At 40.7% G+C, this 60175-nt stretch overlaps 2 protein-coding genes across 2 annotated transcripts; one reads left to right on the plus strand and one right to left on the minus strand.

Moving 5' to 3' along the window:
• The first annotated feature begins 4679 nt into the window (after positions 1 to 4679).
• FK (Ergosterol biosynthesis ERG4/ERG24 family) lies at positions 4680 to 32411 on the plus strand. The gene is made up of 13 exons (XM_010279937.3): positions 4680 to 4976; positions 5071 to 5188; positions 5373 to 5443; positions 6665 to 6721; positions 17034 to 17125; positions 17863 to 17910; positions 18815 to 18935; positions 19058 to 19104; positions 22320 to 22401; positions 23742 to 23818; positions 23909 to 24028; positions 31857 to 31931; positions 32021 to 32411. The coding sequence occupies exons 1-13, from the start codon at positions 4929 to 4931 to the stop codon at positions 32172 to 32174; spliced, it is 1110 nt and encodes a 369-aa protein (XP_010278239.1). The 5' UTR covers positions 4680 to 4928; the 3' UTR covers positions 32175 to 32411.
• Positions 32412 to 47878: 15467 nt separating this feature from the next.
• Positions 47879 to 48883, minus strand: LOC104612500 (uncharacterized). Its single transcript, XM_010279936.3, has 2 exons — positions 48752 to 48883; positions 47879 to 48667 (listed from the first exon to the last, which is right to left on the minus strand). The coding sequence occupies exons 1-2, from the start codon at positions 48869 to 48871 to the stop codon at positions 48002 to 48004; spliced, it is 786 nt and encodes a 261-aa protein (XP_010278238.1). The 5' UTR covers positions 48872 to 48883; the 3' UTR covers positions 47879 to 48001.
• Positions 48884 to 60175: the final 11292 nt, after the last annotated feature.

The following is a 60175-nucleotide window of genomic DNA, read 5'->3' on the forward strand; positions in this document are numbered from 1 at the left end:
ACCATTTAACCAATTCAATAGTTCTTGGCCATTTTAAATTTAAATTATTTTTATTTTTAATTTATTTTGTCTGAATAGGCCCTTTGTTTGGACTGGATGATCAAACCGTAGACCCAAAAACCAGTGGCCATAACGGTTCCATATGTGCTCATATTGTTGCAAGTAAGGCTAAAGCTGAGTTTGGATGTGGTACAAATGCAAATATGTAGAGTGCAAAACCTTGTACTTTCTATTATTTTGTATGTATTTGCACCGTATATATTTGTATTTGTATTCCTTACAAACTGAGCCTAAGGTTTTCAGGAATAGGGTAGTTTGGTGGGGCTCCTAAGCGAGTTGGTTGTACCCTTTTGTATCTATTTCTTTTCCATCCTAGGCTCAGTTTGGAAAGAATACAAATGCAAATATGTACAATGTAAATACATACAAAAGAATACAAAATATGAGGTTTTGCACTCTACATATTTGCATTTGTACTACTTCCAAACTCAGCCTTAATATAGTTTTCTCTTCACTTACAACAAAAAAAGTTACTATTAATAAATTAATTTATAAATAATCAAAATATCATATATTATTAATGAAATGAAATAACAATATTGTTTTACACTTTTATAATACTCGTACCTAGAGGTGTAAATTGGGTCGGGCCGCCTGCGGCCTGGCATGGCACCACACGAAGGCTAACGGGTCGTGCCAGTTCCGACACGGAGGTCCGTGCTGTGCTGGGCCAAGGGTTTGAGGTCCATGGGCTGGCACGAAGCATGGCCCACTAGGCCTATAACGGGTCGCGCATGGCCCACCCAAGAATATAGTCATTGGGTGGTTAGGCCCCTCCCCCCCAACTAAACAACCATATTAGGGGGGTATTTGTGTATTTTGCTTATGGGGTTGAAAAAATGACATAAATGCCCCCCAACAACTATATAACAACTAGTTTAGGGGAGCATTTTGGGCAAAGTTATAAGTAACTTTATAATGACCAAAATACCCCTCATAACAACTAAATAACATATAGTTTTTTTGGGTATTTTGAGCAATTGAACTATTCCTATAAATAGCCTATTAGCCCTATCCAGCTATCCTCCACCATTCTCATCACACCAATTCAACAATCAATGAATCAACATTCAACAATTCTCCTATTAAGTTATTACTTATTCTCTTAATCTCTTCAGCCTTTCCTCTCTTAGTCTCTTTCGGTCTCTCATACATTCTTTGCAATTTGAGTGAACTCTGATAGTCTCATAGTTTGATTCTCCAAGTTAGCAATTTGGGAGCTTGGAGCCTTGGACGTTGTCATGTTGAAAAGGCTTTAACTGTTGAAATCAAGTTGGGAATATGGAATTTTGAACCAGTAATCCAGGATTCTGGGGTAAGTCCAATTAACTTAATTTTATTTTTTAGAATTTGAAAAAAATGGCCAGCTCTTCCCTAAACCCCAAGTTTAGTAACCCGATTTAGAGAATATTTAAAATAGAGGATATTGAGGGGAAGGGGAAAAGAGTAGTTTGCCAAAAATGTAGAAAAGACTTTAGTAACCCACAACTTAAATGAATTTTTGAAATAATATTAATGGAAAATAAATTTTAAAATTATTGGGAGAAGTCGGAGACTCGGAGAACATTTCTCGCTGCCAATCCTACCATGGCACGTGATCCGTGATCTACTAACCCCTCCGGTGTTTATAGACTATGGTTCCATTGGAGTCTTGTTTAGTTGTTTTGGTGCAGGACCTGTAGGTACCACACTACAGCACTACCATTGTACCAGCCTACCAGGGTTGGCTAGATGCAGTTTATGAATCATGATGCAGAATATAGATTACAACTTTACAATTACAAGACAAAGGAGAGCATGATACTACAGACTACGACAATACTACATGCACTGGATATTTGGTTTTTCACCTGAAGCAGATGATGAAAGTGTGTGTGAATGCTTTCATCATAATGTATATGTAAATTTTGTTTAAATTGTAAATTTTAACAAATAACCCATAATTTTTTATTTTGTCAAATTATTATAAATTTTGTTTAAATTTTATTTAATTTATTTGCTATTAATGTAATTTTGTATTTTCAGTTTGTAACTATATAGTCTATATAGTCTATAATTCTATATTGTATTTTTTATATTTTATTAATTTATTTCATTTTCATATTTCATTCATCCAAGTATGAAGTATCCAACCATTGTATATTTCATAATTTCAATATTTGTATAATTGTATGCTTTGTAATTTGTATCATTATTCATTCAAATTTAAATGAAATAAAATTCTTAAATTCCTATTTGAATTGTTTTATACTTTTATTTATTTATTCTTTGGGTTATTGGATAATCATAAATTTGTTATTAATTTATTATTCGTTTCCTGTCCTGATTCATGAATCCTGATCCAGTGATCTTGAATCCCGGATATGACAATAATCCATTCAGTGAGTCTATCCTGGTTCAGCCCAGGCCCAAGGCCCGCCCTATGGCTCAGCTCGGCACAACCCAAGCCCACAGCACAGCCTGCAGCGCAGCCCGACCCAGGTTCAGCAGCACGGCACGAGCCCACTTGGGCTTGCATCGTGGGCCGTGCCGGGCTGACCCGCAAAATTTCCACCAGGGAGGGCGGCACGACCCACTTTACACCTCTACTTGTACCTACCTTCACCTCTAGATGAATATTTCAAAATTCTAGTCAATTAATTTTCTAATTTTCACTAATATATTTAAATAAATCTTACTTATATATTAATTTTATGCAAATATGCATTACTTATAAGAGGCAAATTGCAAAAAGATACCTTGTATTTAGGGATGTCAGCAGGTCAGGTTTAGCATGGGTTTGCCTTGTGGCCCAACCCAAACCCGACTTGGCATGGCTAAAAAATGCATAATTTCTAAACCCAACCCGTCAAGCTGAGTTTACCATTTAACCCAATCCATTGACATCCCTACGTGTATTTTGGGATAGTCTTATTTTAGCACCTTAACTTTCAAATGTGCCACTTTAACCTAAACTTCCATAAATGTACATTCCATGGTTTTTAAAAACAAACCGGTGACTGAACCAATCAAGGGTCCGGTTACCGGTTTGAATGGTCCAACTGTTCGACCCGAACGGCTGGCCCGTTCTGACAAAAAAAAAATAAAAAAATAAAAAATTGGAAAACGGTTAAAACCGTTCAAACGGTTAACTGGCCTGTTCAGTGGTTTGCTGACCAAAATCAATGGTTTTGGGGGAAAAAGCGGTTTTGGAGGAAAACGGAATCGGTCAGGTCTCGGTTTTTTAGGTTCGACTGTCCGGTTCAGTCTGGTTTTGAAAATAGTGGTACATTCAAGTCCAAGTGTCCAACTAAGGCCAAATTTGAAGTGCTTATTCTACTAAGCGCTCATAATTATTTGGTCAAAAAGCACTTATTTCAAGAGTTTGGATTTCCTGCTCATGTCTACCTATATAGTATTATGCACAGAAAGATATTCCCAATACACAGGGGTAATGTGTTGTGGGTAGACATGAGGAGAATTATTGTGGGTAGGAGATCGAGAGTTATTTCAAATACATAGATATTTTTAAAGTTACATGGCAAGCCAAAAATAAGTGATTAATGAATAGGGAAAAGACATGATACTGAAAGAGATTTGATGAATCAAAGCACCTTGTGAATTTGATGAATACCACCCGATTAGTCACTTTTTTTTTATAATATCTGTTAATTGGCTACATGTTTTTCCCATATCATGTATTTCCCGTATCATAAACTAACCCGATTGAATAAGAACTTAAAAATAATCCTAATTTTGGACTTCTCAAATAACCACTTATTCTCAAAATAAACACTTATTTCATGGTTTCTAAAAATGAACCGGTGATCAAATTAGTCAGGGGTCCGGTTATTGGTTCGAACAGCCGGCTCGTTCTAACAAAAAAAAAAAAAATTAGAAAACAGTCAAAACTGTTTGAATGATTAACCGGCCGGTTCAGCGGTTTGCTGACCAAAATCAATGGTCTTGGGGGAAAAAGCGGTTTTGGAGGAAAATGGAACCAGTCAGGTGACTGGTTCCCGATTTTTCCGGTCTGACCATTCGGTCCGATCCAGTTTTGAAAGCAGTGACTTATTTAGAATTTATTTCCCAAATGCCAGCAATTGCTTATTGGTGTGATCCCTTGATCCGGCCCAAAATAATTACTCTTCCAAACTTGGGCTTAGTTAAATTGATATTATCGTGGGAGATAAATGTATATATATAAAGCTAAAATGTGTACTTGAGAAGGCCTTAGAATGAGGGAAATGGAATTTAATAGTATTTTTTACCTTTTTTTCATGGAAATTACAAGAATGCCACTCTCTACCAATTCTCTTTTTTTTTTCTTTCAAATTACAAGAATACCACTCTCTCTCTCTTATTTTTTTTCTTTCAGATTAAAAGAATGCCATTGGCACCTCGGCAATTGAGGGAGACCTCAATTCAATACCTCGGACGCTTGAAAGACTTATAATCAAGTTCGAACTTGTAAGCTTTTGACTCGAGCCAAACTCAAATTTCTAATTCAAATCGATATCGAACATAGTTTATGAGCGAGCCCTGCAACGCAGGGCCCCCTCCGCTAGTAATATTATTAAATTGGATATTTGGATTGTGGTGAATTTATATAAACGGATCGAAATCCGATCCCCTTAATCGAATCAGATTCGATTTTTGGAGTTCAGACAAATTGGGTACCGTTCGCAGCACTGATTCAGCCCAAGCCGGGGCCGTGGTGGTCCTGGTGGACCCGGGCTCGGGCTGAACTCTGCTCTCAATTTCTTATAGCATTATCAAATCGAATAAGCAAAAGATCCAACATAACATGTGATCCGATTCAGAGGAACACTTTAAGCAGTAATTAGAAAGCTGGAGACAGCGTGGGTTTAGCAGAGGGAGAAGGAGAAATGGATTTGGAGTCTCTTCTCCACCCATTAATCCCTACATGGAGCTCTGTAAGTAAAACTCAGTACTAATGGCATCACGAAATCTGTCCTTTTTTTTTGTGAATCTGCTTTCATATGTTCATGCTTGTGTTTTTGTCACTAGGTTGTTCTACTTCTCTCATTCTTCGTTTACTTGGGTTTTGCTGGATCTCTTATACCTGGGAAGATCGTTCCCGGCGCCATCCTATCAGATGGCACTAGACTTCATTATCGATGCAATGGTATGTTCTTTCGGTCTCCTCTCATTTGTCGTTTGAACTATCTTTATAATTCGATATAAGCTTTTTTTGATTGAATTAATAGAAGTTTCTTTTCAAAATATTTTTCCTATTCCTGTTCGAATTCTACGATTTTTGCAGAGAGTTGGGTTTGTACTGAGTATTTTAGTGTTATTCTCTTCTGCAGGCTTGGCTTTACTTATTCTTTTGGTTGCAACCTTAGAAGTCGGGGTGCGAATGAAATTGGTGTCGCCGACGGTAATATTTTTCTCTCTCACATCATAATTGTCCTTAGTTTGTGATACGGCCAAAACAGACCACCAGTCAGAAGTCTTTATTTATCTGTTAAATTTGTTTGTCATAGATTTAGAATAATGTATATTGCCTGCCCATACTTCAGATTTATTTCTTGTTATTTTTTTCCCCAAGGAAAATGATGGTGTTCCGCTTTACCAAAAAAAAATATAAAAAAAGGGGAATGTATGCTGATTTGTAATGTTGTATTGAAAAAGGTGGAAATAGTTGTTCTGGTGACTATTTTGAGTAGGGAATAGACCTTTGAGGTTCTTTATCCTAGTCAGGGATATTCGACATTGTAGTTTACCATCTCTTTCCTGGATTTTGGAATTGAGATTCTACTGTAATGTTTATTTTTTCCCTTTTGTTAGTTGGGTACTACCCCTACCTCCAACCCCCTTTTGATCAGCAACGAAGATATCAGAACCCCTTTTTCCTGTCTGTTATTTTGGTATCTGTTATATATAGTATTTTGGTGTCTGTTATTAAGTCCAAATTACAGAATATGCTGAACTGATCCTTGTCAGGGATGTCAGATATTGGCATTATAATCTCCATCTCTTTCCTAGGTTCCAGGGATTGCTACCAAGGATGGGATTGATTTTGTAACTGGGATTCTACCTCTATCTTTTTTCCCTTTTGTTAGCAGGATACCACCCCCACCCCTCCCTACCCCCCTTTTGATCAGCAAGGAAGATATCAAAATCCCCCTTTTCTTGTCTATTATTTTGTTATTTTCATATATAGAATTTTGGTATCTGTTATTACGTATAAATTACAGAATGTACAGAACTGATCCCTCTACAACTTCAGTTTTTCATCTGGTTGAGATTTGAAGGAGGTCAAATGGATGCATAATTCTTTTCTTATATCAATTTGCAGTAGTGTTAGGAAATGTTGTAGTAAGTAGTCAACTTTTTCAAATCTCCTTTTTGACTTGTATTTGGATATTTACAGCAGTATTGGCTGTTTAGTAATCATTTCTGTCACAGTTGCAGTTTAGTTTGTATGCTATGGTGTATTTTCTACTGCTCACTTGAATTTTGGGTTTTCATTACTCTAGCATTCAAATAACGAATGCAGTACTTCAAATTTATTCCAGTTATTATAAGTTGAGTTTGAATTATATCTTAACAATGAATTTTATTTATCAAAAAAATTATATCTTAATAATGAATACAGGTGATTGCAGACAGAGGACTTGAGTTACTTTCCGCTACTCTTGGATTCAGCTTCCTTGTAAGTTCATTTTTATACTTCAATAGTATAAGGATGTCATTGCTATATAACATTGAAATAGTTCAACTTCAATATTTACCACTGCATCAATTCTTGGCTAATGAACTATTTGTCGTGATAGCCATGTTGATGCCTTTAATGGTAAGGAAAGAATTTTCTGGAGATTGCTGCTACTTGCTTTTTGTTGCATGGTTCAGAATAAGCATAATTTCTCAGATTTTTCTGATATATTTGAAGAAACCATTGAGACTTTGGCCTCTATTGCTGTATCCCATGTCCAGGGGTTCCCCATACAAATTCGGTAACTCCCCACCCCTTCTCTAGCTAACCCACTATCCAGTCATTGTCTGATATTGACACCATCTGAATGAGCTGTTCATCCTAGAGTCCAAACCCTTGGCTTCCCTAAATAGGTCTAAGAGTCCAAGGTCCAGAATACTAATCCTATTACAGATAGGTGGTCTCCATCCATTTTAGCTCATGCCATCCTTTAGTGAAACCAAATTTAACCCTTTTACCAGTGATATTAGTCTCTTAGTAAATTTCCTTCACTGATAGGGCCTTAATAGCTTAATGGGATAGTCATCTTTATATCCACAGTTGGAAAAGAAGATGGGGGAATTTTTATTGGTAAGGATGAAAGATAGGGAACTTCTCATTGCAGAAGTTTAACTTAGCACTTCTCAGAAAATGGTTTTGGAGATTTAGCAAGGAGACTGGAAGCTTATGGAAGCAAATCATTTTAGCAAAGTATGGCGCAAGAAACAGGGAATAGGACCCAGGAGAGGCAATTCTGCATATGGATGTGGCTGTGTAGAGGGATAAAAAGATCATATCAGCAATACCATGGAGGAGTTAGGTATCAAATATGAAACGGGCATGGAGTCAGCTTTTGGAAAGATCCCTGGCTGGGTGATCATCCACTTATGGAGCTTTTCCCCTTACTGTTTGTAACTCTACTTAAATAAACAATGCTAGCTGATTGTATCACCCTGCAGAAGAAGGAGGTGGAGTGGAGTCGACTATTCACAAGGTACTTGAACGATTGGGAAATGCAGTCATTGGCAGGACTTTTACACATCCAGCCTGTAAAACTTCAGCTAACAGAGTAGGACAGACGAGTATGGGCTTGGGATAGATAGAAATGGTAGTATGATACCTTTTCTGTGAGTTCTTTCATCAATAATTTGGATCAAACAGCAATTTTGGTACCTTCCCTAGTTTTAAGGAAGGTAGCTTTTTGTGTAATGGACTGCAATGCTGGAGAAGTGTTTAACAAAAGATAACCTTATTAGTGATAGATAGGATTGCTAGGGTTCGTACAAGAGAAGAGAAAACAGGTTTGAAGGGTGTGTCTAATGTCTCACACACCCAAGCAAGTTGTATCATATAATAATGAGATACAAAAGATGAGAACGGACTATTTTGCCCTTCTCAAGTACAAGAAAGAATAAAAGAACAAACAGAACAATGTACAATGATATAGTAGTACATAGGATACATAATAAAAAGATACTCCCAAACAAGAGATCAGCTCTTATGAACTCTACAAATAGGAGAGGTATGGGGGTGGATAGAGAAACCTGTGTACTATGTTCATTGCATCTAGAATTGGTCAATCACTTGTTCCTGCACTACCAAGGAGTCAGAAATCTGTGGTAAAGATCCCTTGGTGTGTTTAAGGTAGAGGTTTGTTTTCTAAAATCTGTAAGATTGCTTTGGTGGTGGTGGGGATCTTTAGGGACTAAGAAGGGCAAAGTAGTTTGGAATATAAAATTCTCTTAGCAGTTTTTTGGACCTTGTGAGACAAAAGAGATGCATGAAATTTTGAGCATAAAAACAGCTCTGAGGACTTTGATGCCTCAGTCAAAGCAGCAGATGGAACCTGCTCTTTTGGATGCATCATTAGAGATTCAGATGGTCAAATCGTGACCCTAAAGTGTGGAAAGGTAGGCCATGCTCAGTAGTGGTTGCAGAAATTTGGGCTGCTTTTGAAGCCCACAAACTAGCCCTCCAGGTCCAAAACTCCCCTGTTACCATAGAAGGTGACTCTCTCTTAGTCGTCAACATCCTACTAAATCGTTCGAAGATCCCGTGGAGATGCGTAAAGCTAGTGGAGGAGTGCAAGTTAATAGCGCGAGGTTACATGGTCAGATCTCCTACTCACACACTCATCGTGAGGGAAACGCAGCAGCTGATTGGTTGGCAACCAGAGGAATGGAGAGTGATTCCCCTCTGGAGCCCCCGTTGCCCTGGAGCTTCAACTTCATCATTTTTCTTGACACAGCTGGCAGATCCACCCCAAGGTGGTGTTAGGTTTAGTTTTAGTCTTTAGTTCTCTGTTTCTTGTTTTGTTTGCTCTGTAATCTTCCTGCTGTATCAAAAAAAAAAAAAGCTCTGAGGACACACTAGCAAGGAAGGTAAAGGGTATCCTGTCTTCGTGGTTTTTAGTACATGAAGAATTTTAGGCCCTGTTTAGGATAGCTTCTGCTTTTGGGGCGAGTTGCGTTAACTAAGTCATGGTGGTTGAGCACCTGTGTTCTGGATAAGCTACATGGAGTAGCTTCATATAATCATATTACAGACTTACAGTTGCTTTTCGCATGTTTGGAATGACAATATTGGCTTTCTGGATTTTCAAATACAGCTTCTGTAGTTTCTGGTGGGGCCCAGCTCAGAACACCAGAAGCCACGACCTGGAAGCCTTCCCAAACAGGCATTTAGTGACCTAGATTACAACTCCTTTTTTTTTTCCTCTCAAATTCTGTTTTGTAACAGGAATATCTGTTGTAACTTGTAAGATGGGATGATTGTATATCCTCATAATACAGTTCCTGGGTGTAAAGGGGCTTTGATGTAAATTTTGTCATATGCGCATTTTGAACGCGGTACGATACTTTGTTTTTTTTTAAAAGGAAGTTGTATGGGAGTCTGTGTCACTGTCCATATCTAGACATCATGCATCATAGCCTTGCACACTAAGTAGTCCACTAGGCAAACAAATAAAAAGGAAGTTAGAGTCTGTATCAGTGTCCATAACTAGGCATCATAGCCTTTCACACTAGGTAGTCCACTTGACCAACAAATAACTGTCATGTCAAGAAGAGTTTAGAAGAATCTTCATATTAATTTGATGAAAATTTGTAAAGGGGAATCAGCAGATCACCTACTCATTCATTGCAACTTTTCTCAAAAGATATCGTGACACTTCCTAAACCTGACTGGATACAGTTGGGTCTCTCCAAGGCATATTCAGGAGTTCCTCAATCAGTGGCAAGGTTCAGGTTTGAGCAGAAGATGTAAAGTGTATTGGCAAATTGTGTTACATGCAGTAATGTGGGGAATTTGGGAGGAAAGAAACAGGCGCATATTTGACGACAAAATAAGATCTCTTGAAGAATTAATTTCAGATATTTCATTTTATTGCAATTTTTGGACTGTTAATTCTGAGATGTTTCAAGGACTTCCTCAATGATCTCAACAGAAGTATCCAAACGGTATTGTTTCTCCCAACCCACCCTCAACCAACTCAGAGATTACAGCTATCGTATATTGAAGAAGGGGTGATTCTAAACTTCGATGGAAGTGCTGCAGGCAATCCGGGTAAAGCTGGGATAGGTGGTATTTTGAGGGATGAGCAGGGCAATATCTGTTGGGTTTTCAGTGGCCCAATAGGTAATACAGACTCAACAAGGCTGAAGTAAGTGATGGCAGCGCTCACTGGAATCAGAATAATAAAAAGATTGGGCATTCAGAAACTATCCATTGTTGGAGATTGCTAACACTATCAAATGGCTGAAAGAAAAGAAAGGGGGTCCTTGGAGGTTGAGTCATTACCTGGCAGAGGCAAGAGATTCCTTGGAAAATTTAAATGTAATCTGCTGTGGATACTGAGGGAGTTGAATCATATTGCAGATGGATTAGCTAAAATTAGAGCAAGTTTGGAAAATTTATATAGCAACAGGCTTCCCCCCTTGTAATTTTGCTTTTCTGCTGTTTAAGTTCTTTTTCCTCTGTGTAGTACATCTGCTCATGTACTCCCTGTTGTTTTTCTAATGAAATCCGTTTAACCTTTTCTCAAAAAAATTTGTAAATGGTCAACACTTTCTTCACAATACTCTTACATAGTTACATGATGTTTCAACAAGCAAATTTTTTGATGGTTAATTTGGCAATCTTCAATTCTCAATGGAAAATATTCTCCCCTTCAGATCAATTAAAACCAAGGCCTCTAAATTAGGCTGACCATTTTTTCTGAACTTCTGCAGTAATGAGTCCTGTTCATACATCAATTCAGTAGGAAAAATTAATGGAAGAGCTCTCCTTAAGATCTGCTTCCTGAGCTTGTGAGTCAACTCTATCCAAAAACATAATGGTGTCCTCTGAAATCTGGAACAGAGAAATAAATTTCTTGAACTCTGTCTCAGTTACTTCTCTCTAATTAATTTGTTTTCTCTTTTGGTGGGGATTATTTTAAAAAGTGCAGGGAAAACTTCACTTTGTTGGTCAACCCCCATCACAATCATCTTCTAGAATTTCTTTTTTTCTTTTTTGTTTTGCTTCTCACTTTAAAATTAATGAAGGGCAAAGAGTCTTCCCAGGTTTAGATTATCCCTGTCAATAATCTATGTAGAGGGAAATTTCTAAAAGTCCCAACTGAAAATGTCATGTTTATTACAATTTTTTACCTAGCATTAAAGAATATGCTGTGCTTATGCATCTATCCTTATAATGTCATTTCATGGGTTGACACATCATATAGTATAGCAAATACCTGGCTCTCTGGTTGGCCACATTTGTAATGTCATTGTCACATCAAATTTTGTGCAATAAATATATAATGATTTCTTCTACTTGTTTTTAATTAAGTTCTCAACTTTTCTTGTTCAACCCAAAAACTTTATATTTCTATGTTAGGAACTCCCTAACTCGGGGACTTTTTCGAGGAAGCCTGCCTCCTGAACGAGAGAGAGAGAAAGAAGAAAGAGAGAGAGAGAGAGAGAGAGAGAGAGAGAGAGAGATTGTATTCCCAAAATCTATAATTCCTCTTTTGGCTTCCTTTCCTTATTTATACACTTCTGTTACAATTCTGTTATATCAGCCTCTTCACTTGTCTAGTTTGTTATTTAGTTTGTTCTAGTGGTTGGCTGTCAGTTACATTACTTAAAGGCTGACGTGGCCTTTTCTTGTACACTTGTATTCCCTTTATTTGTGTCTCAACAGTCCCTCCTCCCTTGAAAGCGACCTTGCCCTCAAGGTCAAGATGTGGAAATCTATTTTGTAAGTCCAAGTAAGGTTCCCAAGTTGCATCTTCAAGTGGGAGACCTGACCATACCACCAATGCCTCTGGTTCGATGTGATTCCCTTTGCGTATCCACCTGAAATCTGCTATCTGGGTGGGCTCAGTTTGAACTTGGCCATCTTCCGAGAATGATGGGAGGGTGGTTGTTGTCATTGCTCCTGTTTTTGGCCATTTCTTTAATAGAGATACATGGAATACATGGTGCAATTTTGATGTTGCTAGAAGGTCAAGCCTGTATGCCACAGACCCAATGCGTTCCACAATCCGAAATGGGCCGAAGTACCTTGGGCTTAGTTTGTTCCACCTGTGGCTTGCTATTGAAACTTGCTTGTATGGTTGTAGTTTAAGGAAGACTTGCTCTCCAATCTGGTGCTGGACCGGCCTATGCTTTCTGTTATAAGAGTCTGCCATCCATTGTTGGGCTTGATGGAGGTGGGATTTGAGATCTTGTAACACCCTATCTCGCTGGAGGAGTTGGTCTTCCACTGCTGTAGACCCTTTCTCATATGGGAGTAGGGGAGGTGGGTCCCGTCCATATAGAGCCCGAAAGGGAGTCATTCCTGCTGCACTGTGATACGTGGTATTGTACCACCATTCCGCCCAATGAAGCCACTTGAGCCACTGACGTGGCCTATCCCCTGCATAGCACCTTAGATAGGTTTCCAAATTCCGGTTGACCACCTCAGTTTTCCCATTTGTTTGAGGATGGTAGCTGGTAGAATTTGAAGAGTTTCACTTCCTGTAGTTGAAAAAGTTCTGCCCAGAAATGACTCATAAAAATTGGGTTGCGGTCTGAGACAACAGAGTTAGGGGTACCATGCAGTCGTGCCACTTCCTTAGTAAAAATCTCAGCCACCATTGAAGCTGTAAAGGGGTGGGAAAGAGGGAGAAAATGGCAGTATTTGGTGAATCTATCAACCACTATGAGACTGACGAACTTGCCACAGGAAAGGGGAAGCCCCGTTATGAAGTCCATGGATATATCTGCCCACACTTGTGTTGGAATTGGGAGTGGTTGTAGCAGTCCTGCTGGAGACTGGGTATCAGCCTTATTTTTCTGGCAAATGACGCATTCGGCTATGAATTTTTGGACTGAATTCCGCATACCTTTCCAGTGGAATTAGGTGGCTAGTCTCTTGTAAGTGCGCAAAATCCCTGGGTGTCCTCCTGCTGGTGATGAGTGGAACACTTCCAGAAGCTGCTGTATATGGGCTGAATCCTGTGGTATCACCATTCAGCGTTTATGCAACAACAAGTTATTCTTCACTGTGTACCCTGGGTGGCTAGTAGGGTCCTCTTGGACCTGTGAACGCAGCTTGTTTAGTTGTGGGTGTCTTTTAGCTTCTTCCCTTAACTGACTCATGATGGAGCATGTTGGGCCCATGAGAAGTAATGGAAATAGTTGTGGTTGGCGTGACAGTGCATCCACCACCTTGTTAGTGTGCCCTGCCTTGTATTTAATGACATAATCGTAGCCGAGTAATTTGGCTATCCATCGTTGCTGTTCTGGGGATAGTACGGACTGCTCCAACAGAAATTTCAGGCTATGGTGGTCAGTTTGTATGATGAACCTCCTCCCTAGAAGGTAGGGCCAGCACCTCTGAACTGCGAGAACAATTGCTATCAGTTCGCGTTCGTATATTGACTTGGCCCATTTCTGTGCTGTCATTGCTTTGCTGAAAAACGCTAGTGGCGATTGTAAGCGGTTCAACTCACTCCCAAAACCATAGAGTGTGCAAGGAGTATCAGAAGGGGCAGACTGGGAGAACCGGAAGCAGAGCAGGAACACACCATCAAGGGGTGAACTAGGGGTAGAGTGGAAAGATCACTAGGGTGACCAAAGGACAGAAGTACTTCCCAACCAACTCAGGGAGATAAGTGTGTTTGTCTTCCTCCTGTAAATTTTCTACTGATGATTTAATGAAAGTGTTATTGATAAAAAAAAAGAAAAACGCTAGTGGCCTTTCTTCTTGCATGAGGAGCACACCTACTCCTTGGCTTGACGCATCAGATTCAATGATGAAGTCCTTTGAGAAGTCTGGAAGTGCGAGCGTTGGTGGGGACGAGACAGTTGTTTTGAGCGTCTTGAAGGCCTGTTGGGCCTCCCTAGTCCAACAAAAACCATTCTTCTTAAGTAAACTTGTCAAGGGGGTAGCAATCAGTCCATATCCTCTAATGAATCGCCGGTTGTACCCTGTTAGACCTAAGAAGCCCCGTAACTCCTTAACATTTTGAGGTTGGGGCCAATTTATCATGCTTGAGATCTTTTCTGGGTCTGCTGCTACAATGCCGTTTTCGACTACGTGTCCTAAGTAGTGTACTTGCGTCTGCCCAAATGCGCACTTTCACTCCTTTGCAAAGAGTTTATGAGTCCTTAGTAGTTCCAAGGTGATTTGTAGATGTACTAGGTGTTCGTCCCATGTAGCGCTATATACAGGTATATCATAAAAAAAACGAGTATAAATTTGCGCAAATGGGGTCGAAATATGTCATTCATAAGTGCTTGGGATGTAGCTGGCGCATTGGTCAACCCAAACGGCATGACCAAAAACTCATAATGCCCCTCGTGTGTACGAAAGGCAGTATTGTGGATGTCACCCTCATGGACCCGAATTTGATGATATCCTGATCTCAGGTCTAGTTTAGAGAATATGGTGGCCCTGTCGAGTTCATCGATTACCGGTATGGGAAATCGATCCTTCACAGTAATGTTGTTCAAGGCCCTATAGTCTATACAAAACCGCCATGTCCCATCCTTCTTTTTCACAAGTAATACCGGCGAGGAGAATGGGCTTTGGCTGGGTTGTATAATTTTTCTATCAAGCATATCTTGCACTTTTCTCTCAATCTCTAGTTTCTGAAAATAGGGGTAACGATAGGGCCTTACATTTGTGGGTGCCGTTCCGGGCAACAATGGAATGCAATGATCATGGGCACGTTTCGGTGGTAGTTCCTTAGGCTCTTGGAAGATCACTGGAAAATTCAGAAGTAGCTGCTGTAGTTGTATGCTAGCTTCTTCGGATCTGCTGGAGTTACTTCCTTGGGCTAGAATTGGGCCGTTCTCGTGGGAGTCTATCTGCATTAAAATGATGTGGGCTGGGTCTGCTGCTTGTTTTCTTAGGGTGGCAAGACTAATGGGTCCTGGGCCCTTGGACAACTGTCCTTGAATATTCACCTGTGAGCTGCCCACTTGAAAATCCATGGTGGGACGGGCCCAGTCACATATCACCGGCCCTAGTTGCCTTAACCATTGGATTCCGAGAACTACATCTGCTCCACTGATTTCCAGGGGATGTAGATCTACCTCGAACTCGTGTCCTTGTATCTTCATCTTTAATCCCATGCATGTACTGTTGCACACTAGGTTGCTCCCATTAGCTACGTGCACCTGGAATGCTGTACATGGTTGGACCGGAATCCCTAGTTGTCTGACCAATGTTTGCGTAATGAAATTGAGAGTGCTTCCATTGTCTATTAGAACCGACACATGTCGCCCTTGTACCAGTCCGGTTACTCTCATAGTTTGAGAGGAAGCAAGGCCGGTCAAGGCTTGCAGGGATACTTCCGGGTATTCCTTTGTCCATTGCCCCCATTCTTGGTTGTTCACTGGCTCTTCAATGTCTGCTGATTGCTCGACGTTTTCGGTTTCGGGTTGAAGGAAGAAAACTTGCGGGATCTTACAGCGATGGCCCGGTCCGAATTTGTCTCCACATGCATAACAAAGGCCCTTTTCCCGTCGGGCTTGCATCTCAGCCCAGGTTAACCTCTTGGCTGAGCCGGGGCCTGAACCAGAGTTGGCGTCCTTGCCTGTGATTCCTTCTTCTGGTCTGGACTCCGGTTTACCCAAGATACCTGGTCTGACCGCAGCTCCCAAAGGTCGATTAATCTTTCTTGCCCGATTCAGTTTGTCTTCATGGAGTCAAGCTAAGGCTGCTGCATCAAGAACGTGGTGGGCTGCATGGCTTTCACCTCCAGCCGCAATTCTTCCCTAAGTCCACCAACAAAACTGCTGACAAGTGTGTTTTCTGGCCACCCTTGCATGCGCACTGCTAACCTTTCGAACGCCATCTAATAATCTTGGACGGAGCCGGTCTGTCGTAGCTTAGCGAGGCTTTCATCATAGTTTTCAAAGGCCGAGACTCCAAATCTCATGGTTAAGGCATCGGTGAAGTCCACCCATGTGGCTCTTGGGTGCCGTCGCCGGTACCACTGGTACCAGACGATCGCCTCTCCTTCTAGGTGTGCGGAAGCTAATGGGACACGATTCGGTCCCTGCGTTTCGTGGTAATCAAAGTATCTTTCTGTTCGTAGAAGCCAGGATGTGGGATCTCCCCCTGCGAAGACGGGAAACTCGATTCTTGCCGTTCTTGATCCGCTTCGATGACTGGTATCATTGCGTTCTTCCTGCCCTTCCCGATTCGGCGCTGGTGGTGTCTGTTCCAGTCGTTCAAGCAAGGATGCGAAGCTTTCTTTGATTTCTTTGACGTCAGCCGATAATCTTTGCATTTCTCCTTCCATGTTGTCGACCCTGTTCTCCATCGCGGATGACCTTGTGCTTGGCATCTTGGCTCTGATACCAACTTTTTAGGAACTGCCTAACTCAGGGACTTTTTCGAGAAAGCCTGCCTCCTGAACGAGAGAGAGAGAGAGAGAGAGATTGTATTCCCAAAATCAATAATTCTTCTTCTGGCTTCCTTTCCTTATTTATACACTTCTGTTACAATTCTGTTATATCAGCCTCTCCACTTATCCAGTTTGTTGTTTAGTTTGTTCTAGTGGTTGGCTGTCAGTTACATTACTTAAAGGCTGACGTGGCCTTTTCTTGTACACTTGTATTCCCTTTATTTGTGTCTCAACATTCTACTATTCAACATGTACTAAAAATGTGTCTTAATCCCAGTATTTTAATTAGTGATTGCAGTTTCGGATCATGCAGATACTCTCAACACTTAATGATATTTCATAGCCTTTAATATTTCCTATTCTTCTGATTTTTCTTTCCTTTGTCAGGTGACTTTGGCACTTTATGTTGCTGGTCGCAATTCTCATGATCAAGGTTCCTCTTTAAAGCCACATATCACTGGAAATATAATTCACGATTGGTACATATAAGAAGGCCTTCTGTTTCAATAAATGCCCTATGTTTCAAGATTCAGGCAACTTGTAGGAACTTTTTGTTAAAATGGAAAGCTGAAATTGTACAGGCATATGGTATCAAACATTCTGAATGAATTTCTAGTACTTTGTAGTTAGATACAGTTATAGAGTGTTACTTAAACCTTCCCTTTGGTTTCGGATAAGTACTCAAACCTCCCTTGTACTTCGATCTCTGCTAAAACCTCCCTTTATGTTTCAAAGAAAGCAGTGAGTGCACCCTTCTTCCATTTGTTGGGTTGACAGGAAGTGCTGATATGATGTTTAAAAATCTTTAAATTCCTTTTTTTCCCATGACTAAATTATGCTTCTATCGAGTTATATGAGGTTAATAAGCCTCTGATAATTTTTTTGAGAAAAAGTAACAGAATTTCATTAGAAAAAGAGGTGGTACATGAGAAGATGTACAACACACTTGCTACTTGTCATTGCATGTTACAACTGGAGGTTATCAATTAATAAATTAATAGCACATTACTGGAACCTCCCATCCTGGCCCCACAACTCTGTTCTTTTTGCTTTTCTTCCTCTCTGGTTTGCACATCTGTATAAAGAAGTTTACTGGTGCCTCTACTAAATTTCCTTGGTGATAATTCTTCCATGGTTACGTCTTTAGGTACAAGCTACACTATATTACTATTTGCTACATTGTCTTGACTATTGTAATTGCTGTGTCATCTGGTAGGTGGTTTGGAATACAGCTGAATCCTCAGTTTATGGGAATTGATCTCAAGTATGTGATCCAGCATTCAACTTTTTGGTCATTTTCCTTCTATATTCAATTTTGTTAGAATCTTTACCACCTGTTCAATGCTGTTAACCATGAAGCACTGCCTGTTACTTTTTTATTCAGTAAAAAGGTTCACAGTAACTTGTATAAATTTTAATATTTTTTAAACTCATGCCATTATTTCGTTGGGTCCATTGCTTGATATATTGGTAAAATCTCACGCTGATAGATGTGGTATGCAATTTTGAGTCTACAAGTGGCCACTTTGTGCTAGAGTGCTGAAGAGTCCGTATTCAGAATCAAGTTGCCCCTTCCAAGACCTCAGATAGGCGGGACCAACATTGGTCAATGGCCTAAACATTATTTTGTATGCTATCCATTGAGAAGATTGGTGTCAAGTTCTATCTTTGTCAGATAGGACCTGCATTGTATATTTCTGAAATATTTATCTTCACAATTGCTGTGGTGTTCCTATTCTGTTAAAGAATGGTTTCATTTGCAAAATGTTAATCCTTTTGATTGCTTTCCTACTGTTGACAATTTGGTGTTTGAAATGCTTTTTAGTAACATTTTGAACTGTCATTATATCATGAATTGTGGATCTAAATGTCACTAGCTGTGAGGTTATTGACATTGCAACCAGTTGTTTTGATGAGCTTTTCATCATGCTTGTCTCTGCTTCTCTATCTGGTTAACATATTCACAATCACTATCAACCTTATTTTGTAAATTCATGGTAGCCATAGTTAGCTAGTCTAATAGCTCATTGTGGATGGTCTTACCTATGCTAATAGCTCATTGTAACATGCTATCCTTGAAAGCTACATTTGGCCATAAAAAACAATTAAAGGAGCCATCTTCTGAAAGGAACAGCTATTCTTAATTTATTTTGTTGCTTTTATTGTAGATTTTTCTTTGTTAGAGCTGGAATGATGGGATGGCTGCTAATCAATCTTTCAGTTCTAGCTAAAAGCATTCAAAGTGGCAGTTTGAGCACATCTATGATCCTTTATCAGCTATTCTGTATGGTAATTTGAATGCACTCACAATAAATTGTTTAGTTTATGCAAAAATGTTACATGCACTTAATTTATCTACAAAAAATGTTTCCTGCACTTAATGAACTGCCTCTTTTATTCTTTGCTTGCAGTTGTACATTCTGGATTACTTTTTTTATGAGGAGTACATGACCTCAACGTAAGTTCATTTCCTGTTTCCCATCTAGCAATATAATCTAGTTCTAGTGGTTTCAGCCTCCATTCATTTAGAATGCCTTCTCAAATTACTTAAATTTGAGTTGCTCACCTTGCGCCTTGGCCCCAGGGCACTAGAGCCCTTGTGCTTTGCTTTTTCGTCTTACTTTTACTGGTTGCACAATTAGAATTTGAATGCGATATTGCAGTGTATAGGAAGATGACCATCATATAGTAACCTCCAAATAAATCCATTTCTTGTTTTTGTAAAGCAGCGTGCAGTTTCATCTTAAGCACTAGTTTGGGGCTTGGGTAGATCTTTTGTGGGAGATATTACTTAGACTCATATTTCCCTAGAATCTATTCTATCTCTTGCTTTAGAACCACACAACCCCATGTGTATCCACCTCCCTTCTTTTTAGTAAATCTTGGGATTTTGGTAAGAGGTCTTGGGGATCATTAAAGTATTGATGTCATTTCCTCCCTCTACCTACTTGAAGATGTCATTCTTGATCTTGATGATATTGACGTTCAGTGGGCCAAAAGGTGTGCCAATTCTCTGGCAGATTTTTTGGCCAAACAAGGGGTGGGAAGAGCAAATCTTTTCTGGGCTGTATTGTAATATGATCCTTATTGTTAGGGAGGGTTAAATGTTTTTACCCCTCCCTTATACTGTATCCTTCTTTAATCTATGTTAATAAAAGTTACTGTTATTGATAAAAAAAATCTTGATGGTATTGACTGTGAGGTCTGATCTGTTGATCCTAATGGGTCTTCTCATGTTCTTCCTTCAAAGATCCCAATGTTAATGCTCCCATGCTTCTCCAGTCGAACTTGTGATATGCTCCACTGAATTAAGGCAGACAATTTAATGCTACTGTTAATTATCAAAGAAAAGAAACAGGAAAGACAAAAGACATGAATTGTGTACACTTGCTTGTGCATCCTATGAAATATTAAGATAGGAACCTTTATGCTACCACTGTTTAGAATCATTTTGTGCATCTTTGGTATGTAACTATACCCCTCTACTGATATTATTAGCTTGTCCCAACTCCCAGCTATATGGATACATGAATCCTGTTTTGCCATTCGATTCTATTCAGTGTCATATTCATCGTCAGATGATGGGCACTTAAATCATTTCTACTACTTCCACCCAAGTCCTTTACGGTCTGCCATTGGCTCTTCTAGGCTTTTAGCACCTTCAACTTGTAACAGATCACTTCTTCAAATGGGCTGTAGATGGCCTTCTATGCACGTGACTATACCACCTCAGTCTACTTTCTCTCATCACTTTCTCCATTGTTTCCCTATTGGAAGAAGCTCTTGTTGACTTGATAACCATTTCTAATGTGTAGTTGTGGATTCTGAGGTTAGAGAGTGGAAAGTTTTCTGTGAGTTCCTTGGTTCACAGTCAGCCCATTGTTTTCAGATTCCTCCTCTTAAAGGAACTTTTAAGCTTAGTAGCGAAAGTTTCTCTCTAGGGAACCTGAACCCCTGAGAGTGGGAGTTTATAGGAACCATGCTAGTGATAATATACATTTATCATTTTAATAATTTTTTTTTTTTTATCTATTACCAAAAAAATATACTTCTAGTTTATTTGGGCTTTTAATGGGATTTTGCCCTATTGAATTCCCTAGGATTTCAGCAAGTTGAGTTGGTTGATTTTCAGACTGCTATCTGGTGAATGCGTGATGGTTTGGATGACCTCTAAAATCCAAGGCTCACATTAGGGAGGAAAGAGCCCTGATTTCCAAAGTAAAGATCTCATAAAGATAGATTCGGGTCAGCTTATTTGATGGCTAATAGTCTCACTAGAGTTTGGACAGTAGTGCCTTGCATTGCCAGAGATGGATACCTAGGTTTGCTAACTTGATGAAGTAAGAAATGAAACTATCACACACAAAAAAAAGAAAAAAAAATACGGGTACCTAATTTAACAATGGGTATATCACTGAACAGAACGGTATGGTGAAACAGGATTCATGTAGTCGATCCCATATAGTTGAGACAAGGCTAAGTAAAGGAGGCAAGGCCTTTTTGGAACATAATTCCATTGCTGTCATTTGGGTAATATGGGGAGAAAAAAAGAGAATTTTCTAATGGAAATACTCTCCAATCGAGGTATTTCTAAAGAAACAAATTGGCATTTTGCACACTCTACTCATGGTTATCAATTCATGAGGATTTCAGGGAGTCCCAGGTTTTTCTTTTGAATCATTACACATGCGGACATACCTTAAATTACGAATGTGCCTCTGAGTTCCGATTGCATTGCATACATGTACTGCACATATTCATTTGTCAAATAGAAATAAATTACACCTTGCCTATCAAAAAAGAAAAAAATCTGTTGTTTCTGATTAAAAAGTTCATATCATGTACAAGTACAAGCTTTCTTGTAGGCTTAATAAATGTCTCTTGGATCACCCCTTTCCTCAAAATATAATCTTTCAATTTATCCTTAATTAAATTGACATGGCTCAACAGAATAAATATCCTAAAGTCGTGGGTGTAATTGGCTGCATCGTCGTTGGAAAGCCTGATGAACACAAATACCAATGTTCCTCTTGAATGACTTCTTTCGGGTGATTTGATTTGTAATCTATTATTAGATTAACATAGTATAAGGCATAGTTCTTTTTTTATCAAAACTTTGTAAGTTAAACCACATTTGACCAACTTGTTTTTCTTTTTTCCTTTTTTTTTTGATTGGAAACGGTAACTTCATTAATATAATTTAAGAATAACTTTCCAGATTTAAGTACATCTGTCAACCCCCAAGTAGGTGTTGAGCCCCCAGTAATCTTTCTTACAAAACTGCCCAGAACATTCTTTCCCTCACAGTCCCTTGTGTATGTGTTGATCTCCTTGTCCATTTGACCAACTTGTGTATGTGTTGCTTGTTTTCTGCTCTTTTAATTGTGGGTTGTGCTGCTAATTTCTGATAAAAACTTATTTCTTAATAAACCTCAACCATATTTTCATCCATGGCAGTCTGTGTATGTGTTTTTTGTTTTCTGCTCTGTAATTGTGGGTTTGTGCTTCTAATTTCTGATAAAAGCTGTTATTTCTTAATAAACCTCAATCATATTTTCATCCATGGCAGTCAATGTACGACTCTTCCAACATTTTCTAGTTGTTGATTCTTTTATCTATATATCAGTTTCATTTTCAATGCTGACCTGTTTGGTGGGTGGTTATGTTTGATAGATGGGACATCATTGCAGAGAGGTTGGGATTCATGTTGGTTTTTGGAGATTTAGTATGGATCCCCTTCACTTTCAGTATCCAGGCATGTGACAATGAACTCAAATGGATTCAGATGCTTGTCCTTTTTTATTTTTCTCATAACATTAAGAATTGAGTTACTATTATTATTATGCTTTTAAGACCTACGGGTTGTTTTTTTGTGGAAATAACTGATGAGGTAGAAACTGGCAATTCTTAATGAATTTTCATTTTCTTTGTTTACTTTCTTGTTGCTGTAGTGAGATACTCCCCAAGGAAGTACTGAAGACTAGATTTCCTCTTATAATTGCTACATCAAGTTCAAACATCTTATGTTATCTCATCTTACAAGAATGGTGCCAAGACATTTTAGTGAAAATTGAGAATATAATATCTGCTCTAACTGCGTAAAACTCAAATTCCAGGAATGAATAAGCTAGCCAGTTTCAAATAGGGCAGAGTGCTCTTAGTTAGAGGTTTTGTTCTCTTAGGGCCTTTCATAGTTTCCCATTAATTGCCTGCCACTCCAAACACATTTTAAACCTCCCAGATTAACATAATCCTGGAATTGTCTTCCAGAATTTATTAGCCTGACTAGTATTTCTCAGTGTTCTATTTCAAATACAACATCACAGAATTTCTTTGTGTGTATAAGCCTCCCCATTTCCTTCACTTTTTTTTTTTTTTATATATATATCAATACAGTTCTTTGCCAATCTTTTCAGTCTTATCAGCAATAGTTATGCTTTTCTTGGGTCCAATCCAATCTGGAACATATGACACTTTTCTTCTGGATCTAGTATTCTGACTTTTACCGTAGAGATAGACTCTACATTATTTCCAAATTGAAAAATTTAATAAAATTTTACCCCATTCAAAAAGATTTTAGTAAAATTTTATCAACTTGTAGGGGATGCATGTGCACTAGAGTTGGGTTGTAAGTTGTAACATTGGTGTTAGATCTTCAGAAACTTGTAGTACAGACTACGGAGTCTATAATGGGTTACAAATGCTCTGTTTGGGAAGAGTGCAAATACAAATATGCATACTTCATGCAAATGACAAAATTTGTATTTGCACTGAACATATTTGTATTTACACCCTTCCCAAATGGAGCCAAATGGGAAAACAGTAAATAGAAAAAGGTAAAACCCTTGAGAAAACACAATAAAGATTTGCAAGAAACCAGAGGAAAAAAATTGTGAAGACCAATGGTATTGAATAAAAATGACATAATAAAAAGTAAAAACCCTTGTGACTGTTTTTTTGTTTATAAAAACTTTTAGAACTTACCTTTTTTTATTCAGAGGTACAAAGCTGATAACTTGGTCTATATTCATAATGCAGCTTTATCCTTTTTATTAAATTCTTCATATGGTTGATAACTTTTTGTCATCTGTGTAGGGTTGGTGGCTATTGAGCAACAAAGTGGAGCTGACAAAAGCTGCTGTTGTTGCAAATTGCTTGGTATTTCTGATTGGGTAAATCCATCATATCATCACAACCACGGAATTACCTCAGTACTTGTATTAAGACAACTCCTGACATTGAGTTTGGCCACAAACACACAGGTATCGGGTCTTTAGAGGAGCTAACAAGCAAAAGCATATTTTTAAAAAGAATCCTAAGGCACCTATATGGGGTACACCACCAAAAGTTATTGGGGGAAAGCTGCTTGCCTCTGGTTACTGGTAAGGTTTCTATCTGCTATGTTCTCCTTTCCTGGAAAGAAAGTCTGTTTTTCTTGATTATTTCAATTATTCAACGTTACTGTTTTAATATGACTGACAAATGAGGATGCAGCATATTGTCAATTATCTAGGTTTTAATGTTTTATGTCAACTTACAGGAATCATAACATGGGGAATTGAAAACAACCTAGGAAAGGCTTCAGTTCCTGGGTCAGTGGTGAAACAATCTATATTGGCCTGGGTTTTGAAACATCAGATAGAAATATTGATAATTGATGGAAAAAGGATTTTTTATCCCATGTGGTGGGTGTGGGGGGTAAGCACTCATTTCTAGCCTGATTTAAATACATACCAACCCAACTTCACTTAGGTTGCATTTATATTTAACTGAGTTTGTAATTTATCATACAAGTATATGAGAAGAAAGTACAAACAACAAAAAACCCGAAGAGGCTTTTGCAATGGCATGGAACTGCTACTGCACAATCCCTCTCTACTAACACCATCTCCCCCTCTCCCTCCCATTTGATAGTGTTTCTTGAGTCCCCTGTTGACTAGCAAAGGTCCAAAGTCCTCCGTGGTGATCCTCAAGCCCAATGGTAGCACCATCTTCATTAGGGTCATGAACTAAGTTCCAAGAAACCCAAATAATGGAGCCATCTTGATATGTAAACACCCTCCTTACTTTGAGCTGTGGTTGCTGTGAGGGCTACCTTTGGCATTCAATTTGATCTCTTGGTTGAACAGATAATCCATAATCTGCCTCACCTGATGTCGCAAAAGGTATATTTGAATAATGATGGTACCATATCTTAGCAGATCATTAAGACTTACCCCCTTAAGTTCTTAAGCTCTGAGACCCAGAAAATAAGTAAAGGGAGTTCCTTGTCCTTGAGAGCATGGGGAAGGAAACTTGACCATCAAAACCCCTTGTACTCTGTTCTTTCCACAATTACTACAATATTCATGCAGCATAGTGTTACATAAGGTTGCCAATCAAGGAGGTAGATGACACTATATTTTTAGGGAAGATTTGTAAGTTAAGGAGTTTCTGGCTGTCCTCAGACAAGCAACTGTTACTATTTGTACTTCTTAATTCTTCATTAATAATATTCTCTTTGATCAGTTACTGATAAAAAAAGTTCCGTAAGGTCTTTTATCAAAGGCATATCTCCTTGAAATCCACTGCCTCAAGAATCATCTCTTGACCATGCATTCCAAACAAAGTCATAGAGGAGCTCCAAATGTTATGAATAGTGTATGCAAAAAATACAAGCTCAAATTAGTTTTTAGTAATTGAACTTGTAATGCCTTTCATCCACCATTATCATCATCTAAACCTTGTCCCAACTATATGTGGTTCGTTACATGAATCTTTTTTTTTTTTGTTTTTGAGAAAAGGTTAACCAGATTTCATTAAAGCAGCATGAAGTACATGAGCAGATGTACTGCACAAGAAACCCAAACAGCTAAAGAGAAAAATTACAAGGGGGGAAGCCTATTGCTGTACAGATTTTTTAGTCTTGCTCCTATTTTAGCTAAACTGTTAGAATGTTAGAGTTATGTTCGGCTGATAAGATTTCTTATTAGCCCATTCTTATGTTTAACTTATCTTGTAACTGGGCTTGTGTTAATGGGCCTAATCCTGTTTAATGATTTAAGTCATTTGGGTGTCCCATCACTAATCAGGGGCATCCCAGTAATTTCTTGTACCTTGTACTATATTCATCTATAAATAAAGAACTGGTCGACTGGCTAGTACAGCTCGACATTCTCTTCTTTTCTGTCATTCTCTTTTCTTCCTTGCTACTTCGAGTATAGCACTTCAGATTACATGGTATCAGAGCATTAGCTCCTTCCTGGTTTCAGCAGGCGCACTCTCTTCTCTTGCTGTCCTTTCATCTTCTCTCTTCCTTTTCTGGGTTGTTGCAGTGAAGACCTAGGAGTGTAAGAGAGTAAAGCAAGTTCGAACCTAGGGTTTCTCTTGGTTGTAGGACTCAAGAGAAGTAAGACCCAGAAGTAGATGTCCTACTAGATTATCTCCAGCAAAGAGAATGACAGAAAAGAAGAGAATGTCGAGCTGTACTAGCCAGTCGACCAGTTCTTTATTTATAGATGAATATAGTACAAGGTACAAGAAATTACTGGGATGCCCCTGATTAGTGATGGGACACCCAGATGACTTAAATCATTAAACAGGATTAGGCCCATTAACACAAGCCCAGTTACAAGATAAGGTAAACATAAGAATGGGCTAATAAGAACTCTTATCAGCCGAACATAACTCTAACATTCTAACACTCCCCCTCAAGCTAAGCATAGATATCAATCATGTTTAGCTTGCCAAGTATGTCCCTGAACTTCGTTGATGCCAGCCCTTTAGTTAATACATCTGCAATCTGCATCCCTGATGGAGTATAAGGCACACAGAGTTCTCCTGAAATAATTCTCTCTCTGACAAAGTGTCGATCAATTTCAATATGTTTTGTCCTGTCATGCTGCACAGGATTGTTGGCAATGTTGATAGCAGCTTTATTATCACAGTACAGCTTGAGAGGACTATCTGTCTTGATACCAAGCTCATTAAGGAGAGTCCTGAGCCATAAGAGTTCAGCAACCCCGTGTGCCATAGCTCGGTATTCTGCTTCTTTTCTGTCATTCTCTTTTCTTCCTTGCTACTTCGAGTATAGCACTTCAGATTACATAAACCATCTGCAATATGATTCAACTCCCTCGGTATACACAGCAAGTTTGCGTTTATATTTTCCAATGAGTCTCTAGCCTCAGCCAGATAATGACTCAACCTCCAAGGGCCCCCCTCCTTGTCCTTCAGCCATTTGATAGTATTAGCAGAGTCTCCTACAATGGATAAGTTCTGAATGCCCAATCTTTTTATTATTCTGATTCCAGTAAGACAGCCATAACTTCAGCCTTTGTTGAGTTGGCATAACCAATTGGGCCACTGAAAACCCAACAGATATTACCCAGATCATCCCTCAAAATACCCCCTATCCCAGCTACACCAGGATTGCCTGCAGTACTTCCGTCAAAGTTTAAAGTCATCCCTCCTTCATTATGAGGTATCTGTAGTCTCTGGATTGGTTGAGGGTAGAATGGAAGAAACAAGATCATTTGGGTATTTCTGTTGAGGTCATTGAAAGAGAGTCCTTGGAACAGCTCGGAATTAGCAGTCCAGAAATTACATTGAAAGGAGATATCTCAGATTAGTTCTTCAAGAGATCTTATTTTGTTGTCAAATACATGCCTGCTTCTTTCCTCCCAAATTCCCCACAGTACTGCATGTAACACCAGGACAATCTCTTGTTTTTTATTGATTTGTTGTAGAGGGAAAGGTATTATTAGATAGGGAAGGGAGATCTGTTTCTGGAGCTGTTTTGGGAGCTATTGAGATAAGAAGGTGCTGAATTTTATCAAATTTACTAGGAGTTTATTGTGAAAAAAAAAACGTTTATAGGGTGTCTTGTTTGAACCCAGGGTATGTTGTTGATGCGGTTTTAATGGTTATTGGGGTGATTATGTGCTCTTGTTGTAACGTAAGAAGAGGGGTGTCTCTGTTTTTTTTTGGGTAGTTTGTTTGTTCTCTCTGTTGGGGGTTTGGGAGGTTTTATTTAATTGGGAATTGGTTATTAGGATGTTCTTATTATTTCAAGGAAAATTTTCCTTTACTATCAAAAAAGAAAATCCAACCCAGGCTAAAATCTGAATCTTGGTTGGAGCCTGACCCAAGTTGCATGCTATGCTTTCTTTTCTCTTTCTTGTTTTTTTTGATAGGTAAAAGTTCATTAAGAAATCATTATCATCAAAAAGATAAATATCTGTTACAAGCATCCCAAGGGGAGGTGCGAGCCTCACTCTTTAAAAGAAACAGCACAAAAATTACAAATGGGCCCAATAGAACGGATCCCTAGTTACTCCTTGCTTGGCTAGATAGTCAGCAAATGCATTGTCCTCCCTTCCCACCCATTATATAGTCAAATTCATATGTTGTGTTACCCATTTGAATTTCTTCATTTCATTTCTATAACACCATATCATTGAGTCTGGATCTCTAAGCCAACCCACCACTACCTTGGACTCCCCTTCTATCACCAAATTCTCCAGACCTATCTCTCTTGCAATCTGTATACCTTGTAGGACTGCATACAGTTCATCCCTTAAGGAGTCTCCGTTCCCCATCAGTCTTGAGTAGAGTGCTCTCAGATTCCCATCCTTGTCTCTTATGGTCCCTCCAATTCTAGAAAGGCCCGGGTTGCCCTGAGTCCCTGACTGCTCCCATCAAAGTTTTGTTTCATAAAGCCTTCACTGGAAGGGGTTGCAGCAAGCATCCCAAATACAAAATTCATAGAAGCATCCATTAGAGGTGAAACAAAGGAAACATCTATACTCTATAGAGGCTTGCCTGCAGACAGAATCATAATATAAAACCAAAAACTGTTCAATGGAGGCAGAATAATGCCAGGAAAAGAGAATGGGGAAAGAAAAAGAAAGCACATTAGCTTATTTTCCTCTAATATTCTGCTTCCTTCCAACCAAATGCTCCAACAGCAAAAGCAAGTGTCCCTTCAATTATTTGACAATGGACTTAAAGTCCCCAACATTTCCTTAATCAGATCTATGGCCGTCTATGGACCCACTTTTTTATGGGGTTTAGTGAATGCTTTAATCCTATTATGCCAAATGTCATGATGATTGCATAATCTCAACCATCCAATCTAGAAACCCTTTTAATCTAGAGGAGTAATCAACCCTGGGTTAAATTCCACCTTCATTGCTTTGGTTCCCAAGAAAAGTGATGCAAATCATCCAAAGGATTACAGGCCGATCAGTCTAGTAAATAGCCTTTATAAGATCATCACTAAGGTGCTGTCCCTTAGAATCAGAAAGGTGCTTCCAACTATCATAGCTAGCAATCAAGGAGCTTTTGTGAAGGGGAGGCAAGTAACAGATCAACTATTTGTAGCAAATGAGAGTTTAGAGGACTATAAGAGATTCAGGAGAAGAGGTGTGGTCTGTAAATTAGATCTGGAAAAGGCGTATGACTTGGTTGATTGGTCATTCCTATTGGAAGTGATGATTAACTTTGGGTTTGGAGATATTTGGTGCAAATGGGTGATGGGTTGCATTAAGGATTGTCAGTATTCCATTCTGGTGAATGGGACAGTGGTGGACTATTTCCCAGCTTTGAGGGGGATTAGACAAGGAGACCCTTTATCCCCTTTTTTGTTTACATTGGTAGTAGAAGTGTTGGGGGGACTAATATCCAAAGCAGATTCCAGGGGGTTAATAAGAGGATGGAGAGTTGGAAGAGATAGTATATCGCTTACACACCTACAATTTGCAGACGATACAATTCTGTTTTGTGAAGGAGGGGATATCAATTGGATTAGAAACTTGAAGCTCACTATACAACTTTTTGAGTAGATGTCAAACCTTAGGGTGAACTTTGACAAAAGTTGTATAGTTGGAGTCAATCTGGGGGAAGGGGAGATTGGTGAGTATGCAGACATGTTGGGATGTATAGTTTCTAATTGGCCCTTAAATTACCTTGGTTTACCCTTGGGGGATAATCTTCAGAAAGGTGATTTTGGGCCCCTGTTGTGGAGAGGTTTGAAAAGAGACTTGCCAACTGGAAGAAAAATTATTTGTGTCTTGGAGGGAGAATCACCTTAATAAGGTCTTCTCTAGCTAACCTCCCTGTTTATTTTTTGTCAGTCTTTAAGATTCCGGCTAAGGTGGCTAGTAGACTGGAAAAACTAATGAGAGATTTTCTTTGGGAGCTGGGAGAGGAGAAGAAGGATCGTAGGGTTAGGTGGGAGATGGTATGTAGGGGTAAAAAGGAGGGAGGTTTGGGGATTGGGAACATTAGAACTAGGAATCTAGCATTACTAGGGAAATGGCTGTGGAGATTCTCATTGGAGAAAGAAAGATTGTGGGTTAAGATAGTGGGAAGTATAGTATACATGGGCTGGCAGACAGTGGATGGGATACTGGGATTCTAGCTAGGACCACAAGAGCTTCTCCTTGGTAAGCTATTCAAGCCATCTTGCCCTTGTTCTCTCCATGGATCAGGTATGATTTGCACTTAGGTAACCTCATCAAGTTTTGGGAACATGTCTGGGTTGGGGATTCCTCATTGAAATATCAATTTCCAAGCCTTTTTGCTATCTCTACTCTTATAAATGAACCAGTCTCCTCTTTTCTTGTTCCTTCTAATTCACCTTTTGGGTTTGGATGGAATTTGAGTTTGAGAAGAGATGTCAGGGACACAGAGTTAGCCTGTACTTTAGCCTTACTTTCCATTCTTGAAGGGGTCTTCATTGAGCCATCAAAGCCAGATAGCAGAATATGGACACTCACTCCCTCGGGTTCCTACACTTGTGCCTCTTTCTTTAAAGCACTGTTACCCTTTCCTCCGGTTGGATCGTCTTTCCCTGTTAAAAATGTATGGTGTCGACCTATACCTCCAAAGGTTGGGATTTTCTGTTGGGAAGCCTTTTTGGAAAGAGTTAGTACAGGGATCTACTCCAAAGAAAAAGACCCAACAATTGTTTGTCTCCTTACTGGTGTGTTGTTTGTAAATCCGATGGTGAGTTTGAATACCATTTACTAATTTCCTGTCAGTTTATTAAAGTTATTTGGGAATGGTTTACTTCTTTGTTTGGGTGCAGGTGGACTCTTCCTTTGAATGTGCAAAGCTTATTTACTTCCATGCCCAACTGGCCAACCAAAAGGGCCAAGATCATGTGGAGATGTGGTAGGGCTGCGATATGTTGGACAGTTTGGGAGGAGAGAAACTCAAGGATATTCTCAGATAAGGAGAGAAGTATGGATGAAATCCTAGAGACTATCCACATTAGGATGATACATTGGTTGAGAACATTGGAATTGTTTAAAGTGTTCTCAGTTGATGAGATGATAAGGAGCTGGAAGGAGATTGCAGAATCAGGCTCAAGTAGGAAGAACTTAAACTTTTGCTGGACACCTCCACCTCATGGGTTTACCAAACTGAATTTCGATGGTAGCAGCATAGGCAATCCAGGGCCTTCCGGAATAGGGGGAGTAATAAAGGATGAAACAGGAAATTTGTTGGCCATGTACTCTGGTCCGATTGGGGTAGGAGATTCTTTGAGGGCCGAGATCCTAGGAGCTCTTGAAGGGGATACAAAGGGCCAAGGAATTGAATATTATGAATATTAAAAAGTTGGTTATAGAAGGTGATTCTGAAATTGTGGTGAATTGGCTAACAGATGACAGTTCTATGCTTTGGAAATACAGCAATGAAAAGAGGAAGTTCAAGTGGCTCACCAAGGACATGGAAATGCATTGTACATGGATAAAGAGAAGTGCAAATGCATTGGCAGATGGTCTAGCTAGACAAGGGGTAAACAGAAATACTATGTTCTGGGCTGTTTTGTAATTGCCTCATGGTCAGGATGTACCTTGGGTAGTTGGGAGTTAAGATTGTTTAGCTCCCTCCTTTGTAATTCTGATTATCTCAATCTTTATTAAATAAAAGTTCATTGTTATTGATTAAAAAAAAATCTAGAAACCCTTTTAATATGTCCTAATATTGTCCTTGGTCAGCAGTAATTTGTTGTTTACAAGTCTGAGAGTTGGTTCTCATTTTCCAACAATTACATATTCTAGTATTGATAAAAAAAAAAACAAGTACATATTCTAGGATGGTTTACCTAGTACCAATTATCAGTAGACACTAGTATCAGAAGTTGCTCCAGTTTACACCATCTCACATACTTTGTACTCCATGTTTCATCCAAGTTTTTCAAATTCTTGTCCTTTGTTTCAGGGGAATAGCCAGACACTGTAATTACTTGGGGGACTTGCTATTGGCACTATCCTTTAGTTTACCTTGTGGAGCCAGGTAATTTGACTACTTGGTAATTTCAGTTCGTTACTTCATTTACTACATGTTAAGGTATTCATTACCTTTGGTCTCATTCATCTTTGCAGCTCTCCAATTCCATATTTTTACCCTATATACCTTCTTATTCTGCTGATATGGAGAGAGAGAAGAGATGAAGCCCGATGTGCCCAGAAGTACAAAGACGTTTGGGCAGAATACTGCAAACTTGTTCCGTGGAGGATACTACCATATGTTTACTAAAAACAGTCAAAATATCTAAATTTGTAAGCAATAATCCATATCCGCCTAGTGACAAGGAACTTTTTTGGCATTGACCGATCTTTTCTGCAAGCGAGGATTGTAATTTTAGGAAGAACGCTGTAGTTCTTGTTTGTACATTAAATGTATCCTAGGACCTTTTGCTTTCATTTTTATGTTAGTGTCATACTTTCTTCCTAAGTTGCACTAGATGAAAATGCCCAGGGATTTTTACCTTTATAGCTGAGTTGTTATTTGTTACATGCTCCAGATTTTCTGCATTTTCCCAAATTTTTTGGAATGAAGCTAGGCCTATCCCTAGGATAATCTCTTCTGGCGTGGTCCTTGGCATCTAAACAATTTAAAACGAGTTCGGATCTTTTCCTCACAAGGTGCGCCTCACACTGACCTCACAGCACGTATTAGCCGTGCACCTGGAATATCTCGTACTTGTAAATTTTTAATTCATGGGAAGATGTTCTAGATGCACGGCTGAAATGTGCTGTGAGGTGGGTGTGAGGCGCGCTCTGAGGAGCAGATCCGATCTCTTTAAAACAGGCATTCTGATAGCTGAGCTAGAGAGCACAGGCCCCAGTGCATATTTGCATTGGCTTAGATACCAGGACCAGGATCTACATATATTTCCATTTTTTACCCTTTGATTTGATTCTTCTATCATAATCATCACCATCTAAGCCTTGTCCCAACCGGCCAACTGTATGGGGTTGGCTACATGAACCCTGTTCCGCCATTTCATTCTGTTCAGTGCCATATCTATTCTCAAATTAGGAATAATTTACTGGATGTTTTTGCCTTTTCATTATATCTCAATTGGGTAGTTTGTTGTGACTATTGTTTTTCTTTGGTAATCATTTGTTGTGACTATTGTTGCTCAGAACACAGGCAATTTGCAATTTCATGGATTCTTTTTCCTCCTTTTAAACTTAAACTCTGACCAGGCCTAACGAAAAATTGCCACAATTAAACACATTGGACTATAATAGTTCCATTCCATATCCTGTTGGTGATAAAATATTTTTTCCTACCCATAATATAGGTTATAGGATGCAATATTTTTTTATATAATTGTTTTAATGCTGCCATGTGGATGCCTTACACTGATCAGGGGTCAGTTTGTATTGGTTACACGTATAGCTTCTTGTCCACATAAGATCAATCCCCTGTAAAAACAATCTTTGTTTTTTTCCTAAACCTTTACAAATATTTTAGGGTGAAGAAAATAGCCAGTTTTGCCATGTGGCAAAGGTCTTATGATGGATTGCCACCTCATCTGAACTTGCAAATGCTTTCAGAAACTTTATTATAAGCTTAGTAGCTTACTTTGTCAAACAGCAAGCCAAGCTGACGCATTTATTATAAACAACATAGATAGTCAATTGGTTATTGGCTCGAATTTTTGAACTAAACTATGAGCCCCATTCTGAACCTGCAGCTTGGCCTGTTAACAGGCTTGCAGCCCTGGCCAGGGCTAAGGACGCCATGTCAGGTTTCAGATGCAGGAAGACGAGTAGAGTTGTTTGCCATTAGTTAGTAGGTGCTTCATTTTTGGCATCGGTGCTGGGAAGTGGGAACATGGCACCTGTTGATAATGTAAATTTTGAACCCAAGAAGTGAAGTAAATAGGGCCCAATATGAGATTGAATGAAAAGGACCTATTGGGCCCACTAAGAGGAGAGAGCGGCAAGGATTGAATTGGTTGACGCCTCAGCCCAACAACTATTGAAATCAAATGAGGGCATGTTGGGCCCACTAAAGTTGAAAGGTTTCTTGGTAGGACCCAAAGTATTAGCTCAATTAGCCCAAGAAAACATTGACAAAGAAAAAGGAATTTCATTTTGAATCCAAATCTGTCACCAGTTGATAGATGGGCTGAATTTTAAATTAGGATATAGGCAATCCCATTTAAAAGACAACTAAGGCATAATTGGTCAACCGATTAAGGAAGTCATGGTTGGTCAATGCACAAAATGATGCATGGGCCCAGCCCCTTTGCCAAGTGGCATGTTGGGAGACATCCTATGCATTCAATTACATTTAAATGGGGATCAAAGATTGATCACCGATCTATTAATTGGGGATCTCAAACCAACTAACTTTCCAAAATAATACAAATTATAATTCCTTTCAAATCAATATCGTGGGGCCTTTCAAATCACCCCCCCACCCACCCTTTTGAGCTCCCATTTGGCTTCCCAATTCGGCTTTTCTTTCATTTCCTCATTAGAAACATTTTTTTCAAAAAGAAGAAGAAGAAGAAGAGGGCTTCATCTCCCATTCCAACTTTTAACTCTGATACAAGAAAACTTTCTCAAATCACCACAACCAAAGGATCTCCTACAGTTAAAGATTGGTGTTGCTGTTCACGCTCAAAGCAACAATTGATTGTGAGCAAAAACTTTGCTCACATACAATTGATCACTGCAAGTTCTTTCTACCATGGTTTTCAAAATCGGACCAGAAAAATTAGGAACCGGTAAGATGATCGGTTATGTTTTCCCTCAAAACTGGATTTTCCCCTAAAATCGTTGATTTTGGTCAATGAACTGTTGAACCGAGTGGTTAACCGTTTGAACCGTTCAAACGGTTTTGACCGTTTTCTTTTGAATATATTTTTTTATTTTCTTGTCAAAATGGGCCGAGCGTTCGGTTCGAACGGTCGGACCGTTCAACCTGATAACCGGACCCCTGACCGGTTCGGTCACTGGGTCAGTTTTAAAAACCATGCTTTCTACAATTACAAGTTGCCAAGTTTTCGGGTCGTGTCCGTAACAAGCTACAGATACAAGTTTGGGTTGTGTTCGTGACAAGAGAATCAAAGGATTTTCTTTGCAAAAAAAAAAAAAAAGAAAAAGAATTTATATCCCACTTACATTTCTACAAAAAAATGTTAATTAAATTCCTTTGAATTTGTCCACATTTTTTTTGTGCTCCAAATTTAGCATGAAATTTGTGTCACAATATTGTTTTCTCATAAAAATGATGCTAGGCATGTCTAGGTTGTAACTTGTAAGTACTATTTTTTGTTTGGAAGCGGTGCAACGTTGATTTTGTTTGGCACCAGTGCTGTAGAACCGTGTTCAGCATTGGTCATATTATCCAATGTCCAAGATGATGCCACATCATTGCATCGCTGTCAACGATGAGCTGTTTTTTGAGAAAATATTGAATTTGGTGTTGCTTTAAACCACACTTTCCCGATTTTCAAGACGTACTCTGAAGCAACATTTTTTATGGAAAAACAGTACCAAATAAGAGGCCGTTTTCTGAAGCACCACTTTTTCTAATGTGGCACCTATATCGTGCCATTTTTTGAAAAATGGCATTGATGCCAAACACCGCCTTAGACGTTGATACCAACAAGTTGTAGTTTAACCCTCGGGTCTGGAAGTCAATTATTAATATAAATACAAGAGATCACAATTCACATGCTTTGTTTACTTTCTAGAAGACCCTATAGTAACTAGGGGTGTCAATGGACCGATTTTAGGTTGACCTCTATTTGTTGCTATTCCTCTAACTTTTGGTTATTACTAGGGATGTAAACGGTACTCCATTGTCCAAATTTGAATTCGAATTTGATCCATTAAGGGGTTTCTAATTTGATCCCCCGAACCATTCCTATCCATTAAATAGAATGTATGTGAAATGAAAAGATAGAAATCCAAGATCTTAGAGATAATTGATGGGAAATATTTTTAGAGAACTTATACCAATGAGTTGGATGCATAATTTTGAGAAAAGACGTTGCGAGTATCTTATCCAATCTTGATGAGCCTAAAGTTATCCTTGAATATTAGATGTTTCAAATATAAGTGATAGATTAGGAGTAAGAGATTTCCCAAGAAGAGGATTAAGTTTCCTTGAAAAAACAGGTTATGTAACATCATATAATAATCTTTTCAAAAGCAAAATCAGAGAAAAGGGCCTGTATTTGGTTAAGGAGAGATCAAACAATTAGTGAGGATCAAACAATTATGTAACATCATATATGTATAGGGAAAACGACCGTTCAGCTCAGGGTCAAAATTTATAGGTACAAAATATTGTTGGGGTAGGTGTCAGTTCGGAATTGATGTTAATTCATCTTTACGGACGGATGTTGATGCATAGAATATGGGTTATTGTTATTTTGAATATTTATAGCTTTGCAATGGAAATCAGAAAATTGTATTGAGCCTGTCCGTACTTCTCCATATAAAATATGGTATCCCTGTAGCCTAGCTCGAGCCTGGCCCAACCCATGATCATTCGTAATCCAAATATCTCAGGTCCATTCTAACATTTCCTTTCGTATGAAACTGATACAAACTAATATGGGTCAATATAATGACCGGTATGAATCAAAAATATTATTTTATTCTTAAACTTGTTTGTTTAATAAATTTTATTAAAATTATATATTATAATATCTGCCCTTGAATGATAATTTTTTTTGATATAAGGCTGCAATGTATTGTTGGGTTGGTGTGAGGAGCAAATCTGAATTCTGGTTGTAGAGGAGATTTGAGATGAAATCTTGATGTCACAAGTGTCAAGAGTTGGGTGTAGGGCTACAAATTTCTATTTGCAACATACTTTCAATTCTTTTTTTTTTTGTTTTTCAAGATACTTTCGATTCAACACCCAATAAAGTTGACTTAAGGTTATCTACTTTCCCCTTTTTATTGTCCTTTTTACTGGTGAGTTGTGACAATGCTTTGCTTTTTATGAAACTTTTGTGGTCTCAGACTTTTATAAGCAAAGGGAAGGGAGGGGCCCTTATTGTTGATATCTAAATGCTCCCTTCAATATTTTGACACTCTCTGTTTCCATGCTGGTGGGATGGGAAAAGGCTTAAAATTTGAGTTTCACTTTGAAATTTGAATGCAGGAAAAGAAGAGGGGACATGTTTCGTACTCATTGGGACATATTCTGCATGCGTGTCCTGTGGGTAGCAGATCCAGAATTTGCGTGGGCGCCCCACAGGCACACTATAACACATTACAATAGTCTATTGGAAATTAGGGATGTAAATGGATCAGATTATTATTCGATTCGATTGTATATTATTGGATTAGAATATCTTTGTTTTGGATTTTTGGGTTGAATCGGATTTGGATCCCCTTTATTTGATCTAGGATCCGATTTAACATACATGTTATGTATTTATTTATTTATTTATTTAGTTATATATAATGTATAATATATAATATATAATATATAATATATAATATATAATATATAATATATAATATATATGTATATATGCTATTTATTTATTATTTATTTTTTAATAAAAACATGTATAAATATTGATAAAAATAATTGAAAAATACTTGTATTTTTGTTTTTTTTTTTTTATTTAGACAGTTATATTTTTCTTTTCTTTTTAATAATTTATTATTTTTTTAAAAGTTAATTCGGATCAGTTCAAATATCCTACATCTTGATCGGATTTAAATTCAAATTGGTATTTATGAAATCTAATTGGATCTTCGGATCAAATTGAATTAGACCTATAGTGTTTTGGATCGGAATCAAATATACACTGATTTGAATCTGACCCGATCCATTTGCATCCCTATTGTAAACATCATCCCATGATAAGTACGGGAGATATTCCCATTTTCCAATGCACATGTGAGGCTCTTTGGGGCATCAATGTAAATTCAGAGATACAGTCGCATTGATTAGTTGGATTAGTTTTTTTCTTTTTTTAGGCTCAGTTTGGAAGGAGTACAAACACAAATATATAGGGTGATGCAAAACCTTGTATTTTGCATTATTTTGTATGTATTTATATTATATATATTTGCATTTGTATTCCTTCCAAACTAAACCTTATGGATATAGGAGTTAGGTTAGTGGGTCAGAGGTCAGTAGGGATTATAAGGTGGGGAGATGGGCAGGGTGCATTAAGGGCCACCGGTAGAGATGGAATTTAACATGCTTGGTCTAAGAATTTGTCAAAATTTTGATTCCGGGCTCAGGCTTTGGGCACCTGACTTGCACCCCTACCCAGTACTCATTAACCATACCATGGAAAGGGGGTGCAAGTCGGATAATCAATTTGAAGACTACTGCATTGGTTCAGGATTTCAGGCTGGGAGAGATGCCATGCGACCAACGCAATCTCTTGTTATCAAGTTGATTGTAAGGCATCCTCATATTGAGGAGGTGTGGGTTCAAACCAGGGAAGTATGGCTCACATTTTGTGTGCCAATGGGTCTCGTATATACCTCACTAACCCCTCATATTAAGGGGTTAAAGTCACATCAACAATACGAGTTCGGATCTTCTACCCACAAAAACTCTATCCACACCTACACTTTAGCTGTACATTGAAAACATCTCCGGTATTTGCATGTTATTATTCATGGGGAGATGTTAGAGGTGCAACTTCTCCTCAATATGCTATGGCCAGGGCGATGAAGGAACGTTTATGTTTGGCATTAGATCGAAACCTGGATAGAATCAAAAGCCCAAGTGATTGTAAAAGCTTGATTCAATGTCTCTCTAGATGGACTTTGTGACAAACAAGCCTGATTTATTATTAGAGATATTTTTGCAGATGTTTATCAAAGGAGAAACCATCAATTTTGTTTTCATTGGTCGTTAGAGAAACAAAGCTGCCTATTCTGTGGCTGAAAATAAGGATATGGAGGAAACTTTTATTTATTTTTTTTTCTGACTCTTTTGGTTCAGAAATTATCAGAAGATAGAACCAGGCATATTAAAAATGAGATATTTTGTTTATTTAGGAATTGAAAATTTGAACCCTCCAAATCTATAAACCAGTTTTCATCTTTTTGGTTCCCTCTGTATATTTACTTTGCCAATGTGGGACCACGTGAAAGAGGAGAATGTTCAGGTTAAAGAATACAGTGATAAAGTGGTTGTTTGGGAGTGTATTTGTTTTAGACGGGCTTTTACTTTTTAGGAGAGAGGCTGCATTTTGAGGGGCTTCTTGTCTCTGAACGGGCTTTTTTTGAAGTGTTTTTTCGATAAGCACTTCTAGAACTGCTTGGTAAGATGCTTTTATGCCAAGCTTTTTCTAATGGGCATTTTCCAAAATAAAGACAATATTACCCCCAATCGTGTATAATCCTAAAAAACTTGTATAAGCAACATTTTACGCCCATAGAAAGAAGAAAAAATAAAGAAGAGTGAGGTGGAATGGTTCGAATCAATCTTCAATCAATGTTTAAACGGGAAAAGAACAAGAAAAACGGATGGAAATAATGCCTGCTTGTAGATTGCCATAGGAAGATACAGTGGGGAAGAAGATGGGACGAGGGTTTTAGATTTGATGGAGGTATTTTTGGTATTAAAAAATGTTTAAATGGACAAAAACGGGATAGAAAATTTGAATAAGCGCTTCTTCAAAACGCAAGAAGTGAGAAGTTGCTCGGTTATGGCCTTTTCCAATGGGCATTCTCATTGGAAAAAGCTCATATGTGGCTTTTTCACCAAATGAAAATTGGGGGTGCTTTTTTGCTTCTAAAACGCAAAAAGCACTCATTTTAAGCCGACCAAGTGCTTATTTAGAAAAGCACTTAAGTGCTTGACATGACATGTTAAAAAGGGCTTTTTCAAAATGTTAATGGTTTTTTTTTTTTAAAAAGAAGGCCTTTTAATACTGTAAAGTAGGCTTCTTTTTTAAAAGAGAATAAGCCAAACTCTTTTGCTTTTTTCTAAATGGGCTTAATTACCAAACGCCAAATTGGTCTTTCTTGGGTGGCGCTTTATTGGAATAAGTACTTATTATAAGCACTCTCAAAACACCACCTTTGTACAATTCCAATTTCATAAATCTGAAATTAATTGTGGAAATTGGATTTCATGGAATGACGATACAGAGAATCATTCAAGATGCAACAATCTTTATGCATAAAACCAGAGCAGATTGAATGCACTGGAGCATTAATTACAAACCAAGCCCGGTTAAACCAACCGGCCCATGTTGGTCAGAACACCTAGGCTCTCAAGTCTCAAGAAGATGGAGAGGGGGGCAGTATGGCTAACAAAGGTTAGTTGTTTCTAAAAAGCAAACACCCATAGAAATTTGGCAAAGATCAACAATATAACACAACAGGAGACTGTTTTTGGTAAACCAAACAACTTCCTTCATCCGGCAGTTCTCCATGAAAACCATAAACCCAGTTGCACTTAATACATACTTCCCAATGTTGAAGCTGTATTAGTGTTAGGTGTTCTTCTTCTGCTTCAGCGACATGAACCTAGCTTCGTTGTATGTATGAATGTATCCCATTTCATCTATGTCATCCAGCGGCAAAAGACCCTTGGACAACCTAATCTCTTCCGGTAGCTGTAGTGACTTCTCCTTCAGAGGGTCTTGTCATCATAGAGCATGGTTTTGGGCAAATAATTCAATCATCTGGTCCAAACCTTGGTTAGACAGTTTTGGCCAAGGATTTAAAAACTGACTCAGACGGTTCAATCATCTGGTTTGAATGAATGATCCGTTTTAACTGAAAAATTAAAAAACAATTAAAATAAAAATGGACAAAACTATAAGTGAGTTGAATGGGTTTACGGTTTGATCGCCCAGATCAATAGGTTGTTAACCAAATCAATGGTTTTGGATAAGGGTTGGGTTGAGGGTGAAACAAAACCGATTACCTAAACGATTCCTAATTAAGCCAAATAGTCTAACCGTCCAAACCAACGACATTTGAAATCTAAAACTGAATTTAGAGTCATGACCGGTTCTAAGTCAATTAGTTAACTGTCTGGTTTGGTCCGATTTTCAAAACCATATGATAAAGTTTGAGACCTTCAATACTTTTACGACTTCACCTTTGGTTGAGAATGGAGGATAAGTGATATTAATATCACTCAGACAATTGCTATATATTGAAATTTTGTAAAGTGCTAAAATGTGTGTATCTTTTATATTGTTAGTTAGTGATATTAGAAGATGAAAAATATTGTTTACGAGCATATTCAACAATCAACATGTGAGAAAAGGATTAGAATGGTAAAAGCGCACAAAAATAGAAAGATAGGGTGAAAACTGAAAACAGTGAGCTTACATTGGCAAAGGGCAGACAGGCGTGGCGGATTGCTATTGGTATAGTGCAAAAAATTTTCTGCAACTCCCGTTGATAAATCTTGACGAATGGCGTTTAGGATCTTCCTATCTCATTCATCCACTTGGAAGAATATCCTGTACCAGTGATGGCATCTTTACTCTATTGTGCAATTTTTTTTCTTGTACTTATAGCCTTGTAAAAACACGATTGTCATGGGATGAAAAGTTGGGATCTCCTATCAATAAAATGCGTTATTCCAACTGAGTTAACTTTGGCTGTTGGAGATACGGTCTATGCTGTTGAGAGCATTTTTAGGTTGGACACGTTCACCAATTCATGCCCATGTCTATATTTATGGTTAAAAATAAATAAGGATCAATTGCTATTTTACCTTACTCTATGGTAATGTGGCATGTATTAATATGATTTGATATCACACATCTCACTATAAAACTGGAAACTATTATAAAAGTGGGACCTGCCATGTATAAGATGTACATAGTCAGATAATGTTGGTGGGGTGTTGGAATGTATTTTATTGGAAGGAGACCCAAATTCATTATAGTATGAGATGTATATTTGCCAATATTGTTTTTGAGGTGAGTCTCGAGCTGCTTCTCACATCAGGAACATATATTATTGTACTTGTATTTATTATTCATACAGCATTGTATGAAATGATGAATCATTGCAAAAATTTTGTAAAGAATTTTGATATTTTTTTCTTACACCCCAAAAAAACACCATTGAGAGAGTTTGTGTGGTGATTGAGCTATATTGACAATTGATTTCTAGAAATTTTTTTGGGTAAATTTCTTGAACTACCCGGTTTAGCTAATTGACTAAGTGGGCCTTACTGTTTGAAAATTGACTGGTGCTATGCTTATTCTTGCTGACAATTGTCTAGCTCTACCCTTACCGTTAGGGTCCGTTAATATTTCATCAAAACCCGTACACATGTAACACCATGTGACCATTTAAAATTTTTTAAAATCCAATGTTACCCTCGTCCCCTTCCTCCTCCGACCTCTCTCTATCTTCCCTCTGTCTTCCTCCCATCGTCTCCAGCGACATCAGATCGCCGTCGGTTTTGAATCTTGCAAATCATGGCCTGGCTCCAAGCTCTCTTCGATCCAACAACGGAAGCCATTGATGCGTAAGCAGCGCCACCGGAGAGATTAGCGGTAGCGGAGTTCACGTAAATCTCAATATTTCGCTCAAAATCCAATCGCTGAAGCCCACTGACAGAAGAATGGAGGTTGATGAAGGGTGATTTGGCCCAACCTCGTAGCCCGGGGACACGTGTATATGACCTGGCCCAATGTACAACTCAACCTGACAACACGACGGGAGAGACACGCCGAGTCCAACGCTGGCCACTCGGTGAGTTAAGCAACTCGTCGGGGGCTGACGCCTGGCCAATTTGGACTTCCACCAAGTGTGGAAGGTTCCGAGCTCTCCTAGGGGCCCAGAGCTCTCCCTTCCCAAAAAGGAAGCACCCTGGCTCGTGGTTAAGTGTCCCGAGCACCTCGGGGCAGCATCGTCCTCCCTCCCCCCAGTGCAGGCACCTTGGTACAGGGACAAACCTGCCCCAGACAGTTCGGTACGCAATAGCTCGGTAGGCCGTGGGGAGCCCTGTCTGACATCCGTACCCACCGAACCCAGTGGCATGGCTCTGATCCCTCGCCAGGCGGCGTTCCGCCTGCTAGGCAGCGTTCTGTTTGCCTCCTCTGGAAGGCATGACACGTCTGCCAAGCCCGTACCTGGCAATGGCAGTTTGTGGTGGCAACCTGCGCCTGCCACACCTGCCCTGGCAGTAACAGCAAGGGCGATGGCGGTTATGCCAGGTATGACCAGACTCCAACATAAAAGAACCCGAACCCACACAGAGAAAAGGTATTGAAGCTTAAGCACTTTGAGCACTCTTACTCTCTACTCTCTTTGAGATTTCCTCCAGTTCTAACTTAGCCATCGGAGTGTTCCCATCGGGACAACGCCCCGGGAACCCTTCACTTTTTCCTTCCTCTCAGGTGTCGTTCGTTCCAGTCAGAAGCTAGGTCACAGCTAGCAAGGAGTGCCCAAATCGTGCAACATCATTTGGCGTCGTCTGTGGGAAACGCTTCAAAAAGCCTCCCTTTAATCTCTACGAAACTTCCCTCTTTTGCTCACTAGCAGCACTAACACCCATGGCTTCTTCTAGCAACTCCGAACGCCAGAGCACCGTGGAGGACACTGGCACTAGAAGGGGGGCAACTCCAGCTCGGTCATCAGCCCACAAAACCGCCAGAGAAGAGTTAAACCCTCTGAAGCGGCCAAGGGTGGAGGAGCCGATCTTCTTCACTGAAGACGATGCGCGAGGAGTCCACTATCCCCACGATGACGCGCTCGTCATCAAGATCAAGGTCAATGACTTCAAAGTCAAACGTGTCCTGGTAGATTCGAGCAGCTCGCAGACATCCTTTTCAAGGCAGCCTTCGATCAGCTTTAGATCCCGGAGGGTGACCTAAAGCCCGCAAGCACTCCACTAGTGGGATTCAGCGGCGAGGAGGTCAGGCCGTTAGGGAAAGTCACTGTGCCGGTGGAGGTCGGTACTTGGCCCAGTGTGGTAAGGCTCAATCACGAGTTCCTGGTGGTTGCAACCCTCTCTCCATACAACGCGATAGTAGGCCGACCCATCACCCACGTCCTGCGAGCAGTAGTCTCCACCTACCACCTAGCGATGAAGTTCCCTACGGGCTTCGGAGTCGGAGTGGCGCGGGGTGATTAGCTCGAGTCTCGTAAATGCTACATAGCCGCCCTTAAAGGAAAGGCCAAGGTAGCTGACGACCTCGAACTGGGATGACCCACAGAGCAGCTCGCGGAGCGGGCTACGCCTACTGAGGAGACCGTCCCCATCCCGACTTCGGCAGATGATCCGGCTCGGGTACTTCAAATTGGCGCTTCTATCGAGAAGCCCCTGCGTTCTCAATTGGAAAGCTTCTTGCTCAAAAACTTAGACATTTTTGCATGGTCGGCGACAGAAATGCCCGGCATGGACCCCGACATTATCACTCACAGACTTAACACTGATCCTTCAGTTAGGCCTGTTATACAAAAGAAGCGCAACCTAGCCCCAGAATGATGGAGGGCAGTTGATGAGGAGGTCGGGAAACTCCTTACAACCGATTTTATCAGGGAAGTCCATTACTCGAGCTGGGTAGCCAACCCCGTTCTGGTGAAAAAGGCAAACAGTAAGTGGCGCATGTGCGTCGACTACACTGACTTGAACCGGGCTTGCCCAAAAGACTGCTTTCCACTTCCCAGGATCGACCGCCTAGTGGACACGACCTCGGGGCATGAGTTGCTGAGCTTCTTGGACGCCTATTCGGGCTATAACCAAATAAAAATGGATCCGGCAGACGAGGAGAAGACCACCTTTATAACCGAATTTGGCCTGTACTGCTACAAGGTCATGCCCTTCGGGCTGAAGAACGCTGGGGCTACTTTTTAGAGACTTGTAAATAAGCTGTTTGAGCCACTTGTTGGCACAAAAGTAGAGTTATGTCGACAACATGGTTGTCAAGACCCAAGTTTCACATGAATTAATACAAGATTTACACTCAGTCTTTGAAATTCTGCGTAGATTTAATATGAAGTTAAATCCTAATAAGTGCGTCTTCGGTGTCACCTCAGGTAAATTCCTAGGGTTCATCGTCAACCGGCAACGCATTGAGGCCAACTCGGACAAAATCAAGCCATCCTGGAAATGAGACCGCCCCGAAAATTAAAAGAGGTCCAGAAGCTGACTGGCCGGTTGGCCGCCTTAAATCGCTTTTTATCCAAGTCCGCAGATCGCTGTCTGCCTTTCTTTTAAGGCCATAAAAAGCAAAGGCTTTGAATGGATTGAAGAGTGCCAGCTCGCGTTCGACGAGCTCAAAAGGCACCTCGCCAGCATCCCAGTCTTGATCCGGCCCAAAGTGGGCAATGTTTTAGAGCTGTACCTCTCGGCGAGTGACGACGCGGTCAGCTCGGTACTAATAAGAGAAGTAGATCGGGTCCAATGACCCGTCTATTATGTTAGTAAAATGTTGTAGGGAGCAGAGACGAGATACCCGGAGATAGAAAAGTTAGCATATGCCCTAGTTATAGCAGCCTGAAGGCTTCGTCCGTACTTCCAAGCTCACACCATCGTTGTCCTTTACAATAAACCTCTGAGGCAAGTTTTGCTCAAGCCCGAGGTCTCGAGAAGGTTGACAAAGTGAGCCATCGAGCTCAGTGAGTACGAGCTCCAGTATAAGCCGCGAACCGCTACCAAGGCCCAAGCCTTGGCAGATTTCATTGCAGAATGCACCTTTAGCTCCGAAGTCGCCAGGCCGGTAGAACGTGAGGCCCCTAGTACGGGAGAGCTCGGAGTTCCTGGACCGGTTGAACTCGAGCACCGTGAAGTAGCAACCAGCGTGGCATCTCTCCTAGTTAGTCCAAGCCCGAACTGGAATGAAGAACCCTAGATCCTTCACGTAGATGGCTCGTCAAATCGGCAGGGCAGCGGAGCTGGGATCGTCTTGTATGGACCAAGCGTTGTGAAACTGGAGTATGCGCTACGCTTTGAGTTCATGGCATCCAACAACGAAGCAGAATATGAGGCGCTGCTAGCTGGGCTGGCCCTTGCAAAGGAAGTGAAAGCCAAGCACATCGTCATCTGTAGTGACTCCCAACTCGTGGTAAATCAAGTCCTGGGTGAGTACGAAGCTCGCGAACCAACTATGGTAGCATACTTAGCCAAAGTGAGAGAGACTCTGCTCAACTTCCAGTCACATTTCATCCGGCAAATCCCGAGATCAGAGAACGCTGAGGCCGATGCCCTGTCACGGTTAGCCAGCACGGGGGACAACACCATGAGCGCTGTGTACATAGAAAACTTACCTCAGCCTAGCATTCTCAGGGGGGCAGAGGAGGTTGCTCCCGTCGTTCAAGTAGAGCCGAGCTGGATTGATCCACTCACGAGCTCTCTGCTATGTGGGGCCCTCCCCGCAGACCGTAATGCCGCCAGGAGGGTAGAGCGCCAGGTAGCCAAATACGTCGTGATAGACGAACGGCTGTGCCGAAGATTCTACACACTCCCCTACCTGCGCTGCCTGCGACCCTCGGAAGCCGAGCTCGTCCTCCGCGACACTCATGAAGGCCTGTGCGGTGGACACTTGGGGGGCAGGGTCCTCACTCAGAAAGCACTACGACAAGGGTATTACTGGCCAACCATGAAAGCAGATGCGAACGAGCTTGTCAAAAAATGTGACAAGTGCTAGAAGCACGCTAACATCCACCACCGGCCTGCTGCCGATCTGAAATACCTCACTAGCCCTTAGCCATTTGCACACAATGGGGGATTGACCTACTTGGGCCATTCCCACCAGCAACAGGGCAAAGAAAGTTCCTAGTGGTGGCAGTGGACGATTTCACAAAGTGCGTCGAAGCTGAACCTGTCACGACGATCACAACTCGGAACGTGCAGAACTTCTTTTGGAAGAACATAGTGTGTCGCTTCGGATTACCTCGGGTACTGATCTCCGATAATGGTAAGCAGTTCGAGGACATCAAGTTGCAGAACTGGTGCCGAGACATGGGAATTCAGCAGAACTTCACCTCAGTGGCGCACCCTCAGGCGAATGGCCAAACGGAAGTTACGAACAGGGCCATCCTTCGAGGACTGAAAGCGCACCTGGACCGAGCTAAGGGACTATGGACGGACGAGCTGCCTAGTGTACTTTGGGCCTACCGTACCACGGAAAGGACTGCCACGAGAGAAACTCCCTTTAACCTTACATACGGTACCGAAGCAGTCATCCCAACCGAGATTGAAGTCCCCTCGCTGAGATCGAAGGCATACGAAGATAGAGCAAACGAAGACGAGCTATGTACCAACCTCGACCTGCTAGATGAAGTGCGGGACCTCGCAAACATTAGGACCGCGGCCTATCAACAAAGGATAGCTCGGTACTATAACGCCAAGGTCAAAAAGCAAACTCTCCGCATTGGTGACTTGGTTCTCCACAAGGTTATGGTGCCTGAGCCCGACGTTGGCAAGTTCGGTCCGAACTGGGAAGGGCCCTACCGAGTAAAGCGAGTACTCGAGGAAGGAACATACGAACTCGAAACCCTAGAAGGGAAACAAGTACCTCGGGCGTGGAATATCATCAACCTAAGACTATATTACCCGTGAACCACCGAACTGAGTGAACCGTGAGCCACTCCCTTCTAGCCTTAGGGCCAATCCGCCGAACTAAGCGACAACCTCGGCAGCATGAGGTCCAGTCACCCCCCAGTAGGGGCAAACTCCAGGAAAACAGTTTAGAGTGACCATGGCTCACTCCCTCCAGCCTAAGGGTCAACACACTTGGTTAACTGAAGACCAAAGGCTTAGCACACCAAAGACCAAAGGCGTCCTGAGAACAAACTTTCTGACTCCTAGCCTACCTCGGTATATGTACTAGAGGTAAACGCCAACCTAAATGGCCAAGTAGGCAGATCGGGCACGCGCCTTACTATGCCTACCTCGGCGTACGTCGCTAAAACCTGATGACAACGGTAAATGGTCGCTCACCTCGGGAACCGAATTTACTAACTCAACAGCTCGGGTAAGGCAAACACTCCGGCAGAAATAAATTACACAAGCGCTTAATAGGATATACATATATACTCTCATTGCATGAGTGTAATTTCATTACAGAATCCCAAGTACAAGGAAACAAGAAAAGAAAATACAAGTACACGCACAACTACTTGGAAGGCTTATCAGCCTTACTCGGGGCTGTTAGCTGGGTCGGTAGTATCGGCCTCCTCGTTGCCACCCTCATCGTCGGAGTCTAGGTCCTCTGTGGTCTGACGGGCCATGTCATCAGTAATTTTATAAGTGGTGAAGGCACTTACGTCAAGGTCAAGGTATGCGCGCCTCATCCACCACCTACCGAGCTTGAACTGCCTACGATAGGCCTGCGACATCACGTCGTCAAACCTAGACGATTTGACATAGTCGATGACGGCCTGGACCTTCGCCTCTCCGAGAGCTTCATCGAAGATCTCGGTCTTCTCCTTGATGTCAGCTTTGAGGTACTCCACCTCATGCTCCAAGGCCCCCTTGGCTTCCTTGAGCCCCTGCACCTCAAGCTGTGAAGCCCTCTGACACGCCTTGAGACTCTCCGCCTCGAGCTTCAAGGCTTCCTGACCTGCTCTGAGCCTGTTCACCTCGGCCTTCAGCCTAATCCTCTCGCGGGCCAGCTCCTCCTTCTCCAACAGCAGGGCTTCGATAAAGCTCTTCTGGGTGGTAGCGTCACTTTCCAACTGGTGAATCTTGCCCCAAGCTGCCCTCAGCTCAGTGTGAGCCGCGCTAGATGACTCCTCAGCAGCCAGAGCACGCCTCAAGTGTTTGTCGAACTGAAAGGTCAGTGCGTGCACAGCAGTGTTCACCTGGCAGAAGGAGGTTGGTCAGTACTAAAGAAAGAAGAAGGAAAGAAAGGAGAGAGAGAGGTGGCTATTAGGGAGTGAACTCACCACCATGGCATGGGTTGCAGCGCGGGCCCCGAGCTGACCAGGAGAGAGTTCGACCCAATCTACAACCTCCGCAGTTATAACAACCCTCTTACTTCTTTCAAGGCTGATATCGGGATTCATGATGCTCTCTGCCTCCTCCTCAGTCCTCGGCAGCAGCCCCGACAGGATTTGGGACCTCGGTAGCAGCCCCAGTGGGATTTGGGACTTCAGCGGCAGCCCCGACTGGCCCAGCGATCGACTCTGCTGCCGTTTCAGGCCCCTGAGGTGGTAAGTCCCCCTCCAAGTCTATCACGGGAGGGGCATTAGGGAGCTCAGGCCCCAAAGAGGGGACTTGCGGGAGATCGGGTTCAAGGGTAGGGGTCCTTGAGGGTTCCACGTGTGCCTTCTTGGCAGCCCGCTTCTTCCTCTTCTTCATCTGACGGAGGAGCCTTAGACCGGTAATCCTCTCTTCCTCCATAGGACCTGCAACAGAGCTCGGTGTCAGTAAAATTCGAAGACACTTGGCTGATTGAACAAAACGCTAAAGTGGAAATCAACCTACCCGGGCTCAAATCGGCCTGAATGAGCTTTTCTTCAGCAATGTAGTCCCTATGATCGAACCCGGCCTGAGCCCATGAATGAAAGGTCTCCCACGTCTTCCGGTTAAGAGCAATGTTGGGAGCTTGAGTGGCCACCCTCTAGTTGGTAAGGAATGGCCACTCCGTGCTGCTCCGGACTACAAAGTAGTCTTGCTTCCAGGCCGGGACCTTGCTTGGGAACTTGTGTAGCATTTTGAAATCCAAGCGAGGGGACAAATAGTAGGTCTGCCCGTGCTCGGGTGGAGTGCTAGAGGCACTCTTTTTTATTAACAGGATGGAACAAAGGATATCTGCGTCTAAAGGGAAGTTTTGCTCGGAACAGAGGGAGATAGTCCCGACTAGGTTCCGAATAGAATTGGGGTGGAGTTGGTCCAGCGTGATGCTGAAGCGCCTCAACACCTCAGGAATAAGGTGGTGGAGTGGGAGACGAAGCCCGCCAACGAGTTGTTCCCTGAAGATCACGATCTCATATGGACCGTGCTCCCAAGGGAAGTTGCCGATGGGAAGACTGTACGAGTACTCTTGGGGTAGGTTGAATTGCTGGATGAGGTGCTGAAGCCTCTCCTGCGTCATGACAAATGGACCGAACTAGTCCGGCACCCGACCTCGACGAGAGGTAGACGCCAGTTTGCCCGAGGTCACCCGAGCCTCGTGGGATGGACGAGCGACGACAGGGTCACCCCGACCCGAGGTACCCACCTCGGGTTCGTCTAAAAGACTGCCCCCGCTAGACATAGAAGGGAATGAACTGGGAAAAAAGGAGAAAGGGAAGCTCGGGGACTCACTAGGAAAACGACGCAATCAGACTAGGAGACCCGAGCTGAAGACCCCAGACGGGAGCTTACGGTAGACGAAAGGTACTTAGTGGCAAAAGACAATGACCAGGGTCCCTTGTTATTTATAGCCGATGGGCCCGTGCGCCAACGGCCAGGATCGAAGCGATCTAACGGTCCTCAAGAAAACCGGCTGTGGGACTTTCAAGGCGAAATCAGTTTAGCGCATTTTTTGGCGTCCGCGAAGTCCAGATCGCGTGACGTCCGCGCGTAAGCTATACGCGACCCAGGTCTTCCTTCCGAATGAACCGAATGCCGGAGCGGTTCGGCCAACGAGTCACCCGATAGGGTGGCAGGAGAACCAAGCCAAATCCACCCGGCGCGTCATGAACTCTCCACGCTGGGTCACCACCCACAGCATGGGGAGTGGGGGACAATTGATGAAGGGTGATTTGGCCAGACCTCATAGCCCGGGGACACGTGTATATGACCTGGCCCAGTGTACAACTCAGCCTGACAACACGACCGCAACTCGATGGGAGAGACACACCGAGTCCAATGCTAGCCACTTGGCGAGTTAAGCAACTCGCCGGGGATTGACGCCTGCCTAATTTTGACTTCCACCAAGTGTGGAAGGTCCTGAGCTCCCCCTAAGGGGCCCGGAGCTCTCCCTTCCCAAAAAGGAAGCACCCTGGCTCGTGGTTAAGTGTCCCGAGCACCTTGGGCAGCATCATCCTCCCTCCCCCTAGTGCAGGCACCTCGGCACCTTGATACAGGGACAAACTTGCCCCAGACAGTCCAGTGCGCGGTAGGCTTTGGGGAGCCCTGTCTGACATTTGTACCCACCGAACCCAGTGGCAGGGCTCTGATCCCTCGCCAGGTGGCGTTCTGTTTGCCTCCTCTAGAAGGCATGACACGTCTGTCAAGCCCGTACCTGGCAATGGCAGTTTGTGGCGACAACCTGCGCCTGCCACACCTGCTCTGGCAGTAACAGCAAGGGCGATGGTGGTTATGCCAGGTATGACCAAACTCCAACATAAAAGAACCTAAACCCACACAGAGATCGTCCATTCAAATCTGATAGCTTCTTCGGATCGTCCATATCTTTGGTGATAGCAGCTTTTCAAATCGTCCACAACAAAGATTCTGGCGAAGTTGATCATGAATTCTTGTCTACCCCAAAACATGATGCTCGATATTTACTCTACCTTGAATTTGATTTCTGATTCGTGCGTGAGCTCGAATCTGGAATGGACTCTATTGCTCTAATCAACTCTATGTTCTTCAGTAAAAAGGCCATTTTGAGCGATAGATTCAAGAACCCTAACTCGAAGATAGAGGCCTTGCTGTACAGGCATAGTTTTCTCAGTTTTTAGGGTTCATCTGGGGTTCAGTTTTGACTGAAAATTTGGAGATTTTTGAAGGGAATCTACCAATCTGGAGTTTGAATCCGGGGAAGAATGGTGGTGAAGATGATGAAATGGAAGCCATGACCGCCTCTGTTGCTGAAGTAATTTGAGGTGAAGCTGGTTTTGCTAAGGATGGAGGGGTTTCAGGTTGGGAAAAGAAATAGAAGGAGAAAAATAAGAAAGAGAAATATAGAGGGAAGAGAGAGAGAGATAAAAAAGGTTGGGGGGTGAAGGGGGTGCTGGTGTTTAGTCACCGCATCGAGAGGAAGGGGACGATGAATAGTCCCCTTCCATTGGCTACGGAATTCAAAGAGGGCAGACTGAAAAGGGCTTCAGAGAGACAGCGATGGTCGTCACTGCTGCTGCTTGCGATTTCTTCAACCTGCAGGTCACCTCCTTGTACTGTTTCTAATCTAAACCCAGATATGAGATTGATTTGTTTTTCTCCTCAAAGCAGGTGGCTTGCAGGCGGCAATTTCTTCAATCGCCGTTGCAAGCTCTCTCTTCTCTCTATTCTTCCCCTTCGTTCGTCAGCAATGGCGGCTTCGGCAATGTACCCAAAATGGAAATCACAGAGGACGATCTGGTGAAGAGAGAGAGAATTGTTTAGATTTAATGGAAGGTAAAATTGAAATTTCAACCCTTCCGTTAATTTTTAACCCTAATGGTAATTTTTTTAAACAGTAGGATAGTGTTACACAATAGCCGAATAATAGGAGTATACACACGATGCAGAATTCTGAATTACAGCTCCCTATTAATAATCCTCTCCCTCTATAAATCACATCCTACCCGTGAATTTAACATTAATTCACATACATTTTCCCTGTACTTTGGAACTATAAAATTCTGATCTGGGCTCCTATTTTTTTCAGCTTTATAGAATTTCACCGTCGTGGCAGCGGGATTTCATCGATATCTACCCCAACGAGTCAGAGAACGTACCAATTAAACCCCACCATCATTTACTTAGTTGAATTCGAATTTGCTCTTCAAATAACACTCCCTTAATCGTTACAAAACCCTCGCAACACTATGCAGCCACACACCCGGAACTCGTGTAGTCGTATATTATCATTCCCAATGCACAGTTGTGCGTGCTGTGAGGTTGCAGAAAAAAAAGTTCCAGATGCCCCGGTGGAATCTATCATTCATGGAGACTACCTGGAATCAATTATTTTAGGGTCAAATGCTTTGGATATGTTATAGACTCAAAAGATTCTTGACACACAAAACAAGAAAGATATGTAGCCAATGATTGAAGCCATGTACGGTGACTACACAATCCCTCTAGTGTTGCAATGCATTCAAGTTTGTAAGTGTAAATAGAGCCGTGCCACCTAGCATGATAGCACGTGGATCGTACTGGGTCAAGGGTTTCATGTTCATGGGCCGATATGGCACGTGGGCATAGCACGACTATGTATGTCATGCTTTTCGCAGCCTGCGTGTCGATACGGCCCAACATGTGGCACGGTATGGCCCACGGGCCAACAACAAGCCAAGTGCAGCCCATTTGAGAAAACTAGCGTCAGGGCCCTTGGGGGACCCCAAAACAACTAGTTTCAGCTTTTTAGGGGTATTTATTCATTTTGGCTTTGGGTGGAAGAAAAAAAGATAATAATGCCCCTCCATCAACTATATCTTATACTATATTAGCTAGTTTGGGACTTTGGGAGCATTTGGGTAAATTGATAAATGACTTTACAATGACTAAAGTATCCCTCCCAATAACTAAAAAATGACTAGTTTTTTTAGTATTTTGGGTAATTGAATTATTTTAAATTCCTATAAATAGCCCCATCCTCCACCATTTTTATCACACCAATTCAACAATTCTCTTATCAATTCTCATACTCTCTTAGTCTCTCATTTCATACTATCATACACTTAACAGTTTAAGAGGCTTTGAGGCTTCGATCGTTGAAATCAAATTGAGATTTTGAACCAGTAATCCAGCCATCAGGGTAAGTGCAATTAAATTAATTTTTATATTTTTAGAATTAAAAAAAATGGTTGGCTTCTCCTCCCAAAACCAATTCCCCAATAGTAAGTTCACTAGCCTGATTTGGAAAGTATTTAAAATAGAGGAGGTTGGGGGGAAGGGAAAAAGAGTTGTCTGCCAAAAATGTAGGATTGACTTTAGTTTCAGTAGCAAGGGCGGTATTGGCCACTTGGGTAGAAATTTGCTCTTCCATGAGAAACAAGAAAAAGACATCTACTTTAAAGATTTGCTAGATGTTGAGGATAAATTATAAGACAAAGGAGAGCATGACACTACTACACGTGATGAAACATATGATTAAAGTCAAGGAGATGGAGTAATTTTTTCTCAATTATATTTAAATTATTTGTTATTTTTTCAACAATGTACTTTTTTTTATATTTTAAATGAAATAAAATTCCTATTTTTTTCAATTTGTTGTCCATTTTGTTTTTTGGTAAGTATTTTTTTTTTCATTTCTTTGTTAGATTTTTTATTTTTTCAATTTGTTTCCAAAGGAAAATTAAGTATTTTAGTTTTACTTAGAAAAAAAACAACAAAAAAAACATCTAAGCCTTTTTGGCCCAATTCAGCCCAGGCCCAAGGCCTGACCCATAGCCCCACTCAGCATGACCTACAGCTAGCCCGGTCTAGACCTACAGCATGACACAGGCATGCAGGGCTCAGGCCGTGGTTCGACACGGCACGACCCGTTCTTTGTGTGGGTCATGTCGTGCCGGCCCAGCACGACCTGATTTACACCTCTAACATCATGTCCCATCAGGCCCCTCAGTTTTTTCTTTTTTGTGTGAAAGAAGAAGATTCATTAAAACAAGAGGTAACTAGGGATGGCAATTTCATCCAAGTCTCTAGTGGGTATTAGCCCCTATCGGTCTTGGGACGGGTTTTGGGATTCTACAACCCATATAAGTATGGGTAGGATACAATATTAGGCTAAACCCAACCTTCCCCGATCCACATATTATTGGAAACCATATAAACTTTATGTATTAGGTGTTGAATTTAATTATATTTTGCATTTTATATGAATGATTGATAATTTATGTGTTTTTTTACATGTTTTAATCAAATAATTGGAATTTATGTTATTTGTTTGTGTTTTTTTTTACTTATTTATTGCTTATATATAATAAGAAATTAGATGTGGGTACTAAATCCACCCTGCCCTACCCTTAAATGCAAGGAAGCTAGGTAGGGTTGGGTGGGGGGGTGGGGGGGAGGGGGGTTGCATTTTCATGTGCAGGGAGAGTTTGGATTCTCAAAATCTAATCCTTTACGGGTTTTAGGGCAAGTATGGATTGGGAGGTTTAGGGGTAGGGTCTAAACTTTACAAAACCATCCCTGAACACTCCTCGTTGCCATCCTTAGAGACAACCATCCCATAAGCTACGTGAGTGGGACTACATCAAAAGAACATTGCTAGTTTCTCCTTTGGGCCATATTTGCAAAACTTTTTGCCAAGTCTAGGTGTGGAGATAGAACAGAATGTATATAAGGTCCATTAACCTTATGATGGAGAGCCTATTGTTTTATGAGTTTATTTAAGGGAGAATGATGGTTCAGTCCAGGGTCAGAATTTTTAGGCCCAAAGTACAGCTGGGGTAGGTGTCAGCTCAGTCACAGATAGGCATTGGTGTATAGAGTGGGGTTTTTTGACATTTTGAATGTTTATAGATCTGCAATGGAATTCAGAAATCTTCGTTGGGCCTGCTCGTACTTTTCCGTTTTATTTAATCTCATGTCTTCATTTTTGAAGGGACACCAACTAACCATCTTAACTATTGGGTCATTGGCAATGGAGTATACATGGGACTATCAAGCCCCTTGTAAGTACATGTAGCTTGGCATTGTAGAGATTGTAATGAGGACCGTGAACCATGAGCATAGGTGATTAACCTTGCAATGAGAGCTGCAGTGGCATCAAAGAAGCCACTGAAGCACTTGCGATGAGCATTATATTGATTAATGGTTTTGATGACCAAACACCATCGTAGGCCCTTGCGATGAGTGAGGATTGCCCTAAAATGACGGACGTGATCGTTTACACCTATGATGGGCTATGTACACCTTCCACAACTGATTGAAGCCTTAACGGGTAGAGCATGTCTCCAAGTTCTTTGCGATAGGCTATGACGACTCGCTTCGTCGTGATAGCCAAGTCACCCAAACATGTCACCATCCTAAAAGCCTGGGCAAACTCAAAAAAGGTCATAGCTAAGATGTACGATGTGAGGATTTTAAGAGAAAAGGGAATCCCAATCTCATAGAATTCTTACTAGACATGTGGCAAAACCCCAACGAAACTTACTCGATAATAACCAAAGAATCGTGAGGCACCTTCCTAATAAGAAAAGCCCTATTTGTTTGTTTATCATTAGAGCTTGGGGGACTCCTCTATAAAAGAGGGGAGGCTTGAAGACTTATATACGAGGCATTTTCATGTGTAGGGAGAGTTTGGATTCTCAAAATCTAATCCTTTACGGGTTTTAGGGCAAGTATGGATTGGGAGGTTTAGGGGTAGGGTCTAAACTTTACAAAACCATCCCTGAACACTCCTCGTTGCCATCCTTAGAGACAACCATCCCATAAGCTACGTGAGTGGGACTACATCAAAAGAACATTGCTAGTTTCTCCTTTGGGCCATATTTGCAAAACTTTTTGCCAAGTCTAGGTGTGGAGATAGAACAGAATGTATATAAGGTCCATTAACCTTATGATGGAGAGCCTATTGTTTTATGAGTTTATTTAAGGGAGAATGATGGTTCAGTCCAGGGTCAGAATTTTTAGGCCCAAAGTACAGTTGGGGTAGGTGTCAGCACAGTCATAGGTAGGCAATGGTGTATAGAGTGGGGGTTTTTGACATTTTGAATGTTTATAGATCTGCAAAGGAATTCAAAAATCTTCGTTGGGCCTGCCTGTACTTTTCCGTTTTATTTAATCTCATGTCTTCATTTTTGGAGGGACACCAACTAACCATCTTAACTATTGGGTCATTGGCAATGGAGTATACATGGGACTATCAAGCCCCTTGTAAGTACATGTAGCTTGGCATCGTAGAGATTGTAATGAGGACCGTGAACCATGAGCATAGGTGATTAACCTTGCAATGAGAGCTGCGGTGGTATCAAAGAAGCCACTGAAGCACTTGCGATGAGCATTATATTGATTAATGGTTTTGATGACCAAACACCATCGTAGGCCCTTGCGATGAGTGAGGATTGCCCTAAAATGACGGACGTGATCGTTTACACCTATGATGGACTATGTACACCTTCCACAACTGATTGGAGCCTTAACAGGTAGAGCATGTCTCCAAGTTCTTTGCGATAGGCTGTGACGACTCGCTTCGTCGTGATAGCCAAGTCACCCAAACATGTCACCATCCTAAAAGCCTTATTCTCAACACGTGACTACGGGCAAACTCAAAAAGGTCATAGCTAAGATGTATGATGTGAGGATTTTAAGATTAAAGGGAATCCCAATCTCATTGAATCCTTACTAGACATGTGGCAAAACCCCAACGAAACTTACTCGATAACAACCAAATAATCGTGAGGCACCTTCCTAATAAGAAAAGCCCCTATTTGTTTGCTTATCATTGGAGCTTGGGGGACTCCTCTATAAAAGAGGGGAGGCTTGAAGACTTATATACGTGGCATGTCTTAAGAATCTTGGCTTCCTAACTTCCCGAGTTCCCTTGCTTCTTGCTCCCCTTGCAATCCCCTTTCTTACACAACTCCCTCTTGGCCTTACCTGCATTGATCCCTTGTGATCTTCGTCTTTCAAGGAGACCATCTGTTGTTGCCTTACCACCCTACTTACACTCCTAAAACAAACTAGTCTAGGGTTAATGCCCAAATAATGAAGAAATGGCTATGTTCATGATTACACTCATCTCCTTTATCTAACCATCACACTCACCTCATTAGCAAGAGATAAAAGTTTGAAAGATCTAGATTTCTAAATTATGCCAATCTTTAATACACCATGTCAATTCTATATCATGTGTGTGCTGGCTTTCATGTTGGTTGCCTTCACCCTCACAAGGGACTAGAATGATTTAGCAGGTACTGATTGGTTCAATTAATATTACCATGGTTACAATACATCCAAGCAAGCTCCAAAACATAAACCCATGTATTAAGTAGGATAATATATTAAATGGCTAGGCTTCGGGTGTTGGACAAGTAGGCATTGAGGCTACTAATACCTTGTAAAATTCTAGTTTGGGCCAGTGCATGATTGTTCCTTGTTAAGGAGCTCCCTCACCCTTGATAATTCCATGTAAGAAACTCATGGTTCACCCTAGTGTAGGGTGTAGGCCTACCACCTTAGTCTAAACTTCAAGAGCTTCAATAGAAGCTATATTGCATGCCCATGTGAACTTGCTTTTTAATTAACATCTACGCATTGACTAATAATGATCATAGTACTGTTAGAAGATTGATGGAATCGCTTTCTTGAAAGCCCATGATCAAGAACAATAGATATCTTCTTTGGTATTAGACTTGCCCACAATACAACCCAACTCTAGAATGCAAGACTATAGAGGTGAGCATGGTTGGTTCAGTTCGGTTTCATGGCAGAACCTGGAACTTTCCCTTTAGGAGTTAGTTTTAGGTTTCTAGAATCAGAACCTACCTTGTGAAGTTCGATTCTAGCCTTGGTAGTTTTGGGGTCAGTTCCAGGGTTTACCTATGAAACATGTTCTTTCTTTACTCTCCCCCTTCAAAAAAAAATGAAATGTGCTTTTTAAAATCTTAATTTTCAATAAATATAATATATAGTTAATTAAAACTTACATTATTTTTATTAATTAAATTGAGTAATTCAATATGTAGATCATCATAATATATTAATATATGGCTCACAACTTATCATTATAATTTAAATTTTATAAATATTACCTTTTACATTGCTTATTACACACATTAAAATATTAAAATGAAAACAAATGATCAAATCACATAAGTAACTAAATGGTGAAGTGAGATGATGGCCTTTGTAACCATGAGTGTTTGGGTTCCAAATCTTCACATCCTTAAAAGTATTTTAGAATTTATTTCATGGCAAGTTTAGTTCCATGTCCGGTTCCACCAAGGCCAATCAACACTAGTTCACCAGGGCTCAGTTTGGGTAGGGTAAACCCTAGACCTTGGAACTGACTTGAAGGGGGGGAGGGGGGTGTTGGTTCCAAGAGTTTGGAACCATACCCTACCCTGTAACAAATTGGGTAGGGTCAATTCAAGGCCAATTCAAGGCCGGTTCCATTCTCTTCTAGTTAGAACCTACAAATTTGCTCACCCCTACTAGACTATGGACTATGGCGGAGACGTTTTGTCAACCCACAGGGATCTCCAAGAATCCAGTAGTACAACTACAATATGCTCACTACTAGATAGAGTATTAGTAGGTTGTAGCAAGCTTCTATCCATATCCCCACAGTTCATGCCATTCTCGTCATTCACCATATCAAAAGTAACTTATTTGGGTTGAAAGAATTACCACTTTTCCCTCCATTAACCACCAAATTTTCATATCCCTTGTGTCCTATCATTAGGAGTCTCTAGGGGTGCAAATGGATCGAATCATGATCTAATCCTATTTGATCGTATTTGGATCACCCCTGTTTAGATAAGATCAAATCGGATTCGAATCACCCCTCCTATCCGATCCGAGAAGATTCGATCGGATATGCATTATATATTTATAAATATATATATATATATATATATATATTATAATACATATACATATATTATTTATTTATTTAAAAAAATATTTTTATAAATTTGTTGTATTATTTAGTTTTTTTATAAAAAACATGTATATATATGGTGAAAATAATTAAAAAATAGTTGTATTTTTGTTTTTACTTTATTCAAATTAATATATTTTATTTTTGTTTTAATAATTTATTAATTTTTAAAGAAAACAAGTTGGATCAGATCATATCCGAAGATCTGACTTACTGATAGGATTTGAATTCAAATAGAGTCCTATCAGATCCAATCGGATCCAACATGAACAGTGTCGGATCGGATTCGAATAAACCTTGATTTTAATTTGATCGGATCCGTTTGCATCCCTACATCAGGTAGAGGTGATGAACAACAATTAGTAAATGCCCCACATTAGGGGTGTCAATGGACTGGTTGGGTTGGACCCCATCCAAATCAAAATCAATTTGGACAGATTGAATAGACCAGTAAGACATATTGAATTGGACAAGTTTAGACTTCTAAATTTATATTGCATTGGGTTGAACTAAATCATTATTTGGTCCATTGATAGGAGATAAGAATACATGCATCAATGGACTAGGTTTAGGTTGGAACAAATCTAAATTAAAACCAATTTGAACAAATTGGATGGTCTAGACATTGAATTAGATTAGTCCAAAATAGTCTAGAGTATTCATCAAATTGGATTGGACCTAGTCCATTTGTAATGGACCCATATTCGACTGGATCAAATTGGACCAAAATCCAGTCCAATGGACATTCCTACCCCACAATAGCCTCTTTGATGAATTACTAGATTAAGCAACAATGCCAAACCATCAAATTAGGAACATCCTCCTTCACCACAATTTCACTAGAGCATTGGGATTCAATATGCAATCAAACATGTTCAGAATATTATCATCAATCCCACAA

Source organism: Nelumbo nucifera, chromosome 2 (assembly GCF_055504915.1).
Source record: "Nelumbo nucifera cultivar China Antique chromosome 2, China Antique-T2T, whole genome shotgun sequence".
Classification (NCBI taxonomy): domain Eukaryota; kingdom Viridiplantae; phylum Streptophyta; class Magnoliopsida; order Proteales; family Nelumbonaceae; genus Nelumbo; species Nelumbo nucifera.

Coding starts and splice junctions, on each gene's coding strand:
- FK (XM_010279937.3), top strand. CDS start 4,929: ATGGATTTGGAGTCTCTTCTCCACCCATTAATCCCTACATGGAGCTCT. Junction 6,722..17,033: donor CTCTTGGATTCAGCTTCCTT/GTAAGTTCATTT, acceptor TTCCTTTGTCAG/GTGACTTTGGCACTTTATGT. Junction 17,911..18,814: donor TTTATGGGAATTGATCTCAA/GTATGTGATCCA, acceptor CTTTTATTGTAG/ATTTTTCTTTGTTAGAGCTG.
- LOC104612500 (XM_010279936.3), bottom strand. CDS start 48,871: ATGAATCCCGATATCAGCCTTGAAAGAAGTAAGAGGGTTGTTATAACT. Junction 48,668..48,751: donor CTGCAACCCATGCCATGGTG/GTGAGTTCACTC, acceptor TCCTTCTGCCAG/GTGAACACTGCTGTGCACGC.